Source organism: Schistocerca americana, chromosome 10 (genome assembly GCF_021461395.2).
Source record: "Schistocerca americana isolate TAMUIC-IGC-003095 chromosome 10, iqSchAmer2.1, whole genome shotgun sequence".
Lineage (NCBI taxonomy): Eukaryota > Metazoa > Arthropoda > Insecta > Orthoptera > Acrididae > Schistocerca > Schistocerca americana.
Window position 1 is genome coordinate 84,661,409 of NC_060128.1, and position 72,089 is coordinate 84,733,497.

Below are 72,089 nucleotides of genomic sequence, written 5' to 3' on the forward strand. Positions count from 1 at the left end.
ATGGGGTGCCATTGGCTACACGTCTCGGTCACCTCTTGTTCGCATTGACGGCACTTTGAACAGTGGACGTTACATTTCAGATGTGTTACGACCCGTGGCTCTACCCTTCATTCGATCCCTGCAAAACCCTACTTTTCAGCAGGATAATGCACGACCGCATGTTGCGGGTCCTGTACGGGCCTTTCTGGATACAGAAAATGTTCGACTGCTGCCCTGGCCAGCACATTCTCCAGATCTCTCACCAACTGAAAACGTCTGGTCAATGGTGGCCGAGCAACTGGCTCGTCACAATACGCCAGTTACTACTCTTGACGAACTGTGGTACTGAGTTGAAGCTGCATGGGCAGCTGTACCTGTACACGCCGTCCAAGTTCTGTTTGACTCAATGCCTCGGCGTATGAAGGCCGTTATTACGGCCAGAGGTGGTTGTTGTGGGTACTGATTTCTCAGGATCTATGCACCCAAATTCCGTAAAAATGTAATCACATGTCAGTTCTAGTGTAATATATTTGTCCAATGGATACCCGTTTATCATATACGTTTCTTCTTGATGTAGCAATTTTAATGTCCAGTATTGTAAATGGGTAAAGTACTATTCGAGAATTTTAGTAACAATTTTATGTCTTTATGCGGCAGTATACATTATGCCGATTAAAATGAAATATACACAACAGGCTTTATCGTTCTCGTTGCTTACATTAATGATGTCTACAATTACATGGGTAGTGTATCGTTCTTACGCTAGATTTTCTGATGATAAATAGAAATAATTGACCCAGGATCACGCTATCTGCCCTCTGACAAAATATACAGCAGGTTTTATTCAGTAACGTATGGGAAAGGTCGTTGGTATATCTCACATTTCGCTAATCATACTTTATTGACGTTAATGTTCGTTGTACGTTCTTTAATAAAATCCTAAATGTGCTTTGCGCATGTCACTGCAGAGACTGGAGCACCTAGAACCGCTCGGCCAGTCCTTTTAAATTTCTTCCTCAGTTGTAATGAGAAACCAGCGAAAAGCATCAACCGACAGACCTGCAACATTTTGGACTAACACAAAGTAAAACTGGAGCAGCAATAAAATGCTCAGTGCTCTATCTCCACGCAGTACACGTTTATGTGCAAGTTGAACCACAAAAATTCTTCCTTCCTACGTCATTTCGCAAACTTCGTCATGAACAGTGTGCTCGCCGTACAAAACGATCCGCTCTGAGAAGTTTTTCCTCACGACTCTAAACATATACTGTTGTTTCCCCTCACTTGTATGGCGACTGTTAGCGCCAAAAGCCAACGACTCAGCGTTCATAGGCTAAGTTAGTTATCTCGTCTTCTCTTCCGTCTCCTCTAGTGCAACATTTCAAACATTTGTTCACAAGTGCAGCAGAACAGTAGTGTGAAAACAGGCGAATTGCCTTCGAATGCGCGTTCACCTGTATTCGCTTCTATTGGCAGCGATGTGAAGGGCGATTTAAGAGTGTAGCCGGTAGGCACCTGCGCAGTTTGAAGAGGCTGCCTTGTTCGCCCCCTTTTCGTCAACTGTCACGAAGCGACCTTGTGACGTCACACGACCTTGTCCTTGAGGCGGGGCAGGAAGGGGGCAAGGTCAGTCGACCGTGAATTACTCGCGGGTGCAAACGCCTCCCGTTACACATAACGGCTGTCGCGTTTTTTATGCGTTATCGGTTCAGTGATTGTGACAAATATGTCGTGCGAATGGCGTGATTGAGGATACATTCAAGTACGATCAACAGAATCATGTCTCTACATGTTAAAAAAATCACTGCACCGGGTAATTTTGTGGTGTTAGCAATATATCGAATGTGATAGCGTCCCAGCGAACTTGGTGAACTGTGTGTGAATTTATTAGCAAAATAGATGCGGCCAGGTGGAAGAACACCGGGTTTAGCATACGCTGTCTATGCTAAACAGCTTTTAGCAGAAAAAAAAACAGCGGAAATAATTTTGCTAGTGTAATTATTTCGTGGTTGCAGGTTCAGTGTGGTTTTATTTTGCGAAGTGACAGCGTAGAACTTTTTGAAACATCGGGTTCGTTCCGGTATGAGCTTCAGCAAAATAGTACGAATTGCTTTAAAAAAATGTTAATTCGTGTTTTGCTAGCATTTCGAGTGTGATCTCTTCTTACGTATTCCGTGAATAGTGAATTTGTTAACAGAATAAATACATTCTGGGAAGGAAAATAGGAGTCGATTAGTGTTCCTTTGTCGTTTTAGAAACGACTGGAGCCCAGTCGGTTATAGTTTATCTGTTCGGTGTTCAACCTGTCTTTAGTGAGTAATGGTTGTATGAAGTTCGCAGTTATGACAGAAAATCGGTGTTTTTCTCTTCAGTCTGAAAATTCCGTGTAGGGACTTTTCTCAGGCATAACGCAAAAGTCTGCTAGAAAACTGAGTCGTGGCGTCGAAGTTTTTACAAGGTTACACACGCGCTACATCGGTAGCACAGACACGTCGGTTCCATTTACTGACTGCTGTCGTGTGTCTTATTTAAACAGATGAATCGTTGCGTCTTAGTTTATATGTAAATATTTCAAACGATGCTAATGTAATAGAAAAAGTGAGATTCTGTTATTCGGTCGACTTTGCAAAGTGTCGCGATGTGGTTTTCAGATAAATGACCAGAAATGGATCGCATGTTTTTGCCTTGATAAAAGAAAAAATAGTTGTTACATTAAGACACTCCGTTCATTTGGACACGTTTTTGATTCGTTTGAATCCGAAGTTCGTAGAGTGACTTGGTACATATTTGTGTGTGTGTGTGTGTCTGTGTGCGGGCGCGCGCGCGTGCATTTACGTTCTTATTCAGTTGTAAGTCTCAAGGACGAGTAAGAGGTACTTAACCGGTAATATACCATGTGGCAATCGTGTGTTCGATAGCAGTGTTTGTCTGAAAGCACCTGTATAAGGGAAGATTTTTTTTTTTGCCTCAGCGTGTGATCTAAGTTTGTGAAATACATTTATCTATTTAAACAGCACACACGACAGCAGTCAGTAAAATCGAACCTACGCACCTGAATTACAGATATAATTTTTTTTCTTTTCTAAACTAATTTCAGCAGCACTATTGCGACCATCAATGGTTTTCTTCTTTATTCTAAACCAGAATCGTTATAGACATTACAAAACGTTATTAAGTATGTACTGTTTGCTTCCAAAAATTGTATTCTGCGAATAGCTTCATAGTACCTTATTTACTTCAGGACGCAACAGGATTGCAATTATTTCCGGCATATTTTCCGTGGTTTTGTTGCAGTTTCTTCGGCATACGGCTTGCCATCTGCAACTGTATTAGTAGCTGTGTTCTAGATAACCTTCAGATGTGCAGTAGGATGTTACGTTAACTTGTTGTGTACTCATGTTCGTTGGTTGGCTTGCAGTTGCTTCTTGACACAGAAAAAACATAAATTTTTACACCTTGGTCTTAATTCAAAACATTGTCTCTGCAGCTTCTGACCGTCAAACGAACGGGGGAAGATGACAAACTACGTAACAACCTAACACACATCAAAACTGTATCGACAACAATACCCCCGTTCCCATCACTATTACGATGACGTTATAAGTTCCCTTTTTCATATCTGTAAATAACCGTGACTTATAGAGCTGTAGATATTTTTTACGCCGAAGAAACGGCAACAAAAGCGGAGAAAATGTCAGAAATAAAGGCAGCAAACCCAAAAAACCATGCTGCGACTTAAATTAGGTATTATCAAACTATTCACGGAATACAATAATTGGAACCAAATAGTACACATGCAATAAACGTTTTATAATGTTAGCAACGATGCTATTTTTGAACGCTTTAGAGTAAAGAAAAAAACCCACTGATGGTGGCAATGTTGCCGCTGGGACTAATTTGGGAAATAAAATAAAATAAATGAAAACAGAAGTGTTTCGAATCAAGGCGGACCCACAATCCGATATCGTCGTTTCTATACGAGCACGGACCAATGGGAGTGTTTCGAGATTAAGTGGTTACAGATGTTGTGTCTGTTCAACTTTGTAACCACATCGAATGTGGTAGAGACGATCTCAGTTGTTGCTCATCTGTTCACGGAGTGCGCGGTTTCGGTTATTTGCACAGCGTATCTTTCGACAATTTGCCGACGCAACATTTCTGTTTAAAATGTAATTTTCATTCAACTATTGTCGTACAAAACGATTCATTATGAGAAAAAAATTCCCGTGCCTCTTCGCTCATTTTTGTGAATCGTGTTTCTGTGCTTCACTTTATTGTTCATTTTTCTACGTCTTCCTTCTCTTTTTTGGAAGGTCCGTTACTAGCTATTTAAAACATGCAGTGACTTACAGGAGGCGAAATATATTCAATAGACTAGCGAGACACGCAAATATTTATTATCTGCAAATAAATCGCAGTTGTATTTGCTATCGGAAAGGGTTCGGGTTAACAAGCCTAGGCCATGCGACTATTTAAAGCAACGTAAATCCTCAACGGTGTCTACTGCAGCAAAGAGCAAAGGCGCATTGTTGTCCGCGCTCCCGCGTCACCGCGGAAACAAAAGAATTCTGCCTGTCTCTTTGAAGAGACTGCTGTGGTCGCTTCGTCTCGGAACAGTAGACTTAGTTAGGAGCCCGGGCTTCCTCCTTCGTGTAAAGGCATTTTCGCGTACCGGAATTCATATTGTTGATATTTTGCCGTCGATTTCGGGCCATGATAGGGATGTTTATAGGGAGGCGTTTCCCCACACGGACCGGTTTGAAGTTCTCAGAGTGAAAAAAAGTATTGTGAAGTTTTGGGCTGTGAAATCACAAGTTCCTATTCGTGCTGCTGGAGTACAGCAGTGAAGACACCGCGAGATGTTGGCAGCAGCTTCCTTCGACTGCGAAAAGGTAAGTTGAATTCTTTCACCTCTTTTGTCCTTTGTTCTGGCTGTTTACCTGCGAATACGGCAGTTGTTCTTTGCACGTAACAAACAAGGGCATGAAAAACAAAATGTGTGCGCATTTTCGTGTACGCGCCGTAGATTTTGCGTGACAACATCGGGATAAAATCGTAACAAGTGTTTCGTATTAAATGTGATATAGTTATCAGTCTGTTTAATACAACGGCTACACAAAGCCCAGCAATGGTTACGGAGTAGATAAATCCCAAGTTTGGACTATCGCTTGCTCCTGTATGCCCAGTGGACCAGCTACGTAATGGCTTTGGGGCTTTTTTTCCCCCCACTATCTTAGCACTCACATTGGGTCGGCACTGGACGCCTTTAGGCATTTTGCAGTCTTTTCGATAGAGCTTCCGTACGACTTGCGTTATATATATAATTCCGAGTATTTACAAGATTCGCACCTTCCATTATCTCGCAATTTTAAATCTAATACAGATTTTCACTTACACTATATTTGCCAATATTTTTGTCGTCTCACCGGCCGGTCGGGGTGGCGTGCGGTTCTAGGCGCTACAGTCTGGAACCGCGTGACCGCTACGGTCGCAGGTTCGAATCCTGCCTTGGGCATGGATGTGTGTGATGGCCTTAGGTTAGTTAGGTTTAAGTAGTCCTAAGTTCTAGGAGTCTGATTACCTCAGATGTGAAGTCCCACAGTTCTCAGAGCTATTTGAACCATTTTTTGTCGTCTCACCTTGGGTCCTAGTAACGTCCCGCAAGCTCTTCACAGTGACATCCGAATCAGTGTCCTTTTTATTTCTGGGCACTATGGCACTGTTTGCTGAGGTCACCAGTCCTCTAGAACTTACAATTACTTAAACCTAACTAACCTAAGGACATCACACACATCCGTGCCCGAGACGGGATTCGAACCTGCGACCGTAGCGGTCGCATGGTTACAGAGAATCAGTGTCCTAGCTAATGCGTTTCCACAAAACCACTTCTTGACAACCAGGGGATCCGCGGCAAACTTTCGCTCTTTTATATGAGGGTTGTATCTTAAATAGTAGCAACTTTTTATTCACAAGCGATACCAAAAAGTTACATGTTTGCACCTGTTACTGTCCTTCAAAGTAGTCACAAGCGTTGTGTAGAACCCCTTGCCAGCGATGTGGAAGGCATAGTATATACCGTTAGCAGAGCCTGTTCTGTTGATGGTTCGAATGGAGCGGTCTAAAGTTATGGTGGGTCTCGTGTACGACTGTGATGGTGTTATCCTAACGCATTACGTTCCTCCACGGCACACCGTCAATGCACAGTATTACTGTTCGTTTTTGGATCATCACCTGCGACCAGCTTTGCGAAAAGAAGCGGCGACACTTTCTGCGCTATCCCACCCATCATTTTGCACGACAATGCGCGGGTGCATACAGCGCAAGCTGTGGCTGCTCTGTCCAGTCGATGGGACTGGGAAGTACTGTACCATCCACCATACTCCCCGGACTTACGTCCTTGTAACATTGACTTGATCCCGAAGATAAAGGAACCATTTCGTGGCATTCGGTTCAGAACTGTTCCAGAGATTCGACAGGCAGTAGACCGCTCCATTCGCACCATCAACAGTACAGGCTCTGCTAACGGTATACCACGCCTTCCACATCGCTGGCAACGGGTTCTACACAACGCTGGTGACTACTCTGAAAGACAGTAACAAGTGCAAACATGTAACTCTTTTGTATCGGTTGTGAATAAATAGTTGCCACTATTTAAGACCCAACCCTAGAACTTTTAAATAAAGACGGTATTTGGAATGAGTGTAGTATCTGGGTAAAAGTGTGGTTCTGGAAATGAGGAAAAACCATTTTAAAAGTGAACCGAACGATGTGAAATAATAATCCGAATCTATGGTACATCCTGATATAAACATTCCCATGTGTCCAAAAACGTATTTTGCTTCGGAATGTTTGTCCCGGCTTATACGACGGGCAGAGAAAAGGGACCGGCAGTAGGGCCATATGACCTATTATTTTAGTTCCACAAATATTTTCGCCAACGCTAAGCACGTTAGGATGTAGTAGCAGTACGCAAATCACAGTTCAAGGTGACAATGATAAATATGTTTGTCGTTTCGGAAAGTATATTCATTTAGAAAAGTCAATTTGTTCGACGGGCAGAAACAATGGACTACCACAGTGGTCACGGTTACTATCCCTGACAAAGCTGTGCACAAATTATCCTGTTAATAAGTACTTGAAAACAAATATAATAGTATTTGTTGTAAGGTAATATGAAAAGGGAGTCTCTTACTCATGATGAATAAGACAGCTTCGTAAAATTTGGATATGAAACTGGGCATTCCCATTACCCTTTTGCCTGTGGTAGTCTCTTTTACGTTAAACTTTCCGTAAATTGTAAGTTTTAGCGCAAATTTGGTATGCGGTGACAGAAGATGGTTAAAAAAACTTTCCTAACGGTACCTCATTCATCCCTGTTGTGTTACTACGTGTTGAGGAAAAGGGATGCTGATTTGAGAAATAGTATATGGTCACAGAATGTACTTATATTGGTAAGATGACGTCACACACAAAGCGAATACTGCCGGGCAAACTCATAGAGAAAACTATTTACGCATTATTAGTCCATAGATGGCCGCTGTGGCCGAACGGTTCTAGGTGCTTCAGCCTGGAACCGCGCGACCGCTACGGTCGAAGGTTCGACTTCTGCCTGGGGCATGGATGTGTGTGATGTTCTTAGGTTAGTTAGGTTTAAGTACTTCTAAGTTCTAGGAGACTGATAACCTCAGATGTTAAGTCCCATAGCGCTCAGAGCTATTTAAACCATTAGTCCATAGGTATTGGCGATTCAAAACTGAAGGAATTTTGCAACAAGGAAGATCGACCTACGAACGAATGGAGGTGTCCACGACAAAAAATATGCCCTGATTGAGGCGTCAATACCACCAGCCGGCCTTGACGCCATGACTAAGTGGTGTTATGCCGGGTGACGTCATACGTGTGCGGGGCGTTGCTTTGTTTTGCTTGGGGAGCGACAGCAGTGTCAATTAATGGTGCGTATGTAGCTTGTATTGGGCAGAGGTCATTGTGTACTGTAATCGTGATGGTACATTATTAACCATACGACTTGAACTACTTGAACAGAAGATAACGGTCTTACGATCTTAACCGGTCAGACTTTAACATTGTTGTAGGTCATCTTCAGTAACGAGCTTTAAAAAGCGATTATAGTTTTGGTGAAACTGGAATTTCTTATAAGTACGATACTGCAATGCCTGTGTTATCCCGATTACGAGGCCAAGTTCCTTCTGTCATGCATTCGTGTCCAAAGGAACAGGCACTACAGCGACTGCAGCCGTTATGAAATACATTAAATGGATTCGCAGTTGCGAATAAGGACAACATCAGCTGTAGAATGGAATGACTACAATGACAATTTGGGTCGGATCGAGAGTCGAACGTGGATTTCCCCGCTATCACGAGCAGCCGCCTTACCGTTTGGCTATCCGCGCATGACTCACAGCCACACGTAAACTTTCATATGTCGTCAATCATGCGTATACGACCTGTACTCGTACATGCATTGTGTATCTTCCCGTACGTGCATCCATGCATGCCTTTGCGTTGTAATCAGAGCCGGTCGCTGTGGCCAAGCGGTTATAGTCACTTCAGTCCGGAACCGCGCTGGTGCTACGGTCGCAGGTTCGAATCGTGCCTCGGGCATGAATGTCGGTGATGTCACTAGGTTAGTTAGGTTTAAGTAAACTACTGGCCATTAAAATTGCTACACCAAGAAGAAATGCAGATGATTAACGGGTATTCATTGGACAAATATATTATACTAGAACTGACATGTGATTACATTTTCACGCAATTTGGGTGCATAGATCCTGAGAAATCAGTACCCAGAACAAAACTACCTCTGGCCGTAATAACGGCCTTGCTACGCCTGGGCATTGAGTCAAACAGAGCTTGGATGGCGTGTACGGGTACAGCTGCCCATGCAGCTTCAACACGATACCACAGTTCATAAATAGTAGTGACTGGCGTATTGTGACGAGCCAGTTGCTCGGCCACCATTGACCAGACATTTTCAATTGGTGAGAGATCTGGAGAATGTGCTGGCCAGGCCAACAGTCTAACATATTCTGTATCCAGAAAGGCCCGTACAGGACCTGCAACATGCGATAGTGCATTATGCTGCTGAAATGTAGGGTTTCGCAGGGATCGAAGGAAGGGTAGAGCCACGGGTCGTAATACATGTGAAATGTAACGTCCACTATTCAAAGTGCCGTCAATGCGAACAAGAGGTGACAGAGACGTGTAACAAATGGCACCCCATACCATCACGCCAGGTGATACGCCAGTATGGCGATGAAGAATACACGCATCCATTGTGCGCTCCTGTCTGTGATGCAGCATCAGGGGTAACCGCAACCACGGTCTCTGAACTGATAGTACATGCTGCTGCAAACGTCGTCGAACTGTTCGTGCAGATGGTTGTTGTCTTGCAAACGTCCCCATCTGTTGACTCAGGGATTGAGACGTGGCTGCACGATCCGTTACAGCCATGCGGATAAGATGCCTGTCATCTCGACTGCTAGTGATACGAGGCCGTTGGGATCCAACACGGCGTTCCGTATTACCCTCCTGAACCCACCGATTCCATATTCTGCTAACAGTCATTGGATCTCGACCAACGCGAGCAGCAATGTCGCGATACGATAAACCGCAATCGCGATAGGCTACGATCCGACCTTTATCAAAGTCGGAAACGTGATGGTACGCATTTCTCCTCCTTACACGAGGCATCATAACAACGTTTCACCAGGCAACGCCGGTCAACTGCTGTGTGTGTATCAGAAATCGGTTGGAAAGTTTCCTCATGCCAGCACGTTGTAAGTGTCGCCACCGGCGCCAACCTTGTGTGAATGCTCTGAAAAGTTAATCATCTGCATATGACAGCGTCTTCTTACTGTCGGTTAAATTTCGCGTCTGTAGCACGTCATGTTCGTGGTGTACCAATTTTAATGGCCAGAAGTGTAGTTCTATGTCTAGGGGACTGATGACCTCAGATGTTAAGTTCCATAGTGCTTAGAGCCGGTTTGAACCATTTTTGAAGGTCGTAATCAGAATAACACAGGTACTGCAATATCAGATCTATCTGCCGATACCAGGCAACCGACTTTCAAGTACAACGTCTGACCTATACGGGGAAATACTTAATCGATGTACGAGTACAGGTCGTAGAGACGTGGTTGACCACGTATGGAAGGTTGGGTCTGGCCGTGCGTCGTGCATGGATAGCCATATGGTAAGGCGACCGCTCGCGACAAGTGGGAAATAGCGGGTTCGAGTCCCAGTCAGGCACAAAATTTCATTGTCCTCATTTCATTCTACAGCTTAATGTTGTCAATATTCGCAATTGCGGATTCATTTGATGTATGTCTTATCAATGTGTGGTCCTTGCGACACTTGTTAATTCTCAGATGAGAGCGAATTTGTAATACAGGGTGATTCAAAAAGAATACCACAACTTTAAAAATGTGTATTTAATGAAAGAAACATAATATAACCTTCTGTTATACATCATTACAAAGAGTATTTAAAAAAGGTTTTTTTTTTACTCAAAAACAAGTTCAGAGATGTTCAATATGGCCCCCTCCAGACACACGAGCAATATCAACCCGATACTCCAACTCGTTCCACACTCTCTGTAGCATATCAGGCGTAACAGTTTGGATAGCTGCTGTTATTTCTCGTTTCAAATCATCAATGGTGGCTGGGAGAGGTGGCCGAAACACCATATCCTTAACATACCCCCATAAGAAAAAATCGCAGGGGGTAAGATCAGGGCTTCTTGGAGGCCAGTGATGAAGTGCTCTGTCACGGGCTGCCTGGCGGCCGATCCATCGCCTCGGGTAGTTGACGTTCAGGTAGTTACGGACAGATAAGTGCCAATGTGGTGGCGCTCCATCCTGCTGAAATATGAATTGTTGTGCTTCTTGTTCGAGCTGAGGGTTCAGCCAATTCTCTAACATCTCCAGATACTGTAGTCCAGTTACAGTAGCACCTTCGAAGAAAAAGGGACCAAAAACTTTATTGGCTGAAATGGCACAGAAAACGTTCACCTTAGGCGAGTCACGTTCATACTGAGTTGTTTCCCGCGGACTCTCAGTGCCCCATATACAGACATTGTGACGGTTGACTTTCCCGTTAGTGTGGAAAGTTGCTTCATCTCTAAACACAATCTTTGAAACGAAAGATTCATCTGTTTCCATTTGAGCAAGGATAAAATCACAGAAATCGATTCTTTTAATCTTATCAGCTGCAGACAGTGCTTGAACCAATTTCAGACGATAAGGTTTCATAACTAACCTTTTTCGTAGGACTCTCCATACAGTTGATTGTGGAATTTGCAGCTCTCTGCTAGCTCTGCGATTCGATTTTCCTGGGCTGCGAACAAATGCTTGCTGGATGCGTGCTACATTTTCATCACTCGTTCTCGGCCGTCCAGAACTTTTCCCTTTGCACAAACACCCATTCTCTGTAAACTGTTTATACCAACGTTTAATACACCACCTATCAGGAGGTTTAATACCATACTTCGTTCGAAATGCACGCTGAACAACTGTCGTCGATTCACTTCTGCCGTACTCAATAACACAAAAAGCTTTCTGTTGAGCGGTCGCCATCTTAGCATCAACTGACGCTGACGCCTAGTCAACAGCGCCTCAAGCGAACAAATGTACAACTAAATGAAACTTTATAGCTCCCTTAATTCGCCGACAGATAGTGCTTAGCTCTGCCTTTTGTCGTTGCAGAGTTTTAAATTCCTAAAGTTGTGGTATTCTTTTTGAATCACCCTGTATAATGAAACTATTGGTATAGGCTACGTTAAAGAAAGAGAAGCTCGTACTTGGACGAAATACGTAAGTCTGCAGGAGTTTACCTTCAAATGTAGAGTGAGTCGATAAAGTGTCAGGAGAATTATGTTCGTAAGTGAAACTAGTGTACCGAGGTGTAACAGAGTTATATGGGGCGGGCAATAAGTATCCAGAGGGATAGAATAAAGTGAAGTAAATCAACACAGGTGGGCCTTAATGTGTACCATCTACGTTTACGTAACATGCAGCCAAGTGTATTTAATTTCCGCGATTTTGGCTGTCTGCGTTGGCAGTGGCATATTCTGCTGAGCTGTATAGGTGAAGCCATTTCTTAGGCACCACGTACTCTGATTTGCTGCAGTCTTTTGGTTTTCTGAGTTGGTATCGGCGTTCTCAGCTGAGCTAAACAGCTCTTAAAGGTTGTTTCGATACTGCGTTTCGTTGATTCCTGCGATCATTGGTTGTCTGTTTTGGTATCGCTTTTTGCTTTCTTCGTCGATATCGCTTTTTGGTTTTCTCGGCTAGAGTGTGATATTGTACAAGGGGAAGCCACGCAGAGGATGTTGTTTGGTGGCTGTTATCTTTCTACAACACAACTGCACACATGTATTAAAAGGGGTCTTTATTTACCAGAACAGAAAGCTACTTATCTTGGAGCTAGTCGATGTGTTGTGGTAGAACCCCTTCCGTAATAGTACATATTAGCCTTACTGCTGGCGAAGTCAAAAGTCCCGCTATAAACACTACAGTACTGGTATCTGGTGACGTGAACTGACAGACACCAACTAGATTACTGACGGAGCTTGTGAAAAGTCCTGCACTTACCAACAACCTGTGTTACTAAACACACAAAACGATCACGCAGCCACAGTGGTAAGCTGCCTACCTAACGGCTTCCAGGGCCAAGAATTTGATTTCCAGTATTTCCCGTGATTATTCACCTAACTTAAAAATTTGAAGTGATATCATTACCTACTCTCTAAGAAGTATAGCATTAAGTTGAAGATTTAACACAATAAACTAAGAACCTGTTTGTACGTCTTGACGCAGCATAGCTAACGGCGCGCAAATAATCCAAACTACATTCATCCATTGTTGTACTGAGAAGCTTAGCGACTTCAAAAAACATATAATTTCAAAACCTTTGGAAATTTTTTATCCTTGACGACTTTATCAAAATTAAGAAAAGATAAAAGTTTATGGGTTGCTGCATTTTCGCTGGTCATGCAGTGAAACGTGAGACTCAGCGATGACGTTTTATATATTGCTTCTTTGCTAACTAATTCTATTCGCAACACAGTTAGCAAACAGTAACCACACACATCACCGAAGGTACCTCGAACCAGCAAAGTTATATCATTGTACGACACATGATTCAGGGGGTATGACGTTATAAACACTGAGATGCATGGAAAACTGGTTGTTCTGTTTTACACGTTCTAGTTCTTCAAAGAATCTGGTGAGCGGGAGATTATGGTATGCATTATAAAATATGTAAGGGCCAGTCAAATGAAAACGAAGCAGATGGGGAAAAAGTAAGTAGAGTGTTTATTATTTCTAAAGTGATCTCCATAGCTATTAGCACATTTGTCCCACTGTGAGGCAAGACGGTTAGTTTCACCAGCTGAGACATACTCGCGTATACGAACAGTGATCCAATACTGTCAAATGGTTTTTATTACAGTCTTTGATCACAATGTCAATTCTTTTGACCATGACCGGTTTCAGTCCGTAATGACCATCCTCAAATCTTTTCTACACCATGCTGATTATATTTTTGACGATGCCATTATTGCCTTATCACTGTAGGACATGGTGTAGAAAAGATCTCAGGCTGATCATTAAGGACTGAACCCGGTCATCGTCAAAAGAACTGATATTGTGACCAAAGACTGGAATAAAAAAAGAAAAAAAAAATAAGAACCGAGCGAGGTGGCGCAGTGGTTAGACACTGGACTCGCATTCGGGAGGACGACGGTTCAATCCCGCGTCCGGCCATCCTGATTTAGGTTTTCCGTGATTTCCCTAAATCAGTCCAGGCAAATGCCGGGATGGTTCCTCTGAAAGGGCACGGCCGACTTCCTTCCCCGTCCTTCCCTAATCCGATGAGACCGATGACCACGCTGTCTGGTCTCCTTCCCCAAAAACAACCAACCAACCTAAATCGCTCCAGGCAAATGCCGGGATGGTTCCTTTCAAAGGGCACGGCCGACTTCCTTCCCCGTCCTTCCCTAATCCGATGAGACCGATGACCTCGCTCTCTGGTCTCCTTCCGCCAAAACAACCCCCCCCCCCCCAAACCAAAAAATATAAGACGGTTAGCGTCTTCATGGAAAATGTTTGCGGTTGCCTATGGAACCATGATTGTACCCAGGCATGCATCTCTTCGTCCGAAGGAAACTGACGACCACGAATATCTTTCTTCAGGGCGCAAAAAATACGGAAATCGCGTGGGGAAAGATCGGGGGTCTGTGGATGATGTGTAACCGATTTCAAGCGAAACTTCGGGCTCGTAGTTCAAACAACTTTGGTAACATGTGGGGGGGAGGCTGCCGTATCCGCCAACAGAACAATTCTATCCGTCAACATTCTTGGGCGTTTGCACTTTATGACGTCCTTCTGTTTTAGCAAAGTGTCCGCGTGGTCCGTCCTATCTGATAGTACGATAATGTATTAACAGTTGTGGTGATTACTTTTGAAATAATAAACAGTTTACTTACTTTTTTCAATGTGGCTGCTTGTTATAGATGTAGATATGTCACATTAAAGTTGAGCGAAAAGAAATAAAAACTTTGATGTTCGCCGATGGCACTGTAATTCTGTCAGAGACAGCAAAGGCCTTTGAAGAACAGCATAACGGAGTGGACAGTGTCTTGAAAGGAGGTTATAAAGATAAAGGAAAGTAATCGAATTAAATCAAGTGGTACTGAGGGAATTAGATTACGAATGGAGCCACTTAAAGAAGTCGACGAGTTTTGCTATTTGCGGCCGGCCGAAGTGGCCGTGCGGTTAAAGGCGCTGCAGTCTGGAACCGCGAGACCGCTACGGTCGCAGGTTCGAGTCCTGCTTCGGGCATGGATGTGTGTGATGTCCTTAGGTTAGTTAGGTTTAACTAGTTCTAAGTTCTAGGGGACTGATGACCTCAGAAGTTAAGTCCCATAGTGCTCAGAGCCATTTTTTTGCTATTTTGGCGGCAAAATAACTGATGATGGCCGAAGTAGAGAGGATACAAAATGCAGACTGCCAATTTCACGAAAAGCGTTTCTGAAGAAGAGAAATTTCTTAACATGGAGTATAGATTTAAATATCAGGAAGTCTTTTCTGAAAGTATTTGTATGTAGCCATGTATGGAAGTGAAACATGGACAATAATTACTTTAGATAAGAAGAGAACAGAAGCTTTTGAAATGTGATGCTACAGAAGAATGTCGAAGATTGGATGGGCCGATCACGTAACCTGTGAGGGAGTACTGAATAGAATTGATGAGACAATAAATTTGTGGCACAATCTGAGTAGAAGAAGGGATCGGTTGGTAGGACACCATCTGAGGCATTAAGGGATCACTAAGTTGGTATTGGAGGGAAGTGTGGCGTGGTAAAAATTGTAGAGGGGGACCAAGAGAATGAATACACTAAACAGACTGAGCAACGTTTAGGTTGCAGGAGTTAGCTGGAGATGAGTTTCGCACAGAATAGAGCAGCATGGAGAGCTGCATCAAAGCAGTCTTCGGACTGAAGAAGAAGAAGACGACGACGACGACATGTCATATGCAGGGTGTCCCAGGTGGGATCGTAATATTCAGGGATGTGACAGGAAAGTCTATTTGGGGCAAAAAGCTTCATATGGACATACGTTCTATTGCGAATGATTTCCGACATACAGCATAGTAGTGTACACTTGTTTTTGGTCTAGTTGATAGGTCTAGTCAATTTAGAAGAGCGAATGTCGAGTTAGAATTAGTTACATTTTTTGGAAAATTCGTTTGTTGAATACGTTGAAGACGTTCCTTTCGCTACGCTGCTGGCAGTGTACTTCCATCACGATGGAGGCCCACCATTTTGCCGGCCGATGTGGCCGAGCGGTTCTTGGCGCTTCAGTCCGGAACCGCGCTGCTGCAACGGTCGCAGGTTCGAATCCTGCCTCGGGCATGGATGAGTGTGATGTCCTTAGGTTAGTTAGGTTTAAGTAGTTATAAGTCTAGGGGACTGATGACCTTCGGTGTTAAGCCCCATAGTGCTTAGAGCCATTTGAACCATTTTGAACCTTTCCACCTGATACCCTGCTGTGCACCGTCAACATTTGGCTTCCACATAAAATACGAGGGTAAGTCAATTATACGCAATTTAGTTATATTTTTGTTTGTTTTGTTAGTACTGTTATCTTATGTTCATGACGCATGCTTTGTTTATTTTATGTTACATCTTTGCAATTTTCAAGCTGCTAGGTTAGTTTCGTTATCGCTACCTTCCTGTTGATCATGGCTGCTCCGCTGTCTGTTTGCACCAAAGAAGAGCAACGTTCAGTGATCCGTTTTTTGTGGTTTGTGGTTGATTTGGGGGAGGGGACCAAACAGCGAGGTCATCGGTCTCATCGTATTAGCGAAGGATGGGGAAGGAAGTCGGCCGAGCCCTTTCAAAAGGACCATCCTGGCATTTGCCTGGAGCGATTTAGGGAATCACGGAAAACCTAAATCAGGATGGCCGGCCGCGGGATTGAACCATCGTTCTCCCGAATGCGAGTCCAGTGTGCTAACCACTGCGCCACCTCGCTCAGTGTTTTTGTGGTCGGAAGGCGTATCAGGGGCCGAAATTCAACGAAGACTTTCGGTACAATACGGGAACAGTGTTTTGCCACAACGGAGTGTCTACGAATGGATTGAAAAATTCCGAAATGGTCGCGCAAGTGTTACGCACGATGAAGGAGCCGCACGACCATTTAGCGCCACAAATGAAGAAACCATTGATCGTTCATGTGAAATGATTCTCTTAGACAGACGATTAACCATCGACGAAGTGGCATATCGTCTGCAAATTAGTCACGGTTCTGCCTACGAAATCACCCACAACAGACTTGGAATTCATAAAGTTCGTGCAAGATGCGTCCCGAAACAATTCACACAGTTGCATAAACAAACGCCCTTAGACATCTGCAAGAAACATTTGATTCGCTATGGTAACGAAAGGGACAACTTAGGATCATGACTGGTGACGAAACATGGGTCCATCATTACGAGCCGGAGAGTAAACGGCAGAGTATGGAATGGACGCATCCAAATGCACCTTGCAAGAAAGTTTTGGACCCAACCGTCGGCAAGAAAACCGATGGTTTACGGCTCTTTGGGAAGCACAAGGTCAGTACTGGAACATTATGGGGAAAGGGGCACAACAGTAAACAGTGTACATTACAGTGAGATGCTTACTGCCAGGCTAAAGCCTGCAATTCGAAGGAAACGCCGAGGATTGCTGTCAAAAGGTGTTGTGTTGTTGCACGACAATGCCCGTCCGCATACTGCTGCCCACACAGCTGAAATGCTCCAGAAACTCAAATTTGAAGTACTGGACCATCCTCCATATAGTCCCGATCTTGCCCCTTCTAACTATCGCTTGTTTGATGCACTTAACGAGGCATTAAGGGGCCGTCGATTTGACTCGGACGAAGCAGTGAAAGAAGCGGCGCATTCCTGGCTCGCAGCTCAACCGAGAACCTTCTTCTATGATGGCATCAGGAAGCTTGTACAACGATGGACCAAGTGTGTTGAAACGCAAGGAGAAAAATGATGTTCTTGTAAGTTTCCTATTTGTTTACAATAAAATTTTATAACTATTTTGCGGATAGTAATTGACTTACCCTCGTATTTTGTAAGGCACACATCTGTGCTTTGGGGCAATCGTTATGGTTGAAAATGAACATACCGGTACTTCTTACGCCACGGTCGCGGTGTAGACACTTCTATTGTTCCAAGATGACCGGTTTTAACAGTCTTAGGCTGCAATCACCTGGTCTTATGGAATGTGTTACGAAATTTCCATGTTACTTTGCACGAAATCAAAGAGTACCTTTTATACTTCGACTTCGTGCAATGTAACATGGCAATTTTATAACAAGTTCCATAAGATCAGACGATGGCAGGGTAAGACTGTTAAGACCGGTGATCTTCGTACTACAAATGCGTCTACACTGCGGTGGCGGCATACGAAGTGTGTTCATTTTCTTCCGTATAAAGCGAACTTCTGTCAAATGTTTTCGGGAAAGATTTCCCAACACTCGAATTTATTTTCTATGTTAACAATTTTCTTGACATTCACAATCTGTGTCTTATATTTCCTTTACTTCTGTCACAGTTTGATATTTTGCTGGTCAGATCGCAAAACTCGTTGACTAACGTTGGTGTGTCGTTTTCTCATGTAATTTTCTCGCCGTTGCGCGATGTAATTGGAATTCGCCTCCTTTAGTTTACTTGCATTTGTTTTTATTTTACAACCGCTATTCAAGACTGTATTCGCTCCGTTCAGTCGATCTTCCATATCTGTTACATAAATAAAGTACCGTCGTCGGTTTTTTTCCCTGAACCTTTTATTCCCTTTCTAAATTTCTCTTTGGTTTCCAATATAACTACTTCAGTGAACAGACTGTCTACCATCGGATCGGCGCTACAACCCCGTCTCACTCCCTCCTCAATTATTCCCTTCCTCTCTCGTTCTTCGATTCTTATAACTGAATTTTGGTTCCTGCACAGCTTTTATGTACTATTGACTTTTTCTAATTTTTTTCCTGGTAGCTTCAGAATATCGTAAAGTGTTTCCCGGTCAACAAAACCAAAAATATTTTTAAGTATGAAAATGCTATTTATACACTCCTGGAAATGGAAAAAAGAACACATTGACACCGGTGTGTCAGACCCACCATACTTGCTCCGGACACTGCGAGAGGGCTGTACAAGCAATGATCACACGCACGGCACAGCGGACACACCAGGAACCGCGGTGTTGGCCGTCGAATGGCGCTAGCTGCGCAGCATTTGTGCACCGCCGCCGTCAGTGTCAGCCAGTTTGCCGTGGCATACGGAGCTCCATCGCAGTCTTTAACACTGGTAGCATGCCGCGACAGCGTGGACGTGAACCGTATGTGCAGTTGACGGACTTTGAGCGAGGGCGTATAGTGGGCATGCGGGAGGCCGGGTGGACGTACCGCCGAATTGCTTAACACGTGGGGCGTGAGGTCTCCACAGTACATCGATGTTGTCGCCAGTGGTCGGCGGAAGGTGCACGTGCCCGTCGACCTGGGACCGGACCGCAGCGACGCACGGATGCACGCCAAGACCGTAGGATCCTACGCAGTGCCGTAGGGGACCACACCGCCACTTCCCAGCAAATTAGGGACACTGTTGCTCCTGGGGTATCGGCGAGGACCATTCGCAACCGTCTCCATGAAGCTGGGCTACGGTCCCGCACACCGTTAGGCCGTCTTCCGCTCACGCCCCAACATTGTGCAGCCCCCCTCCAGTGGTGTCGCGACAGGCGTGAATGGAGGGACGAATGGAGACGTGTCGTCTTCAGCGATGAGAGTCGCTTCTGCCTTGGTGCCAATGATGGTCGTATGCGTGTTTGGCGCCGTGCAGGTGAGCGCCACAATCAGGACTGCATACGACCGAGGCACACAGGGCCAACACCCGGCATCATGGTGTGGGGAGCGATCTCCTACACTGGCCGTACACCACTGGTGATCGTCGAGGGGACACTGAATAGTGCACGGTACATCCAAACCGTCATCGAACCCATCGTTCTACCATTCCTAGACCGGCAAGGGAACTTGCTGTTCCAACAGGACAATGCACGTCCGCATGTATCCCGTGCCACCCAACGTGCTCTAGAAGGTGTAAGTCAACTACCCTGGCCAGCAAGATCTCCGGATCTGTCCCCCATTGAGCATGTTTGGGACTGGATGAAGCGTCGTCTCACGCGGTCTGCACGTCCAGCACGAACGCTGGTCCAACTGAGGCGCCAGGTGGAAATGGCATGGCAAGCCGTTCCACAGGACTACATCCAGCATCTCTACGATCGTCTCCATGGGAGAATAGCAGCCTGCATTGCTGCGAAAGGTGGATATACACTGTACTAGTGCCGACATTGTGCATGCTCTGTTGCCTGTGTCTATGTGCCTGTGGTTCTGTCAGTGTGATCATGTGATGTATATGACCCCAGGAATGTGTCAATAAAGTTTCCCCTTCCTGGGACAATGAATTCACGGTGTTCTTATTTCAATTTCCAGGAGTGTAGAATGGTTGGAAACAGTCTGAAAAGCTTGGAAAGGATCTGCAGGGTAGGCTGTGTTGAGAAATGATAAATAAGAAAAAAATATTCGATACTTGCATCATTTCAGAGTTCTACATCTACACACGTACATACATATTTCACGAACCACCTTATGCTGCTTGGCGGAGGGTACCTGTAACCACTTCCGTGTTCCACTCACAAAGAGAGCGAGAGAAAAAGATACGTCTCCTAAGAGCTCTGAGGGGGGCATGTTAGCCAATCAGGCCGTTGTATGCGCAAATTAAAGCGGAGACTGTGCCACCAACCGTGTTGTTAGTTGGGGATGGGGCGGTACTAAGGTTCGAACCCGAGCCTAAGCTGAGGGGCACTCTCATGCGCTATCACCTCCGCTATGAGAACAACTGACACTCCTATTTAGTGTGCCGCTTGAATTCACGCACGCAACTGCTTTATCTGCTAAATTCACTGTTAGTTAACTCTGAAACGGCGTAACGTATTGAATTTTCATCTTAACAATTACTTCTCAGCAAAAACTACCTTCTAACACCCTTACAAGCTTTTCAGTCTGTTCCTGACCATACCGTTTGTTGCTTTGCTCTCTATAAGAACTCTTCTTCGATTCTCCTGAGATAAGTGGGCGTTCGGTAATTTTCTTTATGATTGTGGAGAGTAAAGAACAAGATTAGCTTCCAACATTCAGTCGACGAATCTTCTTAAAGACAGGCGTGCGTTTACTTCCATTGTTTTTATGTTTTTCTTTTTTATTGTTGAATTATTTTGGCCATGTCACTATGCAGCCAAACGCCAAATTATGAAAACACGAGAAAGATTATACTGAAGTTAGTCTGCGTATAGAATATGAAGATCGAGAAAGTTGCTTATACTTGTTATCTGTTTACTTCGTTGTCATGAATACAAAGACACGAAACGAGGCGTCGTTAAATGTCAGAGATCGATTTAGGGAATCTAAGGAAAATCTAATTCAGAATGACCCGACTGGGATATGAATGGGCGTGCTCCCGTGTGCGGGTCCACTTACACACTATAAACGGATAAAATTGAGGTCTACCGTCTCTCGTCGATGTAAAAAGTTCAAGCTTCTAAGTCAATGCAGTCAAAAAATACGGTCATTTACGTCACTCATTTTGATACTCGCAAACTCACTCATCAAATCCTGTAGCGAACTTCCCGATGATCTAGAATTGTGAAATTTGGCGAGAAGTAAGCTTCCACAGGACAAGTAAAGGGGAAGATCCGAAAAATGTTAATTTGGGGATTGCATCACAATTTTTTTTTTCATTTGTCGTACGTCTGTCTCTCTATCTGTCCGTCAAGACCCCTTTTTCTCAGGAACGGGTAAAGGAGTCAAACTGAAATTTATGTCAGATACTAAAGTCTACGGTCGTCTGGCGGCGTAAAAAATTTAAGCTTCTAGGTCAATGCAATCAAAAAATGCGGTCATTCATGCCACGTACTTTGATACTCGCAAACTGTCTCATCAAAACGCTATATACATAATCATGTTTGTACGAAACCCGGAGAGTGCGAGTCTTGATCATACTTTTTCCGTTTCTGTTTCATTCCTACAGTATCTCAGTATATGTGTGGCACAGTACTTAATTAATACAGGCCAACCATATCATTTTACCATTAAAGGTTTATGGGCATGAGAGTAATATATGAGAGAGATTATGTCGATTTCGGTAACGTCGGTAAAAGATAAGTGCGCACTATAAATTTTGATTATGGTTGTGCACATGTTGGCGTAGTTAATTAAAGTGTCTCGAAAAGGAAGTTGTGTTATGCACAGTAAAATGCTGTAGGAGGGCGATAGAAACTTCACATTTCTGCTATTTCGCCGTTTAAATATTTTCCGGATTGTCTGGGGAATTGATGCGTGGCATTTTCCTTCTAAAGAGCGCCGTGACGCGGTCCGGATTTGATTCATGGCTCGTTCGCTGTAAGGCACTCCGCAGTCCAGTGGATGGAAAATGGGACGCTGTTGTTGTTGTTGTTGGTGCTGTTGTTTCCAGCAGCTGTCCCCGGCAGGTTGTTTAGACGGCCGGCCGCAGCGCCGGTTCGCCCTGTCTGCAGAGAGCCGCCTGGAGATTGATGGCGCGGGGTTATCGGCAGGCGGGCAGCCGCCTGGAGAAATGGTCCAGTCTGGAGTCGGACGGCGATTAATGGAGCTTCTGGAACAACGGCGGCCGCTGGACTTCCCGGCCGGGGCATCTGCTCGCCGGTTATCCCGCCAGAGGGCGCAGCCACGTGTTACCCCGCACTACTCCGTGGCGGCTCCGTAGGCGCTTTCAGACCCTGAGGCGGCCGCCATCTGACATGGTTGTTTCCTCGTTAGGCCCCCGGTGTCGGAAGGCGCCCTTCGCACTCTTCGCGGCGTCTGCTCCTCGTCACAGCTGTCTGAGCGCATCAGACGCGTACTCAGACCGTGACACGGATTCTCTGTTCTTTCGTCTCTCCTCAGACGGTATACAGAATCAAGCTATGTGGAAAATTAACGCACGCAGTGGCGACTAGAAATGGCGAGCAAATTAATACGTTTGTACTGTAAGTAGGCTGTTTAGGTTCTTCTATTGGTATCGCCACCGCCACGTAGTGCTCTGTATGAAATAGTTGTGGCGATTCGTGAATGAATCGTTCATTTGAACGACTCTAAATAAAGAATCGTAAGAATCGAATCGTGATACGGACGAATCGTCGTTCAAAAGAATCGTAAGAACGATTGCGTGTTTCCGAGTCGTGACGATCCAAGTTCCAACGATTCATCGATTCTTTGTACGCTCTACGCTATGCTTCGAAGGCAACTTCCGAATCATGTCGAGTCGTGCCGAATGACTACGACCGCCAGATGGCAGTAAAGTGGAGGATGCGTGTGAACAAAGGAAGCTCGGAACAAACCAAGTTCGTGGGCCGTAATATTACTCGTGAAAACTTAGCTGACACTTGGCGATGGATGACGGGAACGAGCGTAAAGGCATTTCCCATTTACCATCGCTACCATCAGCCACCGCGCCGACGTCCGCTTAGTTTGCGCGAGTAATACACGAACTAGTGATGACAGAAACGATATACAGCCAGTACACAACTCCCAATACACACGATTAAAATCAAGAAATCCATGTATGATGAATAAATGCGTACCTCTTATTTGTTGCAGATGCAATGCAAAACACACACACACCTTCTATACACACGAGCAATAGCACTTGGATTATGTATTATATTTCGCGTATCTCGAAAACGGCCCTAACGATTTGGATGAAATTTTGTATTTAGACTGGTTTTTGCTTTTTGAGTTCACCTACATAGTTCTATTCTTTCGTTGAGTCAATTTTGCAATATATATATCCTACCTAGTTCCATTCGTAAAAACACTATTTCACATGTTTTTATAGCGCCATCTCGTAAAACTTTGTTAGTACGTATTGAATGTAGTTAAGGTTTTGGTTTTTATGTTTATCTGTATATAGGTGTCTTTCCTTACAGCACGCGATTTTACACAAAATAATTTTTTAAATAAAAACGCGAATTTCGTGTTTCTTGGGAACGGCTTTAACAGTTTGGATAAAATTTTGTATTTAGATACGGATTTTGATTTTTAAGTTCATCTTTAAACAAAAGCTTTTTAATTAATTTCAAGTTCGAGTTTTCGAATGTTATCATGTTCAGATTCATATAAAATTTTTGTGAGGTAATGTCGCTGTATACGATTGAATCCTACTGTTTAGAAGTATGTCGTCTTCTCACGTAAATAGTAGTGACAGCGGCAATTTCTCAGACAAATTAAAAGCAAAATACCTATGCTTTGTATTTAGAAGAAATGAAAGTCAAGCTAATTTTGCTGTGTGGGAGGGCTGTCAGCAGCGTTATGAATTACAAGGGTGATGTGGACTTGGAAAGACATCTTAGCACAGAAAAACGTAGGATGATATGAGCCAAACCACGTCTGCCTCAATGCCAGATTTTGTTACTACAAAACAGACGTCTGCAGTTAGATACGTTCAAGCCACACAACCAAACTGGCATATCACGTGATTTTGCACCACCTTTCGCACAAATCGACTCCTCTGTCCTGGCATACTGAAATAAAACAATAGATGCAATCAAATCAAACGTGACCTTTCATCAATTAAGGCATTACACATATAAATCGAGACTCACACTTGTGACGTCATATGCATGTTTACTCATAAATAAACTATTTCTGGCATGTCTTATCATGACACAGTTCGATTCTAACTCCATTGACAATTTCAGACATGTCCTGCCATCTGTGAGTAAGATGAAGAACTTTTTGCATCCCGTAAGAATCATGCCATCGCAGACTACAATGAATCGTGAAAGAATCGTGAACTAATCGTAGGAATCGATTCGCAATGTGAGATTGAATCGTAGGAATCGAATCGGGAAAAAGAATCGTGTTGCCCAACTCTAGTATGAAAATCACTGACTGTGCTGTGTGCAGTCTGAGGCTGGTCGGCATTGTTGGAATATTCGCTATTGTAGTGTTGGGCAGCTGGATGTGAACAGCGCGTAGCGTTGCGCAGTTGGAGGTGAGCCGCCAGCAGTGGTGGATGTGGGGAGACAGATGGCGGAGTTTTGAGAGCGGATGATCTGGACGTGTGTCCATCAGAGACAGTACATTTGTAAGACTGGATGTCATGAACTTATATATATATATATATATATATATATATATATATATATATATATATATATATATAATGACTTTTGAACACTATTAAGATAAATACATTGTTGTTCTCTATCAAAATGTTTCATTTGCTAACTATGCCTATCAGTAGTTAGTGCCTTCAGTAGTTAGAATCTTTTATTTAGCTGGCAGTATTGGCGCTAGCTGTATTGCAGTAGTTTGAGTAACGAAGATTTTTGTGAGGTAAGTGATTCATGAAAGGTATATGTTATTGTTAGTCAGGGCCATTCCTTTGTAGGGATTATTAAAAGTCAGATTGCGTTGCGCTAAAAGTATTGTGTGTCAGTTTTGTGTTGATCAGAATAGGTAAAGATCGAAATGTCTGAGTACGTTCAGTTCTGATCAGCTGTTTGAAAATCAAATAACGTAAAGGGTTTACCAGCACAATCACTCATAAATTTTTCTAAGGGGACCTTTCATTGTACACTTTGTAAACATATTGGGAACACCTGCAATCGCACTGAACTATAACTCGTTCATCATAAGAATAAACCTGATGTAAACATTTCACTATGTGAAACTTGCTGGTAGATTAAAACTGTGTGGCGGACGGAGACTCGAACTCGGGACCTTGCCTTTCGCGGGCAAGTGCTCTACCAACTGAGCTGCTTGGGTAGCTCAGTTGGTAGAGCACTTGCCCGCGAAAGGCAAGGTCCCGAGTTCGAGCCTCGGTCCGCCACACAGTTTTAATCTGCCAGGAGGTTTCATATCAGCGCACACTCCGCTGCAGAGTGAAAATCTCATTCTGTCATTGCACTATGTATTCTTCCGCGTTTGCTGGAACATCACTGGATTTCTTTTTCACGTGGGACTGCAGCCAAGCTGCCTCGAGTACTAAGAACGATAATAAGGGTGCGTTTTGTTCAAAAAATCGTTCAAATGGCTCTGAGGACTATGGGACTTAACGTCTGAGGTCATCAGTCCCCTAGAACTTAGAACTACTTAAACCTAACTAACCTAAGGACACCACACACATCCATGCCCAAGGCAGGATTCGAACCTGCGAACGTAGCAGTCCCGCGGTTCCGGACTGAAGCGCCTAGAACCGCTCGGCCACCGCGGCCGGCGTGCGTTTTGTGCTGTGCGTTACGCGCACATCGACTTGGCGATAACACAGGACAACAGCTAGCTGGTTCTGCTCAAGTAATCAGAAATGTTCAAATGTGTGTGAAATCTTATGGGACTTAACTGCTAAGGTCATCAGTCCCCAAGCTTACACACTAGTTAGCCTAAATTATCCTAAGGACGAACACACACACCCATGCCCGAGGGAAGACTCGAACCTCCGCCGGGACCAGCCACACAGTCCATGACTGCAGCGCCTTATACCGGCTCAAGTATTAACCTGGCTTTCTCTCACCACGATGATTACACTTACTTGCAAATGTTGAACAACATTCATGTCAGCAACGCGAACAAGGAACGCAGCGAATCCAGTTGGATTTTTTATTAATTTCGTAATGTATTCAAAACGCCCAACACCTTCTTCATCCCATCCAGCATAGTTTCGTAATCCGAGCTATTTCTTGTATTTTTCCTTTTAAGCTCCTGTTGTCTGTTTTCAGTAACATTTCCCTTTGGCGATCTTTTCGTGTTTGATTTCTTTTGTAATTCCTATTCTTCTTTACTGTTACAATAATTTCAGCAGTGTCTAGCCCTCTGGATGCAGTTGCTACCTTCCTCTAAAGATTCATTGTTTTATCAATAGAAGAAACATGTGATACTTCTTCTAGAAGTTTTGTCTTACGTTTCTAGGAGCAGTCAGTTTTGAGGTGGTAATCTTGGCAGTTGTAGGTTTAGTAGCAGTGGAGTTTGTACTGTCATGTCAAGAGAATTTGATATTTCATTGTATTCTCTCTGTAAACGCGAGTGTACAAAAGTGGTGAAAGCGTCAGCGCAGTGGAAATGATTTTTAATTTTTTAAAATCTGGTAGTGACCAAATGTTTATTTCGCATATCTTTTGAAATGTAATGCATAATTGACTTTTTTACGTCCGATCTGGAAAAAATTACTATGTAATTTTGACACTCAAATATATACTAGCTGCGAGTGGCAGCAGCGATGCTAAAAAGAGACTGTTGTGCGTTGTATCTCTGGCTTTGTTAGCCGACTTGAATGTAATTTCTAATTTTGTTTGTTTTGTGTTGTCTCCGTAGGGAAGTAGAGAGAGGTATATATTGTTGTATGAAAGGGATGGTTCGCCATTGCAATCAGTACTGTGACTAATGTTTGGTGTCTATATAGAAAAGGTGGAAGGTTTAAAAACCACTGTAATTCGAAAGAGGTCATCTTGATGAATGAACAGCGAATATAATGATCGTCAAAGACAACAAAACAGGAAAAGGTAATTCATTCTGTTCAAAGCCCGACGCTTCACATCAGACATATTATATATGTTTAAGTTTTACCACCAAGATTTACATCCCGTGGCGAAAATAATTTCAAGAGCCTGCATCGAATTTATAACAACACGGATCAAAAACAGCCATTAGCGACATTGTCGTCAGTTCTCAAAAGTAACCTTTCAATAGCCCGGCGTGGATTTTTTTTCTCGCTACAACGATTAAGGATCTGCTGTCATTTTCATTCCCCTCCCGTTTTTCTTTGAGACCGTGCAGAATCATCAATACTAAATATTAGATTACCGCAGCTGTGGAGTCCCGGGATTGACATGGTCGAGATTCAGAAGAAGAATTCTTCCTACAGCGAAACTCTATTGCTGGAGATACAAAAATAATAACAATAACAATTATTATTATTATTTTCAGAGAATCTTCAAGATTTTTCTTAGGAAAAGTCCTGCAATGAACTACACAAACATTCATAATACTCTTTTTTTCATTTTTTATCTGCACAGTCACCCAGTAAAGTACACATTCATTCAATATTGAATTAGTACATTATTACAATTAATTTGGGAAGGGATATTAGAAGTTCGAAGTTGTGATCGTGAAGCAATTTCACTTGTGCAGATTAACTCTGGTCATTTGATGTGCTTGGGATGAGTAGGTCTTCTGATGGGCCTAGAAGTTGTTGGTTGGTCTGTGTGTGAGATTTTGCTCTTCCATTTGTTGGCAGAGATGTAGCTTTCAACAAATAAGCAAAGTCGTGGAATGCGGCCATTTTCAGTGACATCATTGCACACTCCTTGAAGGTAAACTTAATTGTGCTCCATCTCTTCACACTAAACCAAGTGGTCCATCTCTCCCACATGACACTGGTCCATCTCTCCTGATTTTTTAAAAAAAAAAAAAAAGCCAACTGCATCGATTAAGTGTAAGGTAAGCCTTAATGTTGAAATTGTGTAACGAAACGATAAATGTTTTCGGCTTACCAGACTCTGAGAATGTGAGTTTCCTCGAGAACTAACACGAAAGTGACAGCAATACTTTCGCGTCACGTTTGTTCACAAAAGAGCTTCCTCGCAACTTGCGGGGGCTGCTGCGTTGCGGCACGTCTGTGAAGTACGCCAATGGTCTGTCTCACCCCGTGTCCAGCTCCGTCACACTTAACCTAACCATAGTGAGCTTTCTGCACAAGTTGTAGATAGCGTCTTGCTCCATGCAGTTTACCTCTACTACCTTCAGAATTCCAAAGACCGTAGTCCAGTCAGCATTGTTAAAAGCTTTCGCTAAACCTACAAATGACATGGATTTAGGTTTGCCTCAATCTGCCTTCTAGGATTAGTTGCAGGGTCAGTATTCCTCCACATTTCGCTACAGTTCTAGCCAACGCGAACTAATACTCCCCGAGGTCAGCTTCTACCACTTCTTCTATTCTTCTGTAAATATTTCCTGTCACTTTTCTGCAACTGATGATTCGGCAATATTCACGCATGTCAACGCCTGACTCCTTCTTCAAGTTTGAGGTTATTTCTCGTGCCTCGTATACTTTGCAATCAGGCGTAATTGTTCTGTCATGGCTGCCTCTCCAATGGATCTCAGTAATTCTGACGGGATATCATCTACTCTAGGGTACCGGTTTCCACTCAGATTTCAGAGTGCTCTGTCAGATTCTTCTCGCAGCTTCATATGACCCATCTCACCTTTATCTGTTCCTCCTATATGTAATATTGTCGTCATGTTCGTTTCCCTTTTATAGCTTTTTCTGGTATTCCTTTCACTTTTCAACTTTCCTTTCTTTGCTTAGCGTTGGCCTGCCCTTTGAAGTCCATGATTTCATACAGCTGCGTCTCTTTTCTCCAAAAGTTTATTTCATTTCCCTACAGACAACGTGTATCCTTTCCCTAACAATGCGTGACACTACAGCCTTGCGTTTCACCTTAAAGACCTCGTGCTTTGAGATTTTGCACGTTCTGTTCATCTTATTTGTTAGACGTATGTATCCCGTTTAGCGGTGGTTCATCTACCGAAATTTTGTATTTTATCCTTTCATCGATTAAATTCAATAAGTCTTGTCTTATCCAAAGCTTTCTACTAGGCCTTGACTTTTTGCCTATTTGATCTTCTGTACCTACATTATTTCATCTTTCAGAGCTATCCATTCCTCTTCTATTGTACTCCTTTCCCCCTTGCAGTCAAATGTTACGTAATGTTCTCTTTGAAACTCAGTAACTAGGGGTTCTTCTAATTTATTCCTGTCCCATCTGCGTAATGTCCTCTTTTTTCTCCAAATTATTCAGGTTGAATTTGCAGTTCGTATCTAATTAATTACAGTCAGAGACAACATCTGCCCCTGGAAAAGTGCAACAGTTTAAAACATGGCACTGAAGTCTCGGTTTTAACATTGTCTGCCTTCTTTAGTCGTGAAGCTTTCGCTGTCTGCATGTGTGTTCAACGTACACAGCCTACTCTCATGATTCTTAAACCAAGTGTTCGCGATGTGTAAATTATGCTCTGCGGTAAAATTCTTCCAGGCAGCTGCCCCTTTCAATCATTTTCAGCGTCCGTTCAAGAAGTAATGCGACACTTTTGTCTGAAATCGGGTTGGTTTTATTCAGGATTCCAAAAAAAAAAAATGGTTCAAATAGCTCTAAGCACTATGGGACTCAACTTCTGAGGTCATCAGTCCCCTAGAACTTAGAACTACTTAAACCTAACTAACCTAAGGACATCACACACATCCATGCCCGAGGCAGGATTCGAACCTGCGACCGTAGCAGCAGCGCGGTTCCGGACTGCCAGACTGCGGCCGTCTCAGGATTCCAATGTACCATATTATTTCCCTCTGTTTTGGCAACAAAACCCCATTTTTCAACATAATCTCCGTTCAAGCGACAGCCCCGCGCCACCTTACTGGATGGGCCTATATGCCGGCCATGGTATCACTCTGCTGGTCGACGTCGGAGAGAGGGTTTTGTTGCATCAATAACATCCCCATCACCCACGTACAGCTTACCGCAGAGTGCATCCTTCATTGGACCGAACAGATGGAAGTCGGAAGGTGCGAGATCCCGGCTGTAGGGTGGGAGGGAAAGAACAGCCCAATGAAGTGAGCTCCTCCCGGGTGCGCAGACTTGTGTGAGGATTTGCGTTGATGTGGAGAGGGAGAAGTTCGTTTGCATTTTTATGGCGGCGAACACGCTGAAGCTGTTGCTTCAGTTTTCTGAGGGTGTGTGCGGCCGGCCGGCACGCGGAAGATCGGACGGGTTTGCGCGACCTTGTTGCGTTGGCAGACACGTCGCTCGACGACTCTCCGTGCTTTTGTTTGCTGCCAGGACCTGTGAATATCTGCAATACTTTGGTGTTGCGGCAAAAGAAACTCAATGACAGCTCTTTCTTGGAGTGCACCTCCGTTACAGACTCACTTTGAAGGATACATGGGATACATGTAGCGCTAACACCTGTCGGAACTTCATGAAACAATACGGTCTGAATATTCCACCATGCCCCACAACAAATTCAGCATTTTTTGAACCGAAATTGGCTGAGAAGAGAAACTTTGTGGGATTACTTACTGATCGCCAAACATACTATTTTACTATTCTGTATCGTCTGTCAGTTTTGTTTCGACATACGTCTGTCAAGCTCTTCCGCTCTGTGGCCCAAAACTGAATTTCGTATTCGGTCGAAGCTTGTAGGAGCAGTTCCAGTTTCCCCGTGCGTAATCCCGGTAAGTTAACGTAACGGCCATGCCGTTGCTGGTAGACAGAGCCGCGGTGGGCCGGTAAGACTGTGGAAGGGATCGACCTGCAAGCGCGGGGAGACAAATGTTCCCTCTAGGCTGTCCGTAGCAGCAGTGGACTCGTAGCGGGGCAGGTACCGCTGCCCCGCTGCTGGCAGAACGGAGTTCTGTGCGGAGACGAAGGTCCAGAGAAATGTGCGGCCGCGCTAACCCCAGCCCTAATGGATTAATGGCGGGAATACGTCTGGCCTGCAATTAGGCGGCAGGCAGCTAGGTGCCTGCCTGGGGAGGGGGGAGGGGGAGGGTGGCAGAGGGCTGTCCCAGCCGTACTGTGGCACCAACTGGTAGGGGCACACCTCACCACTCCTGTCCAGAGTCCAGCAATATAACACGCACTGACGTCACGGATCGAGGGTGACGTAGTCGAAGTGGGACGGACACCACTCTGTATACACCGATATAACCCAATCAGTTGTTCCTTTAAAAATAAACAAACAATAAAAAAACAACTGGGCAGTGCGCGCACTAGAGTTCCACATCAATACACAATGAAGCACCAAAGAAACTGGTACAGGCATGCGTATTCAAATACTGAAATATGTAAACATGCAAAATTCGGCGCTGCGGTCGGCAACGCCTACATAAGACGACAGGTGTCTGGCATAGTAGTTGTTAGATCTGTTACTGCTGCTACAGTGGGCGGTTATCAAGATCTGAGTGAGTTTGAACCTGGTGTTGTAGTCGGCGCACGAGCGATGGGACTCGGCATCTCCGAGGTAGCGATGAAGTGGGACTTTTCCCGTACGACCATTTCATGAGTATACCGCGAATGTCACGAATCCGGTAAAGCATCCATTCTCCGGGCTCGGTCCTGCCAGAAAGAGATCCTGGAAGAAAGGGACCAACGACGACTGAGGAGAATCGTTCAATGCGACAGAAGTGCAACCCTTCCGCAGATTGCTGCAGATTTCAATGCTGGGTCATCAAAAACTGTCAGCGTGCGAACTATTCAACGAAACATCATCGATATGGGTTTTCAGGGCCGAAGGTCCCACACGTGTACCCTTGATGACGCCTCGCCTGGGCCCAACAACGCCGACATTCCACTGTTGATGACTTGAAACATGTTGCCTCGTCATACGAGTCTCATTTCAAATTCTATTGAGCGGATGGACGTGTAGAGGTATGGAGGCAACCTCGTGAATCTATGGATCCTGCGTGTCAGCATGGGACTGTTCAACCTGGTGGAGGCTCTGTAATGGTGTGAGGCGTGTGCACTTGGAGTGATATGGGACCTTTAATACACTTAAGTACGGCTCTGACAGGTGACACGTATGTAAGCATCCTGTCTGATCACGTACATCGATTCATGTCCATTGCGCATTCCGACGGACCTTGGGAATTCCAGCGGGACAATGTGCGACACCCCCGCACGTCCAGAGTTGCTACAGAGTACCTCCAGGAACACTCTTCTGAGTTCAAACATTTCCACTGGCCGCGAAACTCTCCAGCATGAGCGTTATTGAGCATATCTAGGGTGCCTTTCAATACGCTGTTCAGAATAGATCTGCACCCCCACGTAATCTTACAGTCTTACAGATTTATGAACTGCCCTGCAGGATTCATTGTATCATTTCCGTCCAACAGTACTTCAGACACTAGTGGAGCCCATGCCACGTCGTGATGCGGCACTTCTGCGTTCTCGCGGGGGCCCGACACCATATTAGGCAGGTGTACCAGTTTCTTTGGCTCTTCCGTGTAGTTATGTGTACACATAATAAAGTTCATGCGTCGTGGGAATAGAGAGTCTCGACGGTTTTGACCTGTTATCGACATTGATACTGGCAAGATATCGGATCCAGGGATTCCAAGACTTCGGCACGTTTTGCTCCGGTATTTGAATTAAATAGCCAAATTTTTAAAAAAGTAATATGCTTGTCAAACGAATTTAATTTCTTTCTCTTTGAGCAATGGGGCAACGATCATTGCTGATATTAATCAACATATCAACGGGTGTGTTGCTGGTCTATAGTGTCCAACGGGCACAATATTTCGGCGATCATACATGTCGCCATCATCAGGTGAACTGACGGACTGAGCTCCTGTGAACGTGCCGGCACGGAGATCCGTACGCTATGGCTGCTCAGAGGGAACTGGGTTCGGTCGCGGCGGCGGCCGATTTAAATACCCTCCGCCGCGACCGAACCCAGTTCCCTCTGAGCGGCCATAGCGTACAGATCTCCGTGCCGGCACGTTCACAGGAGCTCAGTCCGTCAGTTCACCTGATGATGGCGACATGTATGATCGCCGAAATATTGTGCCCGTTGGACACTATAGACCGGCAGCACACCCGTGGATATTTTGATTATGAAATACGCCGGGAGAAACTCAAGAATCACATTGCTGATATTGACTCTCATTCTTCGTGCTGCATCTAAAATGAATGCAATGATGGCAGAATATTGTTGGCTCCTGAAGTTTCTACCATTTACGAGCCGTAATAACGTAACATCACCATCGTTTCTATGGGGCCTATACCTGACTGAACAAGAGCAGCAGATTCACAATTCGGAGACAATGGGCAGATCGTACCGTAATTTGCGCTTGCTCAAGAAAATCTCAAGTCACTGTTAAATAATATGTAAATAATCTCACGGACCCGTTTCGCTTATAGCAGAATGAGATCAGTGGCTGAACGCGAATAGCATACGGCACATTGCGTCTCCTTGCCGTGACATACTGAGCTCATGGTTACAGCTAGTTTTTCTGAAACAAATACTACAAAGACAATAATTCATGTAGGAAGCAGGGAAGGAAGGAAGGAAGGAAGGAAGGTAGGGCGTTATATTAGGGAGTTAGGGGTTAACATCCCGCCGACCTCGAAGTCATTAGATACTGAGCACACCCTCGGATTGTTTAAAGGATGTGGAAGGAAATCGGCAGTGCCCTTTCATAGACACCATCCCGGCATTTGCCTCAAGCGATTTAGGGAAATCGCGGAAAACCTGAAGCAGGATGGCCGGACGCAGGCCTGAACTGTCGTCCTCCCGAATGTGAGCGATAATCCACCTACTACTTAATAATTGCGCGGAGAACTAATAGTTACAACTAATAACAGCAATATAACCCGTTTCGACATATTAAATTATAAATCAAATCTATATGTACTACAGAGACACTTACACAAAATACGTTTGCTCAGTTCGGCGGAGACAGGAGAAGTGAGTTACAGTTTTATGAGAGAAGCCTCACTCCTCGCTTTTTTCTTGGAAGATACGAAAATTAAATTCTCCCATTCGTTTCATCCACACACTTTCTTCTCTGGTGTCGTTGAACTGAATTTACAGTTGATACACGTTTTATTACATTTTTCACAGACAACCTGAAATATTTATTGAAAAAAAGTAGCATACATTCGCGCAAGAAAATTACTTTGAAATAATTCATGTATAAAAAGAGACATTCATCAAGTAATGCTTCAGCTTTAGTGCATGTTTTAATTTGAAGTCTGAAGTCGGATAACAAGTTAAAAAAGAAATGGTTTTTTTCGTGCGGTATGACTACAGATTAACAGTCTTCTGATTTTTTTCCATTTTACTTGTACTGTGAAACTGTGAAATTCCATGATTCTACATCTACGAGAAATACACTGTACGTTTTAATGATTGAGTCTGGGAGTATCAAAATATGTGACATAAATAGCCGTATCTTTCAGATTGCATTGATTTAACACATCACATTTTTTTACGACCGCCATGAGACCTTAGTATGTGACATAAATTTCAATTTGATACGTCTACCCGTTCCTGAAAAAAAAGTAATCGACTAGGCAGACAGACAATAAAGTGATCCTGTAAGAGTTGCGTTTTTACCCATTGAGGTCCGGAACCCAAAAACATATCGGGATTGGAGCTCTAGCAGCAAACAGCGTTCCTGGAAAATGAGAGATTGCGGGATGGTATCCCAGGAGCCTGTCTTCTATAGTGGTCGCAGGATCCAGGACGTGCTAGGCTCCACTAAGGACAAGATGGATGCATTACACACTGCAGTGCCGCATCTCGTGGTCGTGCGGTAGAGTTCTCGCTTCCCACGCCCGGGTTCCCGGGTTCGATTCCCGGCGGGGTCAGGAATTTCTCTGCCTCGTGATGGCTGGGTGTTGTGTGCTGTCCTTAGGTTAGTTAGGTTTAAGTAGTTCTAAGTTCTAGGGGACTGATGACCATAGATGTTAAGTCCCATAGTGCTCAGAGCCATTTTGAACCACACTGCAGGCGTGTACAAGGTCGAATGCGAATGTGGGGAGGCATACATCGGCGAGACTGGCAGGCCAATGGCAACGCGTATTTGGGAACACGAGAGCTATATTCGTCTGGGGCAACACAACAAATCCGCAGTGGCAGAACATCAGCAAGACTGCGGAAAAAAAATAAAAACCAGCGGTGCCTGTGTGTTGGCTAAGCAGCCGGTTATGACGAAACGCAAAATCAGAGAGGCCGTCGAAATACTTAAACACCCTAAAAATATGAGCAGGGAGGATGGATTCAGGCTTGCCCCATCTTGGCTGCCAGCAATCAGAGCCCAACAGACCGCACTGTCAACACGAGGAGCGAGCACTAGCAGCGAGTAACTGCCGACGTCCAGCAGTAGCCAACTTCTCATTCGACGGTGACCACCGATCATGGCACATGAGAGCAAAGTTTACGCTCTCCCTCCACCGCAGTAGCCTATTAAAATGAAGTTCCCTTTCCTTCTTCCTTAAGTGACCGATGAAATGAACTATCTTTATGAAATTATGACGTGATGGCGTGCGCGGTGTAAGCTAGAACGCACCAGTAGACTCAGGACGATGCCGCTGCAACCGTGGCCGAAACATTGGTTTTCTCCAGCAGTAATTTTATACAATATGACGCGGTACCATACCCAGAAAACTTTTATGTCGATGATAATTTTTGTTCAGTCATTAACCTAGCCTTCACGTCTAAACGATGTCAGGACTCACCAACTGTCGGTTACCTTTCCCCTAGTTCCATAATTGGGGCGGATTAAGGTGACACAAGTTCCTGAAGTCACTTCCAACAGAAAGGCTAACTTAACGAAACTATTATTATTATTATTTATTTGATTTTAGTCATTCTGATCCATGAAGGTTGCCGTATGGTGGATGGCGCTCACCAGATATCATTTTCAACTGCTCGTTATGTTTGTGAGCCACTCCATGACACTTGGGACTGCCCAAACCTGAAGCTTCGTAGATATTTTTCAGTGGAGTGTGTTTCATACTTCGTGTGGTTAGCCTACAGTCGCTGGAGGATGCAAGATCCCCTCGCTTCTAAACTGATACTGTGATTACTCAGCTTAGCCGCGAGTCAGTAGAAGGTGGTATATGTGACGTACAGTATAACTGGTGAGCATTTCCACCCGGAATTTGTGAGTGTTAGTCGGAACTTGCTAGATCCGCCTCGGTGGGTCGTGTCGTCGGATTTCCTCCTACCTGTGCGCAGTGCAGTTCTCGTAAATGTCGTCCCGTGCAGATTCTTCATTGGCGCATTGGATGTCTCTGTCGGTGGAAGCTAATTATCTGAAATTGCTGTCGATCAACCTTGGGGTATCTATTTACTCGAAATTAACATTCAGAATGCCTTAATATCACTTTTATTCCTATTAGATCGATAATGAAACACTCATGTCACAAACTACTCGTAACCGAGAGCATGGCTACCATCGAACAAGACAGGAAGAGCTGTTAACGTCGACTGCCGACTTCCGCGCGCAGTCCATATCCCCTACTAGTTTCGTCACACTTCGTGGATTTCCGATCAAGTTCGTACTTACTAAGATATGCATTTGTTAATGAACGGGTGTGAATTTTAACGAGGCAAAATTATGACAAATAGTTTTAAACATCCAGAGGCTCCTCGTAGTATTCATTTTGTCATAAATGACTTTAATTATTAAATATAAATAAACAAAATCGGTTACTTTGGCGCCAAGATGGCGGTACTTCCCGTCATGTAAATTTCCCAGGCTGACGCTTGTTGCTACGGTCCAGCGCCGAGCCCCACCCCACTACGCGCGACATATGGTCGCTTCGTCACTTAGCCAGCCAGCCAGCCAGCGTGGGAAGTAGAGATGGGCAAACTGAAACACGTAACTGCTTCGAAACAAATGAAACAGTACAATGTAATGTTTCGATACGACGTTTCGAAACAGTGAAACAGTTTGTGTTTTGTAATCTAATAAACATACACATTTTATCATCTTGATTGTCCATATAAACACAAATGAGGTGCGAGAGCGCTAATCATATCGCAGAAAGTATGAAACTATCACTTAGGCGTCTTGGCAGTTTCGTATTTCCTGCAGCAAATGCGCTACTTTCGTGTCGTGTGACTTTCATACTTTTCAATTGGCTGAGGACAACCATACCTAAAGACAGAAGAACCACCACGAACGGAACTGGAGGTGGGAGCAAACTGCAGAAACAACGGATATGCTACTGGGATTCCCACATTCCGTTAGTATGCGTAATATACCCATCCTGCTAATTTCCATGCACACGAAGGGAATCATTGTGGATAATAAGCACAGTGACTATAGACTCACAAATAACTCCAAATAATTCGAATAAATAACAAAATATAACAGAAAAAATTTGTCTTTTAAAGTGTTTCGAACCGTTACTATAAATTCACCATGCTTTCCAGACCTTCCCGTTCACCATTACATTATAAGTGATATGTCAAACAGATTGCTTGCAATTATACCTACATCAAATTTATGTATATGTCTTATAACTGTCACTTTACGCCTTTTCTTATTCAAAAAGTTGTAGGCTTACTTGCGTTTCGTAATATGATTACTGTACATGAACAGAGAAGCGTATGGCATAAAAAAGTGTAATTTAACTGAATGATTTTCACATATTTATTATTTTGAATGTGAATAGTATGCGTTGTTTTATTGTTTGGTTAGTGGTTATAAAGCAGATGTTACGCCATTGCGGAATAGGACAGTCAGCTAGAAACGAAGCTTTATTTTCGGATATCTTAAGCTTCATGCTATTGCTTGTCAAAAAGATTTCGACACTCTTTGAGTGTTTCATGAAGTGGTATGCTGTGTTTCAGTACCTGTGCCGAGCCCGAATGAAACATTAGTGTTCCGATACAATTAGTCCGTTCCAAGCACACGTAGACTGAAACAGCATTATTTTGAAACAACGATACAGTTTCCGTGTCTGGCTCGAGATGGAATCTGGTCCGGTTATCCGAGACAGGGGCGGAATGAAACACCACTGTTTCGAAACAGTGAACCACAGCCGTTCCGCAACACTGAAACAGTTCCGCGTATCGATACACTGTATCGTAACAGAAACAGTGGCCAAGCCTACAGGGAAGTGCTCTGTCTCGTGGCCGGCTACGGACTACAGCACTTCCTAACCATCGTGAATACATCAATAAGAGACAATAATTTATTAAAACTGGTAAAAATATCTTCCTCGCGTAAGAGGCACCTTACAAGGAAGCATAAAAACGGCCTCGTTCAGGGATGTGCTCAAGCTCCCATGCGTTCAGTATACCAGATGATTTTAATTGAAGTTAAATTTAAAAAACCGCTGTATACATAACACCACTGGTCAGAATGACATCAAATTGCAACGGAGTATCATCCGAAAAGGGAGAAAACGTATGGCAGAAGAAAAATAAATAGTTACAAAATGCAGCAATAGATGGCGCTGTAAGCATCATAATTCAATAGTGGTAGACTAGAAATGACAAATCAATCATACACTCCTGGAAATGGAAAAAAGAACACATTGACACCGGTGTGTCAGACCCACCATACTTGCTCCGGACGCTGCGAGAGGGCTGTACAAGCAATGATCACACGCACGGCACAGCGGACACACCAGGAACCGCGGTGTTGGCCGTCGAATGGCGCTAGCTGCGCAGCATTTGTGCACCGCCGCCGTCAGTGTCAGCCAGTTTGCCGTGGCATACGGAGCTCCATCGCAGTCTTTAACACTGGTAGCATGCCGCGACAGCGTGGACGTGAACCGTATGTGCAGTTGACGGACTTTGAGCGAGGGCGTGTAGTGGGCATGCGGGAGGCCGGGTGGACGTACCGCCGAATTGCTCAACACGTGGGGCGTGAGGTCTCCACAGTACATCGATGTTGTCGCCAGTGGTCGGCGGAAGGTACACGTGCCCGTCGACCTGGGACCGGACCGCAGCGACGCACAGATGCACGCCAAGACCGTAGGATCCTACGCAGTGCCGTAGGGGACCGCACCGCCACTTCCCAGCAAATTAGGGACACTGTTGCTCCTGGGGTATCGGCGAGGACCATTCGCAACCGTCTCCATGAAGCTGGGCTACGGTCCCGCACACCGTTAGGCCGTCTTCCGCTCACGCCCCAACATCGTGCAGCCCGCCTCCAGTGATGTCGCGACAGGCGTGAATGGAGGTACGAATGGAGACGTGTCGTCTTCAGCGATGAGAGTCGCTTCTGCCTTGGTGCCAATGATGGTCGTATGCGTGTTTGGCGCCGTGCAGGTGAGCGCCACAATCAGGACTGCATACGACCGAGGCACACAGGGCCAACACCCGGCATCATGGTGTGGGGAGCGATCTCCTACACTGGCCGTACACCACTGGTGATCGTCGAGGGGACACTGAATAGTGCACGGTACATCCAAACCGTCATCGAACCCATCGTTCTACCATTCCTAGACCGGCAAGGGAACTTGCTGTTCCAACAGGACAATGCACGTCCGCATGTATCCCGTGCCACCCAACGTGCTCTAGAAGGTGTAAGTCAATTACCCTGGCCAGCAAGATCTCCGGATCTGTCCCCCATTGAGCATGTTTGGGACTGGATGAAGCGTCGTCTCACGCGGTCTGCACGTCCAGCACGAACGCTGGTCCAACTGAGGCGCCAGGTGGAAATGGCATGGCAAGCCGTTCCACAGGACTACATCCAGCATCTCTACGATCGTCTCCATGGGAGAATAGCAGCCTGCATTGCTGCGAAAGGTGGATATACACTGTACTAGTGCCGACATTGTGCATGCTCTGTTGCCTGTGTCTATGTGCCTGTGATTCTGTCAGTGTGATCATGTGATGTATCTGACCCCAGGAATGTGTTAATAAAGTTTCCCCTTCCTGGGACAATGAATTCACGGTGTTCTTATTTCAATTTCCAGGAGTGTACATCAATGCCTAAGGTGCACGTTCGACATTAGACAAACTATACTACTCAGTGGGCATGGGTGTACAGGTATGATACTGTTAGTTATGGAAAACCCATCCGCCACGGAAATGTCATATCACATCGGATGGGGAAAAGTCGTTTTTTAATTGTCCTGAGGACAAATGCCACATAAAAAGCATCCCTCACTTCCGTTTTTAAATGTGCTGAGGCCAAAGACCGCATAAAAAGATCAAAATCAAATCTGATTTTTTAATTACCGTGTGGCTGGCGCTAAACATGTTCAGTATGCTGTCCACCGATTTCTGCAACAAGTTGAAATCGAGAAACAGCACGTTCCACAACTGATCGTAGTGTTGCCGGGGTCACGTTCAAAATGTGTTGGGCAATGCGCGCCTTCAGTGCAGCTAAGTCCGCAGTCGGAACACTGAACACATCTTTCAGGTAGCCCCACAGCCAGAAGTCGCACGGATTAAGATCAGGTGATCGGGACGGCCAGACTTTAGGGAAATGCCGGCTGATAATTCTAGCATTTCAGAAATGGCGCTACAGCAGCTGCTGAACTGCGTTTGTAATGTGCGGAGGTGCGCCGTGTTGCACAACAATGCTCCCATCCACACATGCACGCTGTCGGAGAGCTGGAATGACGTGGTTGCGCCAAAGACACTCGTAGCGCTTACCAGTGACGGTACAGGTAACAGGGCCGGAAGCACCTGTCTCTTCGAAAAAATATGGCCCTATGATAAATGATGCCGTAAACCCGCACCACACAGAGACGTTTTCAGGATGAAGTGGTATTGGTTGATTTGCGTGTGGATTTTCCGTTGCCATGTTCGACAATTTTGTACATTGACATATACTGTCAGATGGTAGTGGGTTTCGTCTGTCCACAAAATCTTCCACGGCCAATCATTGTCCACTTCCATGCGAGCAAGAAATTCTGAAGCAAAGGTCTAAAAATGGTTCAAATAGCTCTGAGCACTATGGGACTTAACATCTGAGGTCATCAGTCTCCTAGACGTAGAACTACTTAAACCTAACTAACCCAAGGACATCACAAACATCCATGCCCGAGGCAGGATTCGAACCTGCGACCGTAGCTGTCGCGTGGTGCCAGACTGTAGGGCCTAGAACCGCTCGGCCACAGCAGCGGCAGCAAAGGTCTCTCTTGCTGGCAGGTCAACGGGAAACAACTCGTGGACATGGGTAATTTTGAAAGGATAGCAAAGAAGGACGTTTCGTAGGATTTTACGCACTGTGCTCTCGGGTGTGTCCAATGTTCGGGCAATTCTCCGTGCACTACACGTTTGCACACCGCCACTCGCCGCCTCCCGCATTATTGTGGCCGCTGCTTCCACTGACGTCGAATAATTTCGTTTCTGTCCTATACAAGGTTGCACACCTTAGGAACCAGTCTTTTCACACTTCCGAATCATTTTCTCCAGACCCACGGCAGTCATCGGACCGACGCCTTTTTTCGAACCCTTCTGTGACCGGAACTTTTGCAGAGCGACGTGTGCACAGTCATCGTTCTTCCAGTACAGCTTTACAACCAGAGCGCGATCCTGCGTTGAGGCAGTCATGGCGAACGTCGCAGACACGAAAGGAGGAAAAGTCGTTTACTCGACGTATTTATACTAACTTCAAATGGTTCGAATGGCTCTAAGCATTATGGGGCTTAACATCTGAGGTCATCAGTCCCATAGTCTTAGAACTACTTAAACCTAACTAACCTAAGGACATCACACACACCCATGCCCGAGGCAGGATGCGAACCTGCGACCGTAGCAACAGCGCGGTTCCGAACTGAAACGCCTACAGCCGCTCGGTCACAACGGCCGGCTATACCAGCTTCAATGAGTTGTGCGCGTGACAGGTGTTTTCATTTACATATTCTGACACTTACTGCGCCATGTATTGATCAGTTTTCACACTATTTTTTTCTTCTTCTGCGATACGTTTTCTCTCCTCCGATAATATTCCGTTGCAAGTTGACGTCATTCTGACCAGCGGTGTTATTTCTACAGCGTTTTGAAACTTTAATTATAATCACCATGTATACAGGGTGTTACAAAAAGGTACGGCCAAACTTTCAGGAAACATTCCTCACACACAAAGAAAGACAATATGTTATGTGGACATGTGTCCCAAAACGCTTACTTTCCATGTTACAGCTCATTGTATTATTTCTCTTCAGATCACCTTAATCATGGAATGGAAACACACAGCAACAGAACGTACCAGCGTGACTTCAAACACTTTGTTACAGGAAATGTTCAAAATGTCCTCCGTTAGCGAGGATACATGCATCCACCCTCCGTCGCATGGAATCCCTGATGCGCTGATGCAGCCCTGGAGAATGGCGTATTGTATCACAGCCGTCCACAATACGAGCACGAATAGTCCCTACATTTAGTAGCGGGATTGCGTAGACAAGCGCTTTCAAATGCCCCCATAAATGAAAGTCAGGAAGGTTGAGGTCAGGAGAGCGTTGAGGCCACGGAATTAGTCCGCCTCTACCAATCCATCGGTCACCGAATCTGTTGTTGAGAAGCGTACGAACACTTCGACTGAAATGTGCTGGAGCTCCATCGTGCATGAACCACGTGTTGTGTCGTACTTGTAAAGGCACATGTTCTAGCAGCACGGGTAGAGTATCCCGTATGAAATCATGATAACGTGCTCCATTGAGCGTAGGTGGAAGAAATAGCATGGAAATTAAGCGTTTCCGGACACATGTCCACATAACATCTTTCCTTTATTTGTGTGTGAGGAATGGATCCTGAAATTTTGGCCGTACCTTTTTGTAACACCCTCTATACGATCAGCCAATAACCTTGCGACTCGTCGAATGATTAAGCCTGCAACACTGTATGTAATATAACAAGAAAAAGAACCTCAGTGGCTAAGTGCAAATAATAGTACGTAGCAAACAACAAGTGTCTGTTCACTTCTACGAGTTCGCTAAACTATATTCCCTGTCTAGAAGTCAGCCCTGGAGGATGATCCGTAACAGTGGGCGAGAGCTGCTCTTCTATCTCCCGAGTTGACTTGTATCCGTTGTCGTTCTGTCATTGGCGGATTGTACTCGGCTGGCAGTTGGCCCAGGCGAAGTGGACGCCTTCATCCTCAGCGCCGCCCGTGGCGCTGGTGGAGAGTCTCTATGGTACTGGCGCCAGCTCTCATCTTTGCGCCTGTCGTGCTTTTGCCCTGGCTGTGTCTTGTTCGGACGACACAGCAACTACATTGTGCCTGATGGACCAAGGAGAGAAGCAGCAGCCACGTTCCGGTTGACCAGTGAATATGGCGGTTTGTCAGCCCATCTGCCTAAAGCCTCCATGCTGCCATCTGCAGAATGTGTTCTGCGTCACAAGACTGGTTCTGTCATGAACAAAGAACATGTAAAAAGTGTACAGATTTAAGTTATTCAAATTCAGACTTAACATTCTATTGGAAATCTAGAAGGCGAATGACAATAAGTGCCGGAAGGTTAAAATAACAGCAACAACTACAACAACAACAACAACTACTACTACTACTACTACTGCTGTCATGATATCAGCACCGTTGGCTTTTATTGGTCTCCCCGACATTACGTTTGAACAAGTACAACCATATCAGAGTTACAGTAGTGTTGACGTCTAAGGTTACTGCTGAGCTTATGGTGAAAAGCTGTGTATGTGGTAGATGCATGACAGTACACCAGCATACTTTAATTCGCTGATCGGGAATACGGAGAACTAATCTTCGCCAATGCCATGGCCTCCGATATCACCTCAGTCGAACCAGTTGAATTTTGTTTGTTTGTTTTTTGTTTCGGAAGCCGGCCGAAGTGGCCGTGCGGTTAAAGGCGCTGCAGTCTGGAACCGCAAGACCGCTACGGTCGCAGGTTCGAATCCTGCCTCGGGCATGGATGTTTGTGATGTCCTTAGGTTAGTTAGGTTTAAGTAGTTCTAAGTTCTAGGGGACTAATGACCTCAGAAGTTAAGTCTCATAGTGCTCAAAGCCATTTGAACCATTTTTTTTTTTTTTTTTTGTTTCGGAACATTTAAAAGTTTTGATGTATTGTAGCCCTGTTGACATTGATGGTGGTTGTCTATGCATTTGGAACACGAACCCAGAACTCCTTTGTAGTAGGTAGGTGCATTAGCCTCTAAGCTACATTGGCACAATGGTTAACATGATGGCATGAGCTGTCGCTGGCACACCAGTCAGCAAAGACGAAGTGCGAAGTTCGATTAGTAGGCGCTGGATCAAGCGTGTCTATCACGAGAGAGGCCAAAGACACACACTCGAGCAACACGCCGCCAACGCCCTCTCGACAGCAAGTACAGGGCTATTACAAATGATTGAAGCGATTTCATAAATTCACTGTAGCTCCATTCATTGACATATGGTCACGACACACTACAGATACGTAAAAAAAACTCATAAAGTTTTGTTCGGCTGAAGGCGCACTTCAGGTTTCTGCCGCCAGAGCGCTCGAGAGCGCAGTGAGACAAAATGGCGACAGGAGCCGAGAAAGCGTATGTCGTGCTTGAAATGCACTCACATCAGTCAGTCATAACAGTGCAACGACACTTCAGGACGAAGTTCAACAAAGATCCACCAACTGCTAACTCCATTCGGCGATGGTATGCGCAGTTTAAAGCTTCTGGATGCCTCTGTAAGGGGAAATCAACGGATCGGCCTGCAGTGAGCGAAGAAACGGATGAACGCGTGCGGGCAAATTTCACGCGTAGCCCGCGGAAGTCGACGAATAAAGCAAGCAGGGAGCTAAACGTACCACAGCCGACGGTTTGGAAAAACCTTACGGAAAAGGCTAAAGCAGAAGCCTTACTGTTTAGAATTGTTACAAACCCTGACACCCGATGACAAAGTCAAACGCTTTGAATTTTCGGCGCGGTTGCAACAGCTCATGGAAGAGGATGCGTTCAGTGCGAAACTTGTTTTCAGTGACGAAGCAACATTTTTTCTTAATGGTGAAGTGAACAGACACAATGTGCGAATCTGGGCGGTAGAGAATCGTCACTCATTCGTGCAGCAAATTCGCAATTCACCAAAAGTTAACGTGTTTTGTGCAATCTCACGGTTTAAAGTTTACGGCCCCTTTTTCTTCTGCGAAAAAACGTTACAGGACACGCGTATCTGGACATGCTGGAAAATTGGCTCATGCCACAACTGGAGACCGACAGCGCCGACTTCATCTTTTAACAGGATGGTGCTCCACCGCACTTCCATCATGATGTTCGGCATTTCTTAAACAGGAGATTGGAAAACCGATGGATCGGTCGTGGCGGAGATCATGGTCAGCAATTCATGTCATGGCCTCCACGCTCTCCCGACTTAACCCCATCCGATTTCTTTCTATGGGGTTATGTGAAAGATTGAGTGTTTAAACCTCCTCTACCAAGAAACGTGCCAGAACTGCGAGCTCGCATCAACGATGCTTTCGAACTCATTGATGGGGACATGCTGCGCCGAGTTTGGGAGGAACTTGATTATCGGCTTGATGTCTGCCGAATCACTAAAGGGGCACAAATCGAACATTTGTGAATGCCTAAAAAACTTTTTGAGTTTTTGTATGTGTGTGCAAAGCATTGTGAAAATGTCTCAAATAATAAAGTTACTGTGAAATCGCTTCAATCATTTGCAATAACCCTGTATTTAGGCCGCCGCTGCTGACCGGAGGGCCTCACTCATTCATCCAGTTACGCATCTGTCAGTTTACTTGCAGAGCGCGTTTAGTTCATAGCAGGCTATCACAGTACAGAGCTACCAGATTAGTGATTGTAGTGGGACTATTACTGATGAGGTTGTACCAACAACAGATGGACTCTGTTCAAGTTAAGTAAAATTTCCTTCCAGTTCATGTAAATGGAGAACTATTGCGTCACGTGTGCATCTGTGTTGTAGAAAGAGGATATCGGTCACCTATAAAAACATCTTCTCCGTTGCTTCCTTGCGGTACGAGACTCTAAAGTTCACACAATTGCACGGATTACTCTCCATGATCCAAATTCTCATTACCGCCCCAGTCTACTTTTTTAAAATTCCCCCCTTACGCACGAACAGAACTGCCGAGGCTTTCCATGTTGTGGAACAGGGCCTCAGTATCGAACATAAATGCCGGATCCAGCCTGAAATCCAGCTGCAGATACTTATACAAATGAAATGACGCTATTGCAGAGATTTTTTTTGGTCTCATACAGATATGATTTTATACATATAGGCTGAAGTGGCGAGTGAAATCGAAAGACCCGGGTTCGATTCCCGGCCTTGGTACAAATCTTAACTTGACACTTCACTCCATATACATAAAATCATATCTGGGTGAGACCAGTAAAGTCTCTGAAATTGTCATTTCATTTTTATTTCGAAAACGCCTGGGATCTTGCGAACCTGTTCACTCAACTAGGAAACGAGCTGATGCCTATTCAAATGGTTCAAATGGCTCTGAGCACTATGGGACTGAACTGCTGAGGTCATCAGTCCCCTATAACTTAGAACTACTTTAACCTACCTAACCTAAGGACATCACAACCATCCATGCCCGAGGCAGGATTCGAACCTGCGACCGTAGCGGTCGCGCGGTTCCAAACTGTAGCGCCTAGAACCGCTCGGCCACTCCGGCCGGCCTGATGCCTGTCTTCACATGAACGGTGGCCCACGGGGAACACTTGTAATCTGTGTGTCCTCAAGTACATACCTGCAGTTCGGATCCTCGGGGACCCTGTATAAGGTGTTGATGTACACAGTCGTAATGCGTCGTATCGAGGAAACCATTGGTTTCCAGGCTTCTGTTCATTAGGATTATTTCCTTGTTTCATTGCACTCTATTCACCTCTTTCGTTTATCGACGTGCATGCGACTGCAGACTCACTTAATATGTTCTAAAACGCTTCGCATTTGTATACCTAACAGAAGGAGCGTCTTAGTGTCACTATCCTACAATACACACTCAGACTATGAATATTACGCACTTCCTCCTTCTTAAGAAAATAGAGCAAATCTGTTGATTCTTTTTGCGTATGATGTGGTCTACGGTGGGCTTGACGGGACATAATTGAGGCACCATTAGTTCGTCGGCGGTTCCTCTGAAAAGCCCCATTAGGTGGCTTGCGGAGTATGATGGTTGGATCTCAAATAGTGGCAACTATTTATTCACAACTGATACAAAAGAGTTACGTGTTTGCACCTGTTACTGTCCTTCAAAGCAGTCAGCAGCGTTGCCAGCGATGTGGAAGGCGTAGTATACGGTTAGCACAGCCTGTTGTGTTGATTACTGATTCTGCGTATCAGGAAACCGACAGTTCATTGGTGAGTTTCTGGAGGTAAGTAACATTAGATGTCTACATTCAGATCATGTAATTCGCGCAAATAATAGGCTACTGATTTGCGTACGCGGTGATGGGCGCACGGTAGCGACGCAGTTGAGTTCCATAGGATTTACATCAGGCGAATTTCGTCGCAAAGACATCAATACGCGGTCACTGCAATGGTCCTCAAACCACTGTAGCACGTTCCTGGCTTCGAGACACTGAGAACTATACTAATGAAAGATGATATCGCCGTCGATAGCGGCGTTTGTGGAGACGACCGTCGATCTAGTGCAGCAAAAGTGTGATTCACTCAGAGAGCGGACACGTTTCCATTGATCGACGGTCGACTCCCAATGGACCCGTGTCCACTGCAATCGTATTTGAAGATGTCTTTGCGTTAACATGTGAATACGTAGTGATGGTCTGCTGCGGAGCTCCACGTTCAACTTGTAAGTAGGCTGTTTATGTTTTCTTATTGGCAACGTTACGTAGCGCTCTGTATGAAAATCACTGGCTGTGCTGTGTGCAGTCTGTGGCTAGTTTGCATTGTTGTCTGTCATTGTAGTGGTGGGCAGCGGCAGCTGGATGTGAACAGCGCGTAGCGTTGCGCAGTTGGAGGTGAGCCGCCAGCAGTGGTGGAGAGAGATGGCGGAGTTTGGAAATTTGTAAGACTGGATGTCATGATCTGTTATGTATATTATAATTTTTCAACACTATTAAGGTAAATACATTGTTTGTTCTCTACTAAAATCTTTCATTTCCTAACTATGCCTATCAGTTAGTGCCTTCCGTAGTTAGAATCTTTTATTTAGCTGGCAATAGTGGCGCTCGCCGTATTGCAGTAGTTCGAGTAACGAAGATTTTTGTGAGGTAAGTGATTTGTGAAAGGTATAGGTTAATGTTAGTGAGGGCCATTCTTTTGTAGGGATTTTTGAAAGTCAGATTGCGTTGCGCTAAAAATATTGTGTGTCAGGTTAAGCACAGTCTTGTATAATTGTTTAAAGGGGACGTTTCAAACTATGTACAATGAACGGCGTGCTCCGAAACACTTGCGCACGCACCTGCATTGTGCTCGCTCACCAGAGGTACAACAGATTACCATCTGTCCTACTTTACAGAGCAGACGAGCCTTTCAGCCCCACGCTCTGTGAGGAGTCGTGACGGCCAACCATTCAGCGCCTCGGCGACAGTGGCACATGAAGGTCAGACCAGCTTCGCCGTGTTCGAGATACTGCCGCGTCCCGGAACAGCCTCACTATGCCAGAATGAAGTAAGTGCGAACTGCGTAGCGCATTCGGGACGTTAACGACAATGGGTCAGCTATAAATTGCTGTCAACCTTCATATCGGAGATGAGAGGGAGAGAATCTCCTTGGTTTCAAGCAAATAAGTTTCCTGAAAATAGGTTACAGAATTGCAATAGGCAGAAAAGATTGGTTAGTTTCTATCATGTTCATTCTCACGTTTACTGATGTGAGGTGTTGGACCATAAACCCCATAGTAAGATTCAGTCTGTTTATTCGGACTTGCTGCTTCAAAGCTAATTGCCGGTACATATAAGAAACAAGTAGAAAGCGATCACTTGTTCTTGGTTAGCACTGGAATCTCTCTAAGTAATTGAGACAAAGACTGACAGCCTCTGTTCAACACTATTCCAAGGAAACTCTAAGAATCCTACTTGACCTGCAGTTCCTGAGTGTCCACCAGAGTCTATCACCGTCTTCTCGTAGTTGAAGCCTTTATCAGCTGCATCAGCTGCTACGGGCCTACTCGGCCCCACTGGCGTCTCGCTGCCGAATCTCCAAACGGCTGGCACTGGCTCTGAATCTGCATCTGAACCTCTGCCTCTAGCTATTCCGACACCTCGCCTTTTATTTCGTTTTTCGTGAACTTGGGTGCACACGAGCTAATTTGTTTCACACGACCCTTTCATTTTTAAGTGATCAGATTGCACAAGAATGTCTTTGGTTCCACACGACACACTCGTTTCTAATTGGTCGGCTTGCGCAAGAATGCCTTCGGCCCCACACGACACTTTCGTTTATAGGTGCACACAACTTAATTTGGTTCCGCACGAGTCTTTTCCGCAAGTGACTGACACTCTCTCTTGCTGTATTATCGCCCTGGTGCTTGCGTCTTCCATTGCACAAGTTTGATTCATGCTGCTTCCTATGGCAGGAAGTCAAACACTAAGTTATTTGATCAACAAGCCATACTTGGCAACCTCCGCCGCATATCTTGCCCCTACATCCTGGTGGACTATTTCTTTATTTCGGATGGCTGTTTGCCTATGGAGCCTGGACTCTTATTATGGCCACAAAAGCAAGAATAAAATTTAAAATTTTCTACGGTCAGATTAATACTCGTTCACAGATTGTGCGTAGTAATTATCGGCCCTTCGTCAGAATGGTTTGTCTCAATGAATTTCCTCATTTGCAGCCCATTTCTTCGTGTCTTCTCCATTTACTTCCTTTTGTTCTGGAGCACATGACCGAATCACCACCAGGAGGCATTCAAAGTCGCGGTGGGCAGTGGTCATACACATCAGTGTGTGTGACAGTAACAACGAGGAAGAGAGAGGTAGGACTGTGAGAAGAGAGAGCAGCGGTAGGAAGGAAGGAATGAGGAATTAGCAGTAAGAGAGAGAAAGTGAGAGTGAGAGGAAACAGTAGTTGTAGGACAGAACGAGGGCGACTGTGGCTCTGCCACAGGAGACAATTACAGAGACAAAAACATAATAACAATTAAATCAAGACCTTAAGCTGCCGACAGGCGTTGATACACGTGAACGGAGACAGTTCAAAATGTGTGCTCCGACCCGGACTCGAAACCGGGACCTCCTGTTTACATGGCAGACGTTCTATCCATCTGAGCCACCGAGGGCACAGAGGATAGTGCGACTGCAGGGATTTATCCCAGTGAGACCCACATTCACAAATTAATGTCCACACACTACATTCGTAGAGCCCCCGCCCTTTATACTCATTACTCACGGCAGACAATCTTAACGAGTCCTGTAGTAGTTCCGGCAATGCGTGTTCATCCGCACAGGAGGAGGTCAATGACCAGTTAGCCTTAACTATATGAAGATGGTATCTGTTCTTTCGGACGTGTCCGAAAGAACAGGTACCATCTTTATAAAATGACAATAAGTTGGTCTGAATGACTGAGCCAGAAAGAGCTGCTGGGAGTGGAAGGGTATGAAAGATTTGCAGCTGTGGAGTAGTGTGTTACAGCGTAAAGTCAGCGCCGGCACGCCAGTCGGGAACGACAGAGAAGAGACTGCTGTTAAGAGATCAGGCAATCGTATGCTGACCGACCAACTTCCAGGACGACAACGCAGCAGTAGCGTCCTCATGGTGAAGACGACGTAAGGGCCGCGCCAAACTGGTAGCAGCCCACTTCGATAGAACCTGCAACGTTAGCCACTTAGTTATCCGACGCATCGTAGCCTCTTCTTCCTATCTCTTCCTATCTCCTATATACGCTGATTAGCCCTACATTATGACCACTGCCCATCGCGACGTCGAATGCCGCGTGGTGGATACGCGGTCACGTGCCCCGGAGAAAAAGTAGTTAAAAGGAGCAGACACTAAGGGGAAACACCTTGGCGAAAATGTGAGCTACAAATGGGGAAATACATTGAGATAAGCCCTTCTTACATAGGGCTGATAGTGACCGAGCGGTTCTGGGCGCTTCAGTCTGGAATCGCCTGACCGCTACAGCCGCAGGTTTGAATCCTGCCTCGAGCATGGATGTGTGTGATGACTTTAGGTTAGTTAGGTTTAAGTAGTTCTAAGTTGTAGGGAACTGATGACCTCAGATGTTTAGTCCCATAGTGCTCAGAGCCATTTGAACCATTTGAAAGGGCCGATAATTGCTATGCACAGCCTGTGAACGAGTGTGTCTACGTAGCACGGTTAGAGATAAGCAGCAACTGCAATTCAGTTGACATACTGTTGCTAGAAGCGGTCACTAGGACCAGACGTGTTACTTACGCTTGTCTATGCTGAAGAAATTGTATGTCGCACTTTGCTTGCGAAACATCTGTGCAATTGCGGATGATCATGTATAAAGGACTACAAGACTTCTCAGATCAAAGTTGAGTATTTGTACTTGCCTTGTTGTAATAAAACTCATTAATACGAGTTGTTTGTCTGTCTAGCGAACCGGGTATGCACGATTCCTAGACACAACATAGTGGGTGTGAGCGAGTTGGAGCTCGTTGGAGTTTGACGTGCGTTGCATGTAAAAAAATGTGCGAATATGTTTGGGAAAAACTTTAAAGGTGCTGATGAAGGTAGACTGAGGTATCTGGTACCCCATTTTTCAGTATAAGTCTTTTAAATAAACATTAACACATTCGCATTTTTTCTGCTTCGATAGTAGCATTCTTTTGCTGGCGTCTACAATAGTCGCAGACCCTGTGTAATAGTGAATACAATCAAGTTAGCTGCCTCTTAAACATCGATACGCTCACATTGACTGCCACGCGAGTTAAATATAACTCACAGGAAGTGTTCTCTTCGGGCCACGTGAAATGAATACAGCTCACGGACGTGTTTCCTTTTAAAGCTCCGTGGTGCAGTTGTAACTCACAGGAACGTGCTGTGACTCGGTGTTACAGTAGGTTGTGGCCCCCATAACAAGTCATGTTCGTGGCCTACAGTTTTCAAGAGCTCAAGAGTACTTACTGTCATTTGAATTCGTAGTTCTATGTAACTCACATGGCTCAGTCGTATTGGACTTTTCTTCTTTTTATTATTTATTTATTATTTAGTTTGACATATTACTTACGTAGATTAAAACTGAAGAAACTGCAAAAAAGGTGGGAATTTAAAGAGATGGGACCTGGATAAACTGAAAGAACCAGAGGTTGTACAGAGTTTCAGGGAGAGCATAAGGGAACAATTGACAGGAATGGGGGAAAGAAATACAGTAGAAGAAGAATGGGTAGCTTTGAGGGACGAAGTAGCGAAGGCAGCAGAGGATCAAGTAGGTAAAAAGAGGAGGACTAGTAGAAATCCTTGGGTAACAGAAGAAATATTGAATTTAATTGATGAAAGGAGAAAACATAAAAATGCAGTAAATGAAGCAGGCAAAAAGGGATACAAACGTCTCAGAAATGAGATCAACAGGAAGTGCAAAATGGCTAAGCAGGGATGGCTAGAGGACAAACGTAAGGATGTAGAGGCCTATCTCACTAGGGGTAAGATAGATACTGCCTACAGGAAAATTAAAGAGACCTTTGGAGATAAGAGAATGACTGTATGAATATCAAGAGCTCAGATGGAAACCCAGTTCTAAGCAAAGAAGGGAAAGCAGAAAGGTGGAACGAGTATATAGAGGGTCTATACAAGGGCGATGTACTTGAGGACAATATTATGGAAATGGAAGAGGATGTAGATGAAGATGAAATGGGAGATATGATACTGCGTGAAGAGTTTGACAGAGCACTGACAGATCTGAGTCGAAACAAGGCCCCCGGAGTAGACAACATTCCATTGGAACTACTGACGGCCTTGGGAGAGCCAGTCCTGACAAAACTGTACCATCTGGTGAGCAAGATGTATGAAACAGGCGAAATAGCCTCAGACTTCAAGAAGAATATAATAATTCCCATCCCAAAGAAAGCAGGTGTTGACAGATGTGAAAATTACCGAACAATCAGTTTAAAGAAGTCACAGCTGCAAAATACTAACACGAATTCTTTACAGACGAATGGAAAAACTAGTAGAAGCCAACCTCGGCGAAGATCAGTTTGGATTCCGTAGAAACACTGGAACACATGAGGCAATACTGACCTTACGACTTATCTTAGAAGAAAGATTAAGGAAAGGCAAACCTACATTTCTAGCATTTGTAGACTTAGAGAAAGCTCTTGACAATGTTGACTGGAACACTCTCTTTCAAATTCTAAAGGTGGCAGGGGTAAAATACCGGGAGCGAAAGGCTATTTACAATTTGTACAGAAACCAGATGGCAGTTATGAGAGTCGAAGGACATGAAAGGGAAGCAGTGGTTGGGAAGGGAGTAAGACAGGGTTGTAGCCTCTCCGCGATGTTGTTCAATCTGTATATTGAGCAAGCAATAAAGGAAACAAAAGAAAAATTCGGAGTAGGTATTAAAATTCATGGAGAAGAAATAAAAACTTTGAGGTTCGCCAATGACATTGTAATTCTGTCAGAGACAGCAAAGGACTTGGAAGAGCAGTTGAATGGAATGGACAGTGTCTTGAAAGGAGGATATAAGATGAACATCAACAAAAGCAAAACAAGGATAATGGAATGTAGTCTAATTAAGTCGGCTGATGCTGAGGGAATTAGATTAGGAAATGAGACACTTAAAGTAGTAAAGGAGTTTCGCTATTTGGGGAGGACAGTAACTGATGATGGTCGAAGTAGAGAGGATATAAAATGTAGAATGGCAATGGCAAGGAAGGCGTTTCTGAAGAAGAGAAATTTGTTAACATCTAGTATAGATTTAAGTGTCAGGAAGTCATTTCTGAAAGTATTAGTATGGACTGTAGCCATGTATGGAAGTGAAACATGGACGATAAATAGTTTGGACAAGAAGAGAATAGAAGCTTTCGAAATGTGGTGCTACAGAAGAATGCTGAAGATAAGGTGGGTAGATTACGTAACTAATGAGGCGGTATTGAATAGGATTGGGGAGAAGAGGAGTTTGTGGCACAACTTGACTAGAAGAAGGGATCGGTTGGTAGGACATGTTCTGAGACATCGAGGGATCACCAATTTAGTATTGGAGGGCAGCGTCGAGGGTAAAAATCGTAGAGGGAGACCAAGAGATGAATACACTAAGGAGATTCAGAAGGATGTAGGTTGCAGTAGGTATTGGGAGATGAAAAAGCTTGCACAGGATAGAGTAGCATGGAGAGCTGCATCATACCAGTCTCAGGACTCAAGACCACAACAACAACAACAACAACATATTACTTACACAGTAGAATGGAAATCACATGCAGTTTTATTTACATTCTTCAACTTTAATTGTTAACAACAATGAAACTGAAAAATGTGGGTCATTCCACTTCGTTTCTCTAACACCTGTATGCACTGTTCTTTATGAAAAAACACTCTAACCAAAAATATGAGTCACAAGTCTTACATTTCCATGCAGTTTGTTTGCATTTCTTGACACCTTGCTCTCGTCCAAATTCATTCATCATTTTTTCGTAGCACACTGTACACCTACGTCTGGTTGCTCCCATGTTCACAAGTGCACAATCTGCAGGTAACACGGTGGCTTTGGTGAGAGACGTCTCGGGCTCATCGGCATCTTCTGTATGGAGTAGTCTCAAAGCCTGCCGAGCCTGTCAACAATTCGATTGCAAGCTCCCTGTACCATTTCACACCACGCCTTAGACAATGCGAGTAAGATTTCATTTGGTCAGACAGTTCTATAAAAGACTTCGACTGATTACAGTCAATTATCATTGCTGGTTTTTTCTATGTGCCCTTCCTGGTTTGATCTTCAGTTTCTTCTTCTCCATGAACAGTACTCAGCATCAAAACATCCTCCTCTCTCTCCATTTCAGTACTACTACACCTGTGGTACTTTCCTTTGCTTTGTGTTCCCCCTTCTTCAGTTTCGCCTGTACAACATCTTGATGATTCAGTTTTCTGTTTGATCTTAGAGTACCAAGTAAATGTGTTGATTGTGCAAGACGCTGGTGTGCTAGATGAACACTTGTGTAAAAATTGTATGTATATAAGATTGTGCCCTCATTTAGTAATCCACTCATAAGGCCCATAAAAACAGACGTGGCAAGAGGAACACCAGGATTCGCATTCCTCCCACAGTAAACTTTTGTATTCCAGGTATAGCCACCCCTTAGATAGAGTTCGAACAATTTAATTCCGAATTTATGGCGCTTATTCTTTATATACTTAATGAAACTTAGCCTTCCGCGAAATAGCCCAAGTGTTTCATCAATGCAAACTTCTTTCTCCGGCACAACTGCACTTTGAAACCTCTGCAGTAATTTACCACTAAGAAGTTGAATTTTGAATAAGCGCTTTCCCGGTGGGCACTGGTTGTTAGCGGAAAAATGCCACATACGTAAAAGCAGTTCAAAACGATTGCATGACATAACATTTTTTACACTGTTGTGATAGAGCATATTTCTCAACCAATAATTTGGGATTCTCGGTTTTACATTTAGTGACATCAATAACAGAAATCCTAAAAATTGTTCAATTTTAGTTTTGCTGACATTAGTCCACTTTTTCAGACGTGAATTAACAGTTACTGAATGACTTTGTAAGACTTGTTTTGCGCACAAATTAGTTTCTTGAGTCACATATTCTAAACTTTCAGCAGTTACAAAATATTTGAAGAAATCGTATGGTGTCTTGCCTTTGAGAGTTAGTGCAACAGAAGCATTTACACCAGAACTGCAATGAATAAATGTAACGTTTTTCATACTTTTACCCGTAACTGGCTCCCCAGACAATCTCATTAGAATTTGTTCCAAGTGTGTCATCTTTAGAACTTTCTGACATTACATTTATTTCAATTGAACCTGAACAAATGCAGTAGCTACGCCACTAACACGTTTAGAGGTGCTTTGTTGCCTGGTTTTTACAGCTGTGAAGTCTGGTTCTTTGACTGAATGTGGGCATAAAACTCTTCTTCCTACCTTCACTGATGTGGTTCCACCATCAGAACGTCCGGTGTCGCTTCCTGTCTCACCTGGCAAAAATTCGTCTGAGCTATCACCAAATAAAGACATACAATCTTCATCACTTATGTCCATAACTTCATCTAAAAGCTGCTGTACATGCCTTAGTTCATCTTCATAACTTGTACGAGACATTTTTCTTCTGCCACAATATCACTTCGTTACGGAGCAAACAACACTGAATATAGACTGTAGCAAGAATGCAGGAAAGCAATAATGGAACTGTACACAAATAATGCTGTGACATGGAAAACAGACAGGATTACAAACCTAAAATTAGTAGCGACATCCCAAACTACATCTACATCCATACTCCGCAATCCACCTGACGGTGTGTGGCGGAGGGTACCTTCAGTACCTCTATCGATTCTCCCTTCTATTCCAGTCTCGTAATGTTCGTGGAAAGAAGGATTGTCGGTATGCCTCTGTGTGGGCTCTAATCTCTCTGATTTTATCCTCATGGTCTCTTCGCGAGATATACGTAGGAGGGAGCAATATACAGCCTGACTCCTCTGCGAAGGAATGTTCTCGAAACTTCAACAAAAGCCCGTACCGAGCTACTGAGCGTCTGTCCTGCAGAGTCTTCCACTGGAGTCTATCTACCATCTTCGTGACGCTTTCGCGGTTACTAAATGATGTTGTAACGAAGCGCGCTGCTCTCCGTTGGATCTTCTCTATCTCTTCTATCAACCCTATCTGGTACGGATCCCACACTGGTGAGCAGTATTCAAGCAGTGGGCGAACAAGCGTACTGTAACCTACTTCCTTTGTTTTCGGATTGCATTTCCTTAGGACCCTTCCAATGAATCTCAATCTGGCATCTGCTTTAGAGACGATCAACTTTATATGATCATTCCTTTTGAAATCTGTCCTAATGCCTACTCCCAGATAATTTATGGAATTAACTGCTTCCAGTTGCTGACCTGCTATAATGTAGCTAAATGATAAGGGATCTTTCTTTCTATGTATTCGCAGCACATCACACTTGCCTACATTGAGAGGCAATTGCCATTTCCTGCACCATGCGTCAATTCGCTGCAGATCCTCCTGCATTTCAGTACAATTTTGCATTGTTGCAGCCTCTCCATACACTACAGCATCATCCACAAAAAGCCTCAGTGAACTTCCGATGTTATCCACAAGGTCATTTATGTACATCGTGAATAGGTGAATAGCAACGGTCCTACGACACTCCCCAGCAGCACACCTGAAATCACTCTTACTTCGGAAGATTTCTCTCCATTGAGAATGACATGCTGCATTCTGTTATCTAGGAACTCGTCAATCCAATCACACAGCTGGTCTGATAGCCCAGATGCTCATACTTTGTTCATTAAACGACTGTGGGGAACTGTATCGAACGCCTGGTACCTTTACTCTGGGACCATGTGACTCATATATCACTCACACAAAAAATTTTAAAAAAAGGTATTAAAATGCCATGTTTTCACTTTATTTGCACTTAGCAAGTTTACTTGGAGCAAACTAAAGCAGGATATTGAAAAAAAGTAAATGGCCCCAAGAGGTCGGTAACCCGACTTTACCATGGCAGCCAATGTGTTAAACATCGATACGCTGCTAGTGCGGCGAAGTGGCATAATCGTAATTGTGTAAGACTAGTTACCTTTACATGTTGCATATTATCACCTAGGTGAAGAGAAACTCGTAAAGACCCGTTTGAGCGTAATGAGCGTGACGGGCAGTGTAGGGAATCGGCAGAGATTTAAAAATAAAACCCACCTCATCTGCGTCCCGTGAGCGGCGTGTAATCTGGAACCTGCGGTAGCGGGGCTGGAGTCCAGGGGCCAGTAATTCACGCGGCCGCTAATTGACAAGCAAGCGGCGGCGCGCCCCACGCTAGGCTACACGGCCGCCACGCCGCGATATATGAGCGCTTACTTTATTAGGCTCGCCTTTCAGTCAGGAGTCACGTTTTTATTGGCCGGATGCGACCGACACGTCCGCAGGGAGAGGCGGGGAGTTGCGAGGCGCCGGGGAAATTTACTGGCTGCACTCCGGCTTTTTTTCCTTATTTATTTTTGCCGCGAAATAACTCGATATACTTGATCGCAGCGCCGGAAGAGGAGTACCAAAGTCTTTTGCGCCATGTGCACGTGCGTTGTAAGATTGCGGAACCTTTTTTAGGCTCACTATTTTGGCGCTTTTGGAGGACGAAAATCTTCTGCATAAAAATCAGGCCGGACTGTGTGGCCGAGCGGTTCTAGGCGCTTCACTCTGGAACCGCGCGACCGCTACGGTCGAAGGTGCGAATCCTGCCTCGGGCATGGATGTGTGTGATGTCCTTAGGTTAGTTAGGTTTAAGTAGTTCTAAGTCTAGGGGACTGATGACCTCAGATGCTAACTCCCTTAGTGCTCAGAGCCATTTGAACCATTTGACTATTTCACGAATCTACCGTGAATATCAGGAATCCGGTAAAATATATGATCTCCAACATCGTTGCGGGCGGAAAAAGATTCTGTAATAACGGGACCAACGACGACTGAAGATAATCAAAAAAATGGTTCAAATGGCCCTGAGGACTATGGGACTTAACATCTGACGTCATCAGTCCCCTAAAACTTAGAACTACTTTAACCTAACAACCCTTAGGACATCACACACATCCATGCCCGAGGCAGGATTCGAACATGCGGCCGTAGCAGTCGCGCGGTTCCGGACTGAAGCGCCTAGAACTGGTCGGCCATCGCGGGCAGCTTAAAGATAATTGTTCAGCATGACAGAAGGGCAACCCTTCCGCAAATTGCTGCAGATTTCAATGCTGGGCATCAACAAGTGTCAGCATACGAACCATTCAACGAGACGACATTGATATGGGGTTTCGGGGCCGAAGTCCCACTCGTTTACCCTTGACGACTGCACGACACAAAGATTTACGCCTCGCCTGGGCCCGCCAACACCGACATTGGACTGTTGATGACTGGAAACACGTTACCTGTCTCGTTTCAAGTTGTATCGAGCGAATGGACGTCAACGGGTGTGAACACAACCTCATGAATCCATGGATCCTGCATGTCAGCAGGGGACTTTTCAAGCTGGTGGAGGCTCTACTCTGTAATGGCGTGGGGCGTGTGCAGTTGGAGTGATATGGGACCCCTGACATGTGTAGAAACGACTCTAAAACGTGACACTTACATAAGCATCCTTCTTGATCACCTGGAGCCATTCGTGTCTATTATGCATTCTGACTGACTTGGGCGATTCAAACAGAACAATGCGACACCCCACTCGTCCAGAATTGCTACATAGTGGCTCTAGGAACACTCTTCCGAGTTTAAACACGTCCGCCGGAACATTACTGAACATATCTGGGATACCTTGCAAGAGATCTCCATCCCTTCATACTTCTACGGATTTACGGACAGCCCTGCAGGATTCATAGTGTCAGTTCCCTCCAGCACTACTTCAGACATCAGTCGAGTCCATGCCACGTCGTGTTGGATAGCTTCTGCGTGCTCGCGGCGGCCTTTCACGGCATTAGGCAGATGTACCAATCTCTTTGGCTCTTCAGTGTATATAATAAATGTATGATACTGTGGAAGCCAGTTCTAGTTTTACGGCTAATACAGCGTCCTTGTGCCCCCTAACTTGCCAAAGAAACTTTCGTGTAGTAAAGTTCTGTGGACATGGCTAGGTAAATTAAATAAATATAAACGATATTCGGGTTTCGAACGTGATGCGCAAAACTGACAAGCCCATAAGCTAGCCGCTGTGCCCCCTTTAGAGCTGAGGTCGTCGCAGTCTAAAACTGATTTAAATTGTGTTTTGTCAGAAAGACTCGAGACTCTGCGGATGAGCCGAGTCAGGTGTTCCCTTATTTCATTTCCTATTCCAGTGAGTGAAGTTCCTGCGAAATCGGGTTCCCCTCGTAACAACACAAGCCATAATGTGGGGGGAGTCATGGCGAGGCTTGCTGGTAACTGAAGGGCTAACCCAGACGCGGTAAGGGTTGGATTACATGCCACAAGAGTCCCCAGAAGTCATAGGCCAGCAAGCAAGCCACTTGCGAAATAATTACGAAAGTGTCGGTACGTGACGTCACTGATTTCGTTATGAAATACAGTGCGCTACATAATTAAAGGATCCCTCTTCCGCCGCGCGGGATTAGCCGAGCGGTCTAGGCGCTGCAGTCATGGACTGTGCGGCTGGCCTCGGCGGAGGTTCGAGTCCTCCCTCGGGCATGGTTGTGTATGTTTGTCCTTAGGATAATTTAGGTTAAGTAGTGTGTAAGCTTAGGGACCTTAGCAGTCAAGTCTCATAATATTTGAACACATTTGAACATTTTGATCACTCATCCGACACCCGATAACTGCCTTCAAAGCGATGTGTAAGCTTGAAATGTGGCTTAAATCTGCCTACAATCTCGCTATTTCTTCTTTCACTTGTGCCTGGGTCCCACAGGTACGCAGGGTCAGCATGGTTAATCGGATTTGGCAATGTTAGGTTAAGAGGTGGCCGGACGCTCTTCCTGCAGCCACCCCATACCCGCCAGAATGGAATTAGTGTATTCCAACTGTCTGCGACTAGTGTAATCCATGGAATAATGCGAAAGTGTTCAGATGTCTGCGAGCCATGTAACTGAGGCGGGACGTGGGGACCAGCCCGGTATTCACCCAGTGGGATGTGGAAAACCACCGCTCCTGTTCCTTATTTATATAAATGATATGCCCTCTAGTATTATGGGTAACTCTAAAATATTTCTGTTTGCTGATGACACTAGCTTGGTAGTAAAGGATGTTGTGTGCAACATTGGCTCGGTTTTAAATAGTGCGGTTCATGGCCTAAGTTCGTGGCTTGTAGAAAATAAACTAAAGCTAAATCGCAGCAGACTCAGTTTTTACAATTTCTAACACACAATTCAACAAAACCCGACGCTTTAATTTTACAGAATGGGCATATGATTTGCGAAACTGAACAGTCCAAATTTCTAGGTGTTCGGACAGTTAGTAAACTGTCGTGGAAAGCCCACGTTTAGGATCTCGTTCAAAGACTTAATGTTGCCGTTTTTACTATTCTAACGGTATCTGAGGTAAGTGATCGTTCGACAAGAAAATTAGTCTACTTCGCCTATTTTCATTCGCTTGTGTCGTATGGGGTAACTCTTCACATTCTAAAAGGATATTTTTGGCTCAGAAACGGGCGGTTCGGGCGGTAAGTGGTGTAAGTTCGCGAACCTCTTCTCGACCCCTGTTCACTAATCTGGGTATTTTGACATTGGCCTCTCAATACATATACTCTATACTGCCAGTTCTTGTAACGATATCAGCTTATTCCGAAGAATAAGCAGCTGTTACTCAGTTAATACTCGGCAGAAATCCAACCTGCAATTTGATCGGACTTCCTTAACTCTACTGCAGGAATGTGTGCAGTATACCGCTGCATCCATTTTCAATAAGCTACCATAAGATTTCAAAAATCTTAGTAGTAATCCACGCGCTTTCAAATCGAAACTGAAGAGTTTCCTCGTGGGTCACTCCTATTCTGTTGAAGAGTTCCTTGAAAAAATAAGCTGATTCTAATGTTATATTGTGTACTGCGTTCACTGAAACTTATGGCTTGACTTTTTTCGGGTTCATAAACTTTTATTTTTATCTATTATTACTTTTATGTTGTAATTTCATGTACTGACACGTTCCGTGACATTGGAGTTTTGCTCCTCAATTTGGTCCTACAGAACTTGACGTGTATATAAAATATATTTAAAAAAATCGCAAATTGTCCATGGCCGGCGAATGCGGTACACGCGTGATGGGGTAGCACCACACTTGGATGCTTTTGTAAGGTGACATGTGACACGCCAATCGCCAATATAATCCAATATGTATGGGTCGACCAGGCTCTGTAGCTCGGCCTCACTGGTGTCAATCCTCTCGATTTTTCTGTTTCCCATCTCAAAAGTGAAGTGTACAGCCCTCCAGTTGTTGTAGAAATAAAGCAGCGAACTGTACAGTCTTTTCAAGAATTGAGAGATGATTCCTAATTCACCGCAGTGACAAGTGCAGTCGATTGTGAGGACCACACCTACTTCAAATTAACACGAGTGCACAGTACACTGTGGCATGTGACGTGTCCACGTTGTATCATCTTTTTTGTTAAGGTAGGGCACACGTAAAATTTGTGCCCAGTTATGTGAGGACTTCGTCGAAAAATTTACGCGTCCATCACATTTTTCGTACCAAGTAGGAAAATGATTGGCGAAGGCTCATAAACACACATCTGCAATTATTCTGCAAACGGCTGGTTGCGTATCCGTTTTTACTGGACTGTTATTGTTTATATTCCCTTATACCTTCTCTCAAGTTAGTTTTCGCTATTCATTATGATACACCTTGCACATATGATTTTAGATAAGTCAAGAGAGATGATGATGTTGATAATGATTGTGACTGTCCTTAAATCGTTTCTTGACGAGGATGTCTGCAGATGAGAACGATCGGTGACCAACTTGAAGTGTTGTCATGGGTGTCAGCAGAAATGTGTCCAAAGGGGGAAGATTCTAAAATTTCCGTTTATCAGCTTAACTGACTTGGTGAGTCTGAGAATGTATCGTGCTCCTAGAACAAAGCTTGAAAGAAGTAAACAAAACTTGTATCCCAAGCGATTGTTAGGTAGTTTACTTTGATATCTAAATGATAAACATATTTCGTTATTACGCGAAAGATACTGCTTTTTAGGATTCCATACCTCTGTCGGTAAATAGATCATAAGATCTCTTTGTTGTTCGCCTGTCAGTCCGACGGTCAAAAGCCGTTCTCTCAGAAGCTGGAAGACGTGTCAAGTTGAAATTTATGCCACAGAATAAGATTTACGGTCCGTTGGCGGTGTAAAAAATTGAAACTCGGTAAGTCAATGCAATCAAAAGCTACGACCATTTATGCCATTTATTTGGATACTCTCGAACTCACTCACCAAAACGTGTAGGGTACGTTTCCTTGGCCTATAATCACGAAGTTTGGCAAGAAGCGAATTTCACATCATACATAAAGGAAAAAGTCCGAATATTGTTAATTAGTAATTATAGCACACGAAAAAAACTTTTTTGTCATTATTTATCCAACTGTCTCTCTGTCCATCCTCTTTGTCTAAGGAACAACTAGACAGATAAAGTTGAAACTTAAGTTAAATAGTAAGGTGTATTGGTCCCAAGGTAGTGTAAGCAATTTAAGTTTCTAAGTCAATACAATGAGAAGACAGGCCTTTTTGTCTCGTATTTTCGTATATGATTTACTCTTTACAACCTATAGCGTAGTTCCCGTTGACCTAGAATCAGGAGATGTGGAAAAAAAACAAGGTTTCATAGATGAAGTGAAGGAAAAAATGGGAAAATTGTTAATTTGTAATCACGTCACAAACAATATTCGTTTTGTCATTTGTTGTCCCATGTCAAACATAAAATTATTAAAACGTTATCGAAATTGTTGTAATTCCTGGACAAATACCTTGCTAGTACTGATGTGGATAACAGGCAAGCCGGCCGCTGTGGAAGAGTGGTTCTAGGCGCTTCAGTCTGGAACCGCGCTGCTGCTATGGTCGCAGGTTCGAATCCTGCCTCGGGCATGAATGTGTATGATGTCCTTAGGTTAGTTAGGTTTAAGTAGTTCTAGGTATAGGGGACTGATGATCTCAGATGGTAAGTCCCATAGTGCTTAGACCCATTTGAACCATTTGATAACAGGCAAGAATCGTCGAATCTGTCGATTGTGGAATGTATGAAGTGTGTCTGTATATACAATTGTGTACAGAAGCGTCAGAGCGCTATTCCTATTCACACCTGACCAGCTTTTATATTATTTACTTGAGTCTAAATGGCACGTTTTTCAATCAGCGGCCTGAAAATCCATCCTCTTTAGATGAACTGCAAGGATCCATCGAATTAATGACAAAAAACATGAATAGCAACAATTAGAATTTAATTTCTTTAATATAAAACAAAGTATGAAAGATTGAGAAGAAGCTCTTTGATAACATCTTCAGTAACGGGTTTGGAATGCGACATATATATGCCTTGTCGTGGAGAAACGGGAAATGGACTTCAAAAAGCGCTTGTTCAACTAAGATGTCATGTTCAAAAATGTTCAAATTTGTGTGAAATCTAATGGGACTTAAGTGCTAAGGTCATCAGTCCTTAAGCTCACACACTACTTAACCTAAATTATCATAAGGACAAACACACACATCCATGCCCGAGGGAGGATTCGAACCTCCGCCGGGACCAGCCGTAAAGATGTCATGTGTAGGACTGTGTCACTACAAAAATTTCTCAGTTATCTATGTTAATTTATTTACTGCAGTATTTTCGTTGCCTCACTTATTTGATAATGATAGGCACAATAGAATTACAACAATTTTCCTTAAAGCTACAATATTATAGGTTGTTTGGGTAAAGTGAAACTTGCAAATGTCTATGGCTGTTGTTCAAGTTGACTGCCTCCAGACTGCGGTATCCAGAAGACGCGGTCTGTACCTTAAAAAGGGGGGGACCTATTAGTGTGACGAAGTGCCGAGATAACAGAAGGCAGGCAGGCGTCCTAGCAGCGGAGGGGAGGGAGAAGGAGACAGATAGGTGGAGAGAGAGAGAGAGAGAGAGAGAGAGAGAGAGAGAAAGTGCGTGTAATGCGTCACCGGCAAACGCCCGGGGGGAAGTCACGGGCCCAGCAAACTGCGACAAAGGCGGCCTTTTATTGGATCCGGGGAAGGGGGGGGGGGGAAGGGGTAGGCAGGGTGAGTACCTGTGCACAGTGGTGGGTGGGGGAGGGGGTGGGAAGGGTTGCGGCGGCGCGCGGGGCTGTTAGTCATGGTGTTTTACGACGTCTTATGACGCTTCACGCCTCGTAAAAAAGTTGCTTCCTCGTTAGGGGGTCTTAGGAGCTGGTTAGGCCGCAAGTCTCCTTCTGCTACGCAAATGCATCCGCGCGATTAGCGCGAGGGTCCCGCTCTCACCTGGCCCACCTCTCGTACTGGATCGATGTTCTTTTTTGCCTTCATTTTTAAATTTTATTTTACGATCGGCATTTTCGGTATGGAGGAGATTTTCTGCTGTAGCTCTTCGCATACATTTAGTGACTAAGGGTGTACTTCCATACAGGAAATAGCACGGAACTCTGTTATCTCTTAAGACCTGCATCAGTTGTGTTGTAGCAGTGGAAAGTTCAGAAAAAGCTTGATCAAATGACCGATTGCTCCGACACAATGTTACAACTGAGTTTTGTTCTTCTAATGTTTCTTTATTATGAACGAGTCTACACTCCTCTTATACGAGATGTCAGGAGTATACGTGCAAATACTGTTGATTATTGGTACCTTAATAGGTACCCACTACAATGTGTTAGCTGTTTTTTATCTGCAGCTAGCAGTCTCTGCAAACACCTCACATCAGTTACTACCTGATATTTTCTGCACAGCTGTAGCTGGACCATTAAGTGGACTACGCCTATCTATATAGACAAACAGTTTTGCAACCATGTATACACACACCATCACCCGACTGCTGCCCAGGGGAAAATAAGTGTTACTGGCTTACTCATGCCACATGTACTTGGAGGTAATAACCAGCCCAAAAACATACTACTGCAAACGGCTATAATTAGTAGTTCAAATGGCTCTAAGCACTATGGGACCTAACATCTGGGGTCATCAGTCCCCTAGACTTCGAACTATCTAAACCTAGCTAACCTAAGGACATCACACACATCCATGCCCGAGGCAGGATTCGAATCTGTGACCGCAGCAGCAGTCCGATTTCAGACTGAAGGCCTAGAAACGGTCGGCCACAGCGACCGGCTAATTATTAGTGTTCAAATGAAGTGAACACTGATGTTGTGTTGTTCAGTAGACAATCCTAAGTCACCAATAAAAAATCCACACTCCTATGTGTGACACACTGTATGACTTTTTAACAGTGCTTGTACTTTAATATTCCACCGTATATATTCCATGTATACATACTGTACTGTTTCGGCATTGTTGATTCTGTAAGATGTCGTACAACAATGATGTAGATTTACAACGTCATTAGTTTACAGCTGACCAATATAACAGACAACAACTTGTGTCGTCCTAGTGTAAAGACAACAATAATAATTCTGTAGCCAGAAGAAATGCCATAGCAAAGATTTATCTTCTTTGGACACCCCTACCGAATGAATTAAAACTGGCTAGGAAACGAAGATACCTACATTTCTGGAAAAAACAAAAGAATTGCAAATAACAGAAAAAATCTTTTTAAGGATAGTGTCAGAAATTTAGTAGTTTCAATGCAGAAGAAATAAGAAATCGGGAACAACATGGAAAGGAGAAAGAAAAAAGATAATGTGGAGAAAAGATGACGGAAACTTGAAAAATAGGAAAGTACACCGAAAGAAAAGAAATTGGAGCTCTCAGAATGAAGATTGGAAAAGAATTCTTGTCGAAATGTATAAGTAATTAGAGCTCACCAGTAAACTCTTAGCACTGATTCTTTAAACAATCTAACTCTCATGTCTAGACCGTAACGTCATGTCTTCCAAACGATGTGCTGTACAGCTATACAATTTCGCAGGTACGTTCAATGGTATATGTGGATACTGTCAGAAAAATGTTTTGTGAATAGAGGTAATGGTAAAGAAGAAATAAATTGAAACGTCAGGCCATATGCTGAAGTCTCACTGACCGCATGGCGAAAATTTAGTAAGCGATAAAAGATTTCCTATTCACTGTTTTGTGGGGACGTCAGCGAGCAAAAGTTTTGCAAACCTTTGATAGTGTGTGTAAAGGTGTTCGCTAGTCCTCAAATAAGCTCATTCTAGATCAATATAGTCTGGCTAATTTGCGCACGTGAATTACACTGCATCAAGACATAACCGTAATATTTGAGTCATTATGTTAAAGGTGCAATGTAAGATCATGGTTCTTAATGAGCAGATTATGAAAGCATTTTAAAATTCTAAATTAGGTCAGTATTTACACTACTGGCCATTAAAATGGCTACACAACGAAGATGACGTGCTACAGACGCGAAATTTAACCGACATGCAAATGATTAGCTTTTCAGAGCATTCGCACAGGGTTGGCGCCGGTAGCGACACGTACAACGTGCTGACATGAGGAAAGTTTCCAACAGATTTCTAATACACAAACCGCAGTTGACCAGCGTTGCTGGTGAAACGTTGTTGTGATGCCTCGTGTAAGGAGGAGAAATGCGTACCGTCACGTTTCCGACTTTGATGCAGATCGGATTGTAGCCTAACGCGGTTGCGGTTTATCGTATCGCGACATTGCTGCTCGCGTTGGTCGAGATCCAATGACTGTTACCAGAATAAAGAATCGGTGGGTTCAGGAGGGTAATACGGAACGCCGTGCTGGATCCCAACGGCCTCGTATCACTAGCAGTCGAGATGACAGGCATGTTATCCGCCTGGCTGTAACGGATCGTGCAGCCGCGTCTCGATCCCTGAGTCAACAGATGGGGACGTTTGCAAGACAACAACCATCCGCACGAACAGTTCGACGACGTTTGCAGCAGCATGGACTATCAGCTCGGAGACCATGGCTGCGGTTACCCTTGACGCTGCATCACAGACAGGAGCGCCTGCGATGGTGCATTCGAAGACGAACCTGGATGCACGAATGGCAAAACGTCATTCTTTCGGATGAATCCAGGTTCTGTTTACAGTGTTATGATGGTCGCATGCGTGTTTGGCGACATCGCGGTTAACGCACGTTGGAAGCGTGTATTCGTCATCGCCATAGTGGCGTATCACCCGGCGTGACGGTATGGGGTGCTATTGGTTGCACGTTTCGGTCACCTCTTGTTCACATTGACGGCACTTAGAACAGTGGACGTTACATTTCAGATGTGTTACGACCCGTGGCTCTACCCTTGATTCGATCCCTGCGAACCTTACATTTCAGCAGGATAATGCACGACCGCATGTTGCAGGTCCTGTACGGGCCTCTCTGGGTACAGAAAATGTTCGACTGCTGCCCTGGCCAGTACATTCTCCAGATCTTTCACCAACTGGAAACGTCTGGTCTATGGTGGCCGAGCCACTGGCTCGTCACAATACGCCAGTCACTACTCTTGATGAACTGTGGTATCGTGTTGAAGCTGCATGGGCAGCTGCACCTGTACACGCCATCCAAGCTCTGTTTGACTCAATGCCCAGGCGTATCAAGGCCGTTATAACGGCCAGAGCTGGTTGTTATGGGTCCTGATTTCTCAGGATCTATGCACCGAAATGGCTTGAAAATGTAACCACATGTCAGTTCTAGTATAATATATTTGTCCAATGAATACCCGTTTATCATCTGCATTTCTTCTTGGTGTAGCAATTTTAATGGGTAGTAGTGTATAAGGGGCGATAAAAAAGTTCCCGTTCGCAGGCCATACAATCCAGCCAGACTCTGTATGCCAAACAGGCAAAATCGCCGTGAGATTTGATTTACTGATACTCGTTCGACAGAAATCGTCGACCGTTCAAGGCCTTTGTAAGAGACAGAAGGTATGATGATCGCGTTGGGGGAGTGATGAGGACGATAGAGCGTCATCGACCGCCCGCTTGTAGTTGACCATAATGGATGAGGCTGGCCTTCAGTGTTGACTGGCGACTCGTGTATAATCGCAACCACAGCGGAACTAGTCGCACATTACACGGTGTTAGTTTTCAAGAGGGATACCAGCCAATACATATTCTCCATTCTCCACTGGGTTTCTACCAGTGTTCGTCCTTCGGCAGCCAAGAAAAGAATAACAGCACACTGGTCGTGTATGGACTAATCCAGTGATAACGACGCCATAGTTAACGTTTCCTTATTTACCACGCGCACGCCGGAAAGACAAGAGTACCATACTAATCCCTTGCCTGCATGTTGGTGCTTGTATACCTGCATCGGAGTCGCGCTACGTTGCATATACGCTGCAGAAAGACTCTCAAAAGGAAACACTATGAGCCCCTTTGTATATGAACTATTGGATATAACATTTTTGTTACATCTGGATGCCGGTAGGTAACAACCTGCCGTTGCAACGGGGTAACGATGCGCTGCTTTAGCCTTCTCTCGTGCGTTAGCAACCATTTACACTGCACGTTTATCTAGTCTCACCTTCCTTTCGTAATAGCTAGAGTGGATAAAACTATTAGCTGTTGTGATTCGTTGTTGTTGTTGTTGTTGTCGTCTTCAGTTCAGAGACTGGTGTGATGCAGCTCTCCATGCTACTCTATCCTGTGCAAGCTGCTTCATTTCCCAGTACCTACTGCAGCCTACATCCTTCTGAATCTCTTTAGTGTATTCGCCTCTTGGTCTCGCTCTAAGATTTCTACCCTCCTCGCTTCCCTCCAATTCTAAATTGGTGATCCCTTGATGCCTCAGAACATGTCCTACCAACCGATCCCTTCTTCTAGTCAACCTGGCCACAAATTCCTCTTGTCCCCAGTTCTATTCAGTACCTCATTATTATTTACGTGATCTGCCCATCTAATCTAAAGCATTCTTCTGTAGCACTACATTTCTAAAGCTTCTATTCTCTTCTTGTCCCAACTATTTGTCGTCCATGTTTCTGCTTCCATACATGACCACACTCCATACAAATATTTTCAGAAAAGATTTTCTGACACTTAAATCTCTACTCGATGTTAACAAATTTTTCTTCTTCAGAAACGATTTGCTTTCCATTGCCATTCTACATTTTATATCCTCTCTACTTCGACCATCATCAGTTATTTTGCTCCCCAAATAGCAAAACTCCTTTACTACTTTAAGTGTCTCATTTCCTAATCTAATTGCCTCAGCATCACCCGATTTAATTCGACTGCATTCCATTATCCTCGTTTTGCATTTGTTGATGTTCATCTTATATCCTCCTTTCAAGACACTGTCCATTCCGTTCAACTGCTCTTCCAAGTCTTTTGCTGTTTCTGACAGAATTACAATGTCATCGGCGAACCTCAGTTTTTATTTCTTCTCCATGAATTTTTATTCCTACTACCAATTTTTCTTTACTGTTTCCTCTATATAGAGATCAAATAACATCTTGGATTGGCTAAAAGCCTGCCTTACTCCCTTCGCAACCACTGCTTCCCTTTTATGCCCCTCGAACTTTATAAATGCTATCTGGTTTCTGTACAAATTGTGAATAGCCTTTCGCTCCCTGTATTTTACCTCTGCCACGTTCAGAGGTTGTTCCATTCAACATTGTCGAAAGCTTTCTATAAGTCTACAAATGTATAAACGTAAGTTTACCTTTCCTTGATTATCTTATAAAATAAGTCGTAGGGTCAGTATTGCCTCTTCGGAATCCGTACTGATCTTCCCCAAGGTCGGCTTCTACCAGTTTTTCCATTCGTCTGTAAAGAATTCGTGTTAATATTTTGCAGCCATGACTTATTAAACAGATAGTTCGGTAATTTTCACACCTGTCAACACCTACTTTCTTTGGGATTGGAATTATTATATTCTTCTTGAAATCTGAGGGTATTTCACGTGTCTCATACATCTTGCTCATCAGATGGTAGAGTTTTGTCAGGGCTGCCTCTCCTAGGGCTGTCAATAGTTCTAATGGAATGTTGTCTACTCCCGGGGCCTTTTTTGCCTTAGGTCTTACAGTGCCCTGTCAAATTTTTCACGCTGTATCATAGCTCCCATTTGATCATCTACATCCTCTTTCATGTCCATAATATTGCCCTGAAGTACATCGCCCTTGTAGAGACCATCTGTATAGTCCTTCCACCTTTCTGCTTTCCCTTCTTTGCTTAGGACTGGTTTTCCGTCTGCGCTCTTGGTATTGAAATAGGTGATTCTCTTTTCTCCAAAGGTCTCTTTAATTTTCCTGTAGGCACTATCTATCTTACCGCTAGTGATATATGCCTCTACATCCTTACATTTGTCCTCTAGCCATCCCTGCTTAGCCATTTTGCACTTCCTGTCGATCTCATTTTTGAAACGTTTGTATTCATTTTAGCCTGCTTTATTTACTGTATTTTTATATTTTCTCCTTTCATCAATTAAATTCAGTATCTCTTCTGTTACCCAAGGACTTCTACTAGCCCTCGTCTTTTTACCTACTAGATCCTCTGCTGCCTTCAGTGTTTCATCTCTGAAAGCTACCCATTGTTTTTCTACTCTATTTCTTTCCTCTGTATTTCTCAATCGCTCGCTAAGTGTTCTCTCTGAAACTCAGCCTCTGGTTCTGTCAGTTTATCCAGGTCCCCTCTCCTTAAATTCCTACCTTTTTGCAGCTTTTTTAGTTTTAGTCTACAGTTCATGAGCAATAGATTGTCGTCAGAGTCCACATCTGCCCCTGGAAATGTCTTACAATTTAAAACCTGGTTCCTAAATCTCTGTCTTACCATTATATAATCTATCTGAAATCTTCCATTGTCTCCAGGCCTCTTCCACGTATACAACCTTCTTTCATGATTCTTGAGCCTAGTGTTAGCTATGATTAAGTCACGCGCTGCGAAAAATTCTACCAGGTGGCTTCCTCTTTCATTCCTTACTTCCATTCCATATTCACCTACTACTTTTCCTTCTTTCCCTTCCCCTACTATCGAATTCCAGTCCCACATGACTATTAAATTTTCGTCTCCCTTAACTATCTGAATAATTTCTTTTATCGTGTCATACATTTCTTCAATCTGTTTATCATCTGCGGAGCTAGTTGACATAAAAATTTGTACTAATGTGGTTGTGATGGGCTTCGTGTCTATGTTGGAAACAGTAACGCGTTCACTATGGTGTTTGTAGTAGCTTACACGCGCTCCTATTTTTTATTCATTTTTAAACCTACTCTTGCATTACCGCTCTATGATTTTGAATTTATAACTCTGTATTCACCTGACCATAAGTCTTGTACTTCCGGCCACCGAACTTCACTAATTGCCGCTGTATGTAACTTTAACCTATTCATTTCCCTTTTTAAATTTTGTAACTTACATGTTCAATTGAGGGATCTGACATTCCACACTTCGACCTGTAGAACGCCAGTTTTCTTTCTCCTGATAACTACGTCC